The following is a 72089-nucleotide window of genomic DNA, read 5'->3' on the forward strand; positions in this document are numbered from 1 at the left end:
CTGTTGTCCCCTAGACCTGTGATCGGACACCTTGGCCTTTTTGCCCGAACCTGTTGCACCAGACGTCACCTCTGGCTTCCTCTTCCTCTCTATCTCTAGATCAATCTCCCTATCACGAGCCCTCGCAATCATGTCCTTCAGCATCTTGCAGCTGGAGCGAATCACAAACTGGCAGATATCACTCCGCAACATCTCATGATATAAGGCCTTCTTCATTTCCTCGTCCGCCACATAGTGCGGAACAAAGAGGACCCTCTCCCTGAACTTGGCGGTAATCTCCGCCACAGTCTCTGTCGTCTACTGGAGGTCCTGAAACTCCCTAGCAAGCTGTAGCACCTCAATAACATGTGCGAACTCGGCTCTGAACCTGGTCGTGAAATCACTCCAGGTCATAGCATTCAACACAGTGTCATCTCCAATAGCTCTCCTGACCTCCTCCCACCAATCTCGAGCCATGTCCTTCAGAAGACAGGATGCTAATCTGACCTTTTCCCCCTCAGGACATCTGCTGGTGCGGAACACATTGGCGACATCCTCCAACCACATGTTACTCGCAATGGGGTCCCGAGCCCCATGGTAGTCAGGGGCTCCAAAAGCTCTGAACTCCCTGAACGTCAATGTGAACGGTCCCATCATGTCCGCTAACTTAGTACGAAACGCGCCCAGCTTCTCATCTAGAAGCTCTAGGATACCCTCCTTGACCGATCCAAAGATCACAGGAGTTTTCTCAAGTATGCTACGCATGACCTCTGAAGAGATGAACTCTCTGCTCTGCTCATCTAAATGCTCGGCTCCCAATCCTGAACCTGATCCCTCTCCGGCACCTGAACTTCCGACTGCTAGTCTAGGGCGTAAAACCACCATTCTGAAACACACAATGACAATCGTCAAAAACACTGATATAACTAGAGGGATCACATCTACACACAAGTTTCATGGTCTTGTCTCAGCCTTTCTCGATTCGAGTACGGTCCTCTGCTTTCAGTAGTACGGGCCCACACTACCTTCCACATCTATCCGTACTTTCCTCAAGAACTGCCTTGACTCCCCCAAGTCCCTTCTACTGCTACTGATCTCTGGTATGCTCTTCCTGTACTCCATGATTCCTCATGGAGTACATAACCAATTTACCCCTGGTCAAAGTCAATGTCCTGGTCAGAGTTAACTTCCAGGTTGACTCTACTCGCCGAGTCCTACCATGGACTCGCCGAGTTCCCTAACTCATAATTCTCCAACTCGCGACTCAACTCGCCGAGTCAGGGCGTAGACTCGTCGAGCCCCTCTACTTCCAGATCCTTGTCCTAACTCACTGAGTCCTCTTCCACTCACTGATTCAACTCACAACTCTCAAATCGGAGAAATCGGGAGTTTGCGCTCCGACTCGCCGAGTCCAATGAACGACTCGTCGAGTCCTATGCATGTCTTCACTATACAGTTGATTCTAATCGATTCCAGTGCATCCAATTCATAGATCTAAGCTTCTAGGGCCGATATAACATGTAAAGTTGCCAACTTTACGTACATTCATAGAGGTATGAAACTAAAGCACCAAAATAAGCTAGAAATGGGAACCTAGGGTTTGGAAAAAGGCCTTGCTTTGCATAAAGTTAGCTACTTTGAGCTCCCAGAGCTCAATGATGTCCAGATCTATAGTTCCCTACGCTAAGGGAGCTCGAAACTCGAGTTTGGACCTTGAAATGTCCCAAAAGTGGCAAAACAAGCATATGTGAAGATCTACTAGGTAAATGAACAAGGTAGAGGCTTTATTACCAGATGAAGTAACAAATGGAAACTAGCTTCTGGATCTCCTTCTTCTCCTTTGCACCTTCTCGCTTTCCTTCTCTTCTACACTTTCAAGAATACACCAAAACAATCAAAATCAAGAAGGAAACACTCAAACTCACCAATAGAGGGCTAGGGTTTTGAGGGGGAATGCTCTAGAGGTGATGGAGGCTGGGATGGGGGCAATAAGGACATTTAAATAGGGGACAAACCCTAAGGATTAGGATTTCATCCATATTGGCCTACTCGTTGAGTCAAGACGCGGACTCACCGAGTAGGTCACTTAAACCCGTGTCCAATCCTGGAATCTACTCGACGAGTGAGGGCTACTACTCGTCGAGTAGCTCTTTATAAAAGACATTAATGCATTAATACGTACCAGAAACGGGGCGTTACACAGTGTTTCAAATATGATCATGTTGAAAACCTTACGACATAAGATAATTTGAAATATGTTGGTTTTGGTCACTCACAGTTGGGTTTCTATATAAACTTTGTTGGTCAGTTACAGTCGGAGTACTATCTAAATAGTTGTTATGGTCACTTACAGCTAGAGTACTGTCTAAACATTTGTTATGGTCACTTACAGTCGGAGTACTGTCTAAACATGTATATGGTCACTTACAGCCGGCATGTTGTTTAAACTCGTGTAAAGGCACTTACAGCCGACGTGTTGTTTAAATTCGTATAGGGACACATACGATTGTTGTCCTATTAAAACTTTGGTACCTTTACATTATTAAGCGTTACAACCATAAGTTTTCGAACACAAACAATTAGGAGTTATAACAAAATCCTGGATACAAAGATATTAATACAAACTAGGATGAGGTTCTATGTAGTACAAATATTGATTATAGTTTGTTAAACCGATTGTTAGTGTATATTTATAAAAACACTAAATATTTTGCTTCACAAAAATATGTTAATATTTAGTTTTATCGTAAGTATATCAACATGGATACTCATATCAGATTTTAAGTATCGGATCTCACACGAAGCATGTCGGTAATGTTGTTGACCATGTTTTGGACAACTTATTCGTTAAACATTCCATGTTTTATAAATATTTCATGTTATAAAACTCATGGAGTCAAACTTGTGGAACTCACCAACAATTTTTTTGACATATTTTAAAAATGTCTATTCTCATGTAACTAAGGAGCCGGAGGTAGGACATCGGTTCTAAGGAAATTATAGTTCCTTTCCTTCGGGAATAAACTTGACTTGTTTACCATTGTGTGTTTAAATTATGAAGATGTAATTTCAATTCCAAAACTTAAAGGTTTGTAAAATATTGATTCAAATATACTAACTATTCGATATATGTGGTTGACTATGATCCAATTGTATAACGTCGCAACCCCGGCGATTTCTGCCATCGGTCGGGGTGTGACATTCCTTCGATGCTTCACTTGCCGCTGTGTACTCTTATCCGCACGTAGAATCGGCCATCGTATCTTGCTTTGAACTTTTCCAAATAACTACTCCTCCATTTAATATAAATACCCAGCCTGAATGAGAACGAAAATTGCCCCTATCTAGCTGAAAGTTGGTGTCACTATACCAGTCACTCTCAATGTATCACTGCCTCCAAAGACTAAAATCATATCCTTTGTCCTTCGCAGATACTTGAGAATGTTATTAACTGTTGTCCAATGAGCTCTGCCAGAATTTCCCTGATAACAACTGACCAAGCTCAAAGAAAAGGACTCATCATGGCAATTACATGTCATAGCATACATGATCGATCCTACTGCCGAAGCATATGGTACTTGAATCATGTTACCTACCTCTTTATCTGTATTGGGGATTTGAGTCTTACTCAATTTGGCTTTGCTCTTAATAGGTAGCTCTCATTTCTTGGAATTTTCCATTCTAAACTGTTTTAGTACCTTGTCCAAGTATGTACTTTGACTAAGTTCAATCAGTCTTTTCTTGTCTATCTCTCAAAAATCTTATCCCAAGAATATTGGATGCCTCTCCTAGATCCTTCATAGCGAAACACTTTCCAAGCCAAGATTTCACTTCTTGCAACGTTGGAATGTTGTTTCCTATAAGTAGTATTTCATTAACATACAATACTAGAAAGGTTACTATACTCCCACTAGCTTTGACATATACACAAGACTCGTCCTCACTCCAAGAAAAAACCAAACTATTTGACTTTTTCATGGAAGCAAACATTTCAGCTACGAGATGCTTTTTTTTAATCCATAGATGGATTTTTCAAGCTTACACACTCTATTGGGAAACTTTGCATCAACAAAACCCTCTGGATGACTCATGTAAACATCCTCAACCAACTTCCCACTAAGGAAAGTAGTTTTCACATCCATCTGCTAGATTTCATAGTCATTGAAGGCAACTATGGCAATCATTATCCTAATACATTTTATCTTGACCACTGGTGAGAAAGTCTCATCATATTCATACCATAGGATTGAGTAAATCCCTTCACAACCAGTTGTTCCTTGAATATGTGCACATTTCCATCCATACCGGTCTTCATCTTGAAGATCCATTTGCAGCCATCTATATTTCAACTAGGTTCTTGATCAACCAAATTACAAACTAGGTTTCCATACATGGACTTGATCTTGCTGTCCATTGACTCTTTCCATTTGGCTGCCTCAGAGCCTGTCATTGCTTCCTTGTAGTCAGCTGTCTAATCCAAATTTACCAGTGTTTGGTCACTGATAAATTCATCACCATCTGACGTTATATGAAAACCATAGAACGTTGGTGGCATACTAACTCTACTAGAACATCAAATAGGTAATGAACTGTTAACTTGATCAACTAGAATTTCTTCCCCTATTTGAGTTCTGGTATCTTCTAAGGATCCTTCATAGGTTGACTCTTGAATCTCTTCAAGTTCGATTGTGCTCCCACTGTCCTCTTTGCATATGAGCTCTCTCTCACGAAAGACTCCTCTTCGTGCTACAAAGACCACTTTCTCACTAGGTTTGTAGAACAAATATCCAAAAGACTTTTGTGGGTAGCCAATGAAAATACACTTCTTACTTCTGGCTTCTAACTTGTCATGAGTCTTTCTTCTAACGAAAGCTTCACAACCTTAGACTTTGATATGTGCTAACGAGGGAACTTTCCATGTCCACATATTGTGATGTGTTTTGGCAACCTTTTTAGTAGAGGATAAGAGTGAGGATGTGGGTGACTGTCTCTTTAAGGCATACCACCAGAAGGAAATGGGAAGAGTGGCTCGAATCATCATGGAACAAACCATATCCAATAAGGTCCTATTACATCTCTCAGCCACACCATCAAGTTATGGTGTTCTAGGAGGGGTCAATTGTGAAACTATTCCACATTCCTTGAGGTAGTCATGGAACTCGATACTCAGATACTCTCCTCCTCTATCAGATCGAAGCATTTTTATCTTCCTGCCCAATTGATTCTCGACTTCATGTTTACAGTCTTTGAACTTTTCAAAGGTTTCTGATTTATGCTTGATCAAGTAGATGTAACCATATCTACTATAAACATCTGCAAATATTACATAAAATCGATTAGCATCTTTTGTGGTGGATCTGAAGGCTTCACACATATTTGTGTGTATGAGCTCAAATAACCATTCACCTCTTTCACAAGATCCAGTGATAGGTGATTTTTTCATCTTTACCAAAAGACAAGATTTACATTCATCATCTGGCCTTAGATCAAATGATTCCAACACAGCATACTTTTAGAGTTGGGCAATGTGTTTCTCGTTAATGTGCCCAAGATGACAATGCCACAAGCATGCCTTATCTAAACCATTAGACGAATCAATGTGAAATACACTATTACCTAAGCTATCAACACAAGTCACAGTTTCATACACTCCATCACAACTTAAAGCTTCAAATTTAAAAACACCATTTTTATAAACTAAAATTAAACCATTCATATCATTAAAAGAGTAACAAAAACCTTGTATGAACATTGCATGACATGAAATAATGTTTCGAGACATTTCTAACGAATAGCAACAATAACTACTAAGAAAAAGATGATAAGTCTCAATCTTGGTCACAGGAGAAGATCACTTATTTCCCATGATCAGATCCATCCTTCCATGCTCTACTTCCTCACTTTCTCTTAGTCCCTGCAAATCATAAAAATGTGAACATCACATCCTATATCAAGGACCCAAGAACGAGTAATTAGTGAGTTATTAGATTGAATAGTGTATATACCTATTGACGTTGGCTTCACCTTTCCATCCTTGATGTCTTGTAGGTACTTGGGGTAGCTCCTCTTCCAATGGCTCTTGTACTTTCAATAGTAGCAAGTGGCCTCTTTAGGGTCACTAACAGTTGGAACATCTGAACTGGCCTTGCCTATGGTCCATTGCTAGATGACCCAACATGGGCCTTGCCCTTCCAATTAGTCTTGGGAGGATCTTTCCTCTTCTTCCCTTTGCCTTGACCAAGGATGAGAACAGGAGCACTAGGTGAAGGGGCCAGATTCTTTCCCTTTATTCCTGACTCAACATTCTGTAGCAAGTTATGGAGTTGGGCCAATGCGGTTTCTGTGTTGTTCAAATGATAGGTCAAAATGAACTGATCATAACAACTTGGCAAAGAGTTCAAGACCATGTAAATGGCCAACTCCTCATCGAACTTAACATTGAGCCTAACAAGGCATTCCATGTACCTTTGCATTCTTTGCACGTGGTTGCATACAAACTCTCCCTCTTTCATCTTGCAAGCCATGAGGGCTTTGACCACTTCATATTTCTCTTGACAATCTCTCTTGTGATACTTTTCCACAAGTTCATTGTTCATCTCATAGGGCCAATAATCCTCATAGAACCTCTGCATCTCAGGGACCATGGTGGCGACCATGATGCAAGCAACTTTTTTTGCGTCATCGTAGTGTTTCTTATAAGAGGCTAGTTGTTCTGGAGTAGCAGTTGCTTCATCGATTACAACTAGTTCCTTTTCAAGGACATATTCTTTGCCCTCAAATCGAAGAGCCATCTTAATATTGCGCATCCAATCGTTATAGTTGGTGCCATCAAATGTCACCTTGGATACGATTGAGAGTAAGGAGAAACCCGAATTGTGGGTACACGATGATGGAGCAAATTCATCACTAGGAGTAGACATCTACAAAAAATTTAAAGTAGTTTTAGTTAGATGATAAAATAATCCTAAATATTTAACCCATAATAAATATTTAGGCTAGGACGCAACTATGCAATTGACAATCTAGAAGAGGGATGTCGTAAACTAATTGTAAATTTTATAAAGGTAAGTAAAGGCAATTTACCAATTTTAATCAAAATGAAAATCCTAGATCTTTTGAGATTCACTGAATCTATCAATGGCATGTTTAATCTTAGATTATGCTCTTTCTATTTGTGACTAGGATACCGAGGCTCACAAACAAGATGTGAATAACCATACAAATCTGCTTGGCAACCTCAATCTCATTTATCATTTCTACTTGATGTGTTGGTTTACTACACACGGTCCATCAATAATGATAATTCTTGAGATGCTCATTACTACTCTTTATAGTCCATATTAGTGTGCTAGTTAACCACACATGCTCCACTAATGACATATAAAGCATAATGTGCAACTTCATCGATTAGCATACAAATTCACATTTTTCATAAAGTAACTAAGAGTGGGATTTTTTAAAACAATTTAGTTACTTTATATCATTATACTTATTAATGAGGTTATGTCCTATCAAACCCATTCGGCTAACAACCCTCCATCATATAGGAGACTGGTGGGTGAGAGTGGACACCCATTCAACGGTCATTTTATCGGTCGCTTCTTTATACCTTCTTTATAGCATGGTTTCGTGAATGAGGCCTACTATTGATTTGACTGACTTTTCTTATACATATACTATATTAACATTTATATATATATATATATATATATATATATATATATATATATATATGTGTGTGTGTGTGTGTGTGTGTGTGTGTGTGTATATATATATATATATGTGTGTGTGTATAAGGTATATTCTAAAATCATTACTAAAATGTTAGATTTAATTAAAAATTTTGAAATTATAAAAATTAATTTAATTTAAAATTAAACAATAAGAATTAAACAATTTATTTACCATTAAACAATGAATCAAATAAATTTTAATCCTAATCCAATACCCTGTAATTTTGAAATAAGGGTTTGGGTTTTTACCAAATAGTAATTATCCAATTTTAAGGCATTCAAAACTAATAATGATCAAATAAGGAGGCCCTAAAGAACCCTAAAAAATTCGAAAATCAAGGAGGAGGGTTAGGGTTTCAATAACTCTTTCCCATTACGAAAATCCACCAAAAGGGTTTTTGATCTAATTCAACTTTGTTCAAAATCGCAGAGAAAAATGGCTCTAATACCACTGATGGGTTTTTCATGTTTCAAAAATCATATTTTTAGCGAAAAACATTAACCCTATGTTTGCATACACCCTAAGGATCTATGTTCTCTCTATGATTTGCAAACAACAATTTGAATTCAAGAACCCCAAAGTACATTGTTATTTTTCAAAATTAACAAAGGTTTAAGTAAAACATACCTCTTGATTATACTGGCAGATAATCAACCAAAATAACCTTCTTGTAGTTTCTTGAAAGCTAGCACCCATAAATCTAATGCCTCTGATGGTTTACACCCAACCCTAGTAACTAGAAGGCTTAATGAGAGAAGGAAGAGGGGAGGTAGGGTTTTGGCTTTAGCTTGATTAGAGGGGATGGCCGAAACTATGCTCCTAGGAGGGGCTTTTTATAGGTGATCAATGGGGCTATGGATAAGGCAGTTTCCTAAGATAAGATTTATCCTTTTCCTTGCTCCCTAAGGATTCCTAGGCTCCCTTAATGCCCAAGAACCCTTAAAGCTCTTCTAGAATTTTGTCTTCCTTAGGGAGGTTCTAGAATTGCTCAATGTTCAAGTTTTAAACATTGTCACCTTTAGTACTTCCACTCATAATTATTCCAATTAATTTCTGATTAACTTATAATTAAACAATATAATTTCTAATTAATATATTTTTCTCAAAACATATTTAAAAATTATTTATTTTGATTTCTAATTAATTTATTAATCATATAATAAATTAATAAATCAGTTTCTCTCTCTCTAAAAGTCATCATATTCAATTAGTAGGTTTGAGGGCAACCCAAAAGGATTTTACTAATAATTCAAGTTTATAATAATTTATTTAATGGCTTAGACACATAATCTAACATTTACCATGTACCTTGTATGAAGAAGAATTTTCTCTATGTATCACAGTTAACTTCATCGGGACACTTTGTGTTGTTTAGTCCAAATGATGTCAAGATCTATAAGAAATTTGAGACTCCATCAACAAAAATCCTACACGGACATCAGAGTGATTCCAATTATGTTTTTTTGTCTGGAGTCGGCGTATCTAGAAAAGAATAAGAAGAAGCAGAATATAGACTTATGGCATATACATTTAAGCCATGTGAGTTATGAAAAGCTTGATTTAATGATGAAGAAGAAAATGGCTAATGGTTTACCATAATTAGAATTGAGAAAAGATAATGTATGTGCTAGTTTCCAATTCGGCAAGGCTCGTCAACAACCATATGAAAGATCAAGTTATCAATCTAAAGCTCCATTGGAATTGGTGCACTCCAATGTGTTTGGACCAGTCAAGCAAGCATCAGTTAAAGGTATGAAGTATATGGTGACTTTTATAGATGATTTTTCATGTTATGTATGGTTTTACTTTATGAAAGAGAAGTCTGAGTCCTTTTTCAAGTTCAAAAAATTTAAAGATGAAGCTGAAAGAATGACCGAAAAGGGTACATGTTGCCTTCGATCAGATAATGGTGGGGAATACCTTGCAATTGAGTTTGTTAATTACCTAAAGGCAAATAAGATTGGAAGGCAATTGACTTGTCTAAACACCCCACAACAGAATGGGGTGTCTAAAAGGAAGAATCGCCATCTTGTTAAGGTATGTAGAAGCATGATACATGACAAAAATATCCCTAAGCGTTTTTAGGATGAAGCTACGAGAACGGCTGCTTATATTATCAATAAAATTCCTTAGTAAGGCATGAAATATGTGTCACCATTCGAAAGAGTGATGAATATCAAGCCAAATTTCAATCATCACTGATTTTTTGGATGTGTGTGTTATGTGCTTATACCAGGGCATTTGAGACATAAGATGGAAAATAAAGCTATCAAATGCATATTTATATGGTATGATGAGGGAGAAAGGGATGATGGTTCTGTGATCCATTTACTGAAAAATATTATGTGTCAAGAAATGTCATCTTTGATGAAACGTCATCATTGTGGTCAACAAACCATGAGATCCTACCATATTCTGAACAACTGAAGGAGGAGTTAGAGTCATCTAAAGTTAGCCTCAATCTTGATGGAGGAGAGATTGTAGTTGAAGTACAAAACTAGAAGACATGGAAAACAAGTGTGTTTAATCAGACAAATGTCAATAATAAGAACGTTGAAGAAACAACCACTAGAAAATCAACTAGACTTAGAAGACCGAACCCTACATATGCTAATGCTGCAATAGTTGAAAAGAGATGTGATTGAACCAGATTTGTCTGATCAAGCTCACACAAAATAGAAGTGGGTCAAATTGATTGAGGAACAAGTAGCAACCCTAATGAGAAACCAAACGTGGGAATTGGTCCCAAGGCCTAGTGATGTGAAACATGTTCAATGTAAATGGGTGTACAAAGTAAAACGTCGAGTAAATAGCATGGTGGGGAGATTCAAAGCCCTTCTGGGAGCCCGTGGATTTTCTCAACAATATGACTTGGAATATGAGGACACTTTTAGCTGAGTAGCCAAACGCACCGGTATACGTGTTCTCTTAGCCCTAGTAGCAAACAAGGGTTGGAATCTATGGTAGATGAACGTGAGCAACATATTCCTATATAGCGATCTTGGTCGTGTAATATAAATGGAGCAACTACAAGGTTTTGAAAGTATGTAGTCTCTCTCTCTCTCTCTCTCTCTCTCTCTCTCCATGTCATACACGTATGTGCAAAGTATCTCCTGGTAGTTTATGTTATTTTCTTTGTTAAATAAGTCTTTGCTTAGTGGATAGTTGTTTCCTATTTTTCCTAGCTTAGTGGTCAGTTATTTTCTCATTTGTTTATGCTTTCTTTTGTAAGCCTATATGGCAGATTGTCGTTGTTAGTTTTTCCAGCATCACTACACAAGTTAGTGTTGCGTAAATTTCTCTCTTCTACATATAACTTTGTGTCTCTTGTTGTGTAGAAGATACTTAGCCTATCCTCAAGTTAACATTACCATCATCATCCTTAATGCTAATAATAAATATTAAATTGAAGGGCATCATTTTCATTTTACATTTAAGCAGATAAAGAAATTCCTACTTACCGAGAACTACCAGGACCACTGCTACGTCTTGGAGAATAACTACCACCATAAGATAAAGAAATTCTATACAAGTTTTTCTTTTTTGTTTTTGTTGTTTTTTTAAGCTACCTAGAATGACTTAATTGGTTAAGCCAAAACAAGTGGCTTAATGTGTTCCTACTTTATTTATCCATTTGGTCTTCCTTCTTTTTCCTCACAACTCCTGTCACGTTAAAATTGATGAACATTGTGGTACTTGTTGCATCGGAATATAAGGGTAAATTGGTCTGTGACAACCCGGAATTTTCATTCGGTCAAACCCTAAAAGTCAATCACTTCATATTATAAGTCAAGTTCACTTTTACTTGTTTTTAGGAAAAATAAGTTCATTTGATTATTTTAATAATTAATCTTTAAACAAACGGGTGAAAGAAAGTGTCGTCTCGGGTTTTGAAATTTAAAAACCGCAAACACCTCGTGTCTTAGAAGTTCACGACCAAACTTTTATGTTTGGGTCGAAAAATCATCCAAAAACGTAAACTCATGCCTTAAGCATGAGTTTACTCCCCAAAAACTAGTCATTTTGTGTTTACTCCCCATTTACCAAAAGAGTAAACTCCAAAAATCCTCTCAAGTATCATCCAAGTTTTGTTCAAATATCTTCAATCTAGTAAGTGTTTCTAGCCCTTTCAAGTTAGTATATCACTTAATCTAGTGATTATACATCCTTTAATCCATCCATTTATGTGTTTTGACTAGTTTTTCCAAAACACGAAGAACACACACTAGTGTTCTTGGACTTTAAGTTCATTTCAAGCTTCCATAATGTAAGTACTTCTATCCTAGAGTCATTTAAATCTTGCTATACATGTTTATATAAAAGAAAAGTCCCAAGAACACCAAGAACAAGATGTTCACGGTTTTGGGAGGCTCCCAAAACCGTAAACACCAAATTTAGTGCCTTAGGGTGCTTTAGCGTGTCTAGATGCTTCACAATGCCTTAGGGACTTGTCTAGATCCAACCTTGATGTGTATATCACCTAAAAGATCAAGAAAACAACCATTTATATGTGTTTACGGTTTGGGGATCTCCCAAAACCGTAAACACCCCAAAAAGTGTTTAAATATCCCATAAAAGTCCCATGGTTGTTCCTTATGTCTAAATCTAACCTAGACTAGTGCCATGATTAAGCTTGGACATGAAAACCCCCAAAATACCAAACTTATGAGTTTAAGGTAGTAAACTCATGAGTTTAAGGTAGTAAACTCATGGAGAAATGGTCTTTAGACCGTAAACTCCATTTAGGAGTGTTTTGATGTCACACAACACTTCCTAAGGCTTAAACATGAAGTAGGAATGTTTGGAATAGCTTAGAAGACTTCAAAACATCAAATGGTCAAAAGTTTAGGAGTTTACGACCATAAACTCAAGAGTTTACGACCGTAAACTCAAGGAGTGTTGGTCTTTAGGGAGTAAACTCATTTTAGGAGTGTTCCTTGAACCCCAAACACACTAGCCTTACCCTACAACACTTAGATGCTGTGACATCCCCAAAATCTCGACCAGAAAAGACCGATTTTCATTTATGATTTTAAATAATTTCAGAGTAAATCCTTTTGATTTGAAAGAGTTGCGGAATTTGTTCCCAAAACAAAACATGATAAAATAATAATATTTATCAAAGCATTTCATCAAGAGATGCATTTTCATTATATAATCAAAACTCGGGATGTCATGTTCCGATACAGACCATAAAGCATAAACGATAACATTACAAGTCATTCAACAAATATGTACATATACAGACTTGTAAACAAAACAACTTGATGATTCAACCATCTTATGCCCTCACGCCACTACCTGCAATACAAATAAAACTGAGTGAGTCAGGCTTGGGAGCCTGGTGAGCATATAGGGTTTTCAACCCACAATAAATAAATTATATTTAATTTCACCAACCAATCACTATCCCGATTACCCATTCCCGTTATCCTCACTTTACGTCCCTAAAACAACATCTATCTCAAGGGACCTAATCTAGGATTTTCATCGGGACGAACATCACTGTTAAGGGGTTTCCTCAACCATAGATATCCTAAAGGCAACCATGAGGGGGATAGAGTACACCGGTGAACACATCGTTCACAACACCTACAGGTTATGAACCTGCTAGCGTTCCACTGGACTGTCTAGAAAGAGTTCGTGGTCGTTATCCATACTCCGCTGAATAACTAGATCAACAACAACAACAACATCGAGGCCTCTCATCTATTTATTACACACCAACTATCTACCCATGTTCTACCCAACATATTAGTAGATAAAAATATATATTTTCATACATAGTTTAAAACCTGTATATCATTTCCATTCAATACATATTCCACATAACAGATGAGGCACACCCACATAACACGTATTTCATAGAAAGTAAATCAGATCTATGAGATAGAAGAGAATGAATATACATTCATACTTATAACAACAAAATTATACACATAAACAACAATATACTTAATACACTCTAACCATACTTGTATTATTATCGTGTTTATGAAAGGTAGTATACACTCACTTGATCAGAAGATGATCGGACAGCACTACGGCTTGTAGAAGTAGTAATCCTCAGCAGATCTGGAAGATCTCTACAAAAATCGAACTTCTCGCGGGCAGAGCTTCGGCTCGGGAACCGCACTTCTCGGGATCTTCGGGATCTCGGGACTTGCCTCGGGGCTCGAGAATAATACCGGGGCTTCGGGGTATTTCTGGCACGTAAATCGATGCAAAGCGGGAGAGAGAAGAGAGAAAATGAACAAAAGAACCGGCTGCCCTCGCATCCTATTTATAGGAGGCTGGAGCCTCGGAGTACGTGGGGCGTACGCCTGTACGCGGGGCGTACAGGTCCGAAATCGTCACTGCGTTCGTCATCCGAAGCCACTAGCTGCGAGTGTCGACATCTTCGGAGTACGCGGGGCGTACTTCGGATCGGATTGCTGACTCCTCTTCGGATAATGCCGGATTTAAAGATTTAATTTAAATACAAAATATTTAATAAACTTCGGAAATTCATATCTTCTTCATACGAACTCCGTTTTCGACGTTCTTTATATCCACGCGAAGGTGAGACTACGCTCTACAACTTTCGTTTAGACTCTGTCGGCTAATTTTGACTTTATTTTTATTATTTATTTTTAATAGGCCGCAACAGAAAAACTTCGTTATAAATTCATAACTTCTTCGTTTGACGTCCGTTCTCGCCTAACTTTTTATCGCTTTGATACCAACAACGAGACCTTCGATCCTCGTTTAGATTGCTTCGGCTAAAAACCGCTCGATCTCAAATCGAGTATTTCAGGCTGCATACCGCTAAGTCTAAACTTCAATAAATCATAACTTCCTCATACGAAGTCAGATTTGGGCGTTCTATATATATTCGGAAACCTCGTTTCAACTACTACAACATTATCCAAAGATATTAAGTTTATTTTACACTTAAATTTTGACGCTTATTTTTATTCTTAATTAATCAAACCACATAATTAAGCAATTAAGCATAAAACACATAATACTTAAATAATACACTCTTATTATTTCGAAACGGGTTACAAAGGTTAACCTAGACTATTACATTGCTAAAAATGGCAAGCCCGGAAACACAGGCGTTACAATTCTCTCCACCTTAGAATGATTTCGTCCCCGGAATCACACATCAACAAACAAATGCGGATAGCGACCCATCATGTCACTCTTTGTCTCCCAGGTGAGATTCGGCCCATTCGTGTGTTTCCATCGGACAAGCACTAACCCAACCATCTTGCGTCGCAATTTCTTAGTCTTTCGGTCAACAATTGCCTCTGGTTCCTCAATCAACCTTTTGTTCTCATCAATTCTCAATTCAGAAATTGGAATTATGTCTGGAACTTCTCCCGTGAACTTCCTCAAATAACACACATGAAAAGTGTTATGAATTCCATTCAGTTCTTCTGGTAGTTCGAGCTTGTAAGCTTGGTTCCCAATCCTCTGAAGAACTTTAAACGGTCCAATAAACCTTGGACTCAACTTTCCTCTTTTACCAAATCTTATAAGTCCCTTCCACGGCGAGACTTTAAGCAAAACTGAATCCCCAACCTCAAAAGTTATTGGTCTTCGCTTCTTGTCAGCATAGCTCTTTTGACGATCCTGAGCTGCTAACATTCTTTCCCTAATTATTTTCAACTTTTCAGCAGTTTGATGAACCAACTCCGGTCCCATAAACTGCTTTTCCCCAGCCTCAAGCCAACAAGACGGCGTACGACACTTCTGTCCATACAAAGCTTGGTAAGGTGCCATCTTAATGCTCGAGTGGGAACTATTATTGTAGGAAAATTCTACCAAAGGTAAATGTTCACCCCAATTACCTAGGAATTCCAAGGTACATGCTCTCAGCATATCTTCAAGTGTTTGTATCGTTCGTTCGCTCTGACCATCAGTCTGCGGATGGTAAGCTGTACTTAAACACAACTTGGTACCCAATTCCTCTTGTAGACTTTTCCAAAACCTCGAGGTGAAACGGCTATCACGATCCGACACAATCGTTAACGGAACACCGTGAAGCCTCACAATTTCCTTCACGTAAGAATTCGCAAGCTTCTCCATAGACCATTTCTCCTTGGCCGCTATGAAATGCGCAGTCTTAGTGAATCGATCAACGACCACCCAAATCATGTCGTGACCATTCTTTGTTCTGGGCAGTTTAGTGACAAAATCCATATCAATGTCTTCCCACTTACCCATTGGCACGGGAAAAGGTTCTAAACTCCCGTACGGTTTCTGATGTTGTGTCTTTACTCTCGCGCAAGTCACACACTCAGCCACATACTTTGCAACATCAAGCTTCATCGTCGGCCACCAGTAGTAGGGTTTCAGGTCCCTATACATTTTAGTGCTACCCGGATGAATCGAGTACATGGTCTTGTGAGCTTCTTCCATCAGAAGATCTCTGACTCCTCCTATCTTAGGTATCCAAATCCGATCTTGGAACACCTTCAGTCCATGACTGTTTACACCGAATACCAACGTTTTGCCCAAACGTTCCTCCTTTCGGTCATTCTTTTCAGAAGCTTCCTCTTGAGTTTTCTTTATACTTTCCACAATGGTCGAGACAACTTCAATTCTCAATGCTCTTGGCCTTTTCCTTTCAAGATTGACTTTCCGACTGAGAGCATCAGCAACAACATTAGCTTTATCGGGGTGGTAAAGTATCTCACAGACGTAGTCTTTAAGTAATTCTAGCCAGCGTCGTTGCCTCATATTTAATTCTTTCTGATTAAAGAGATATTGGAGACTCTTATGATTAGTGAAAATTTTGCACTTCGTGCCATAGAGGTAATGCCTCCATATTTTCAGAGCAAAAACTACCGCTGCCAACTCCAAATCATGAGTCGGGTAATTCTTTTCATGCTCTTTCAGCTGTCGAGACGCATATGCTATCACCTTTTCTCTTTGGGTCAAAACACAACCCAATCCAACCCCAGACGCATCGCTATAAACGGCGAAGTCTTCAACTTCATCGGGTAGAGAAAGTATAGGTGTCTCGCATAGTTTCTTCTTTAGCTTCTCGAATGCTTCTTTATGCTTATCATTCCAAGCATAAGTAGCTCCTTTGTGGGTCAAAGCTGTCAATGGAGTAGCGATCGAAGAAAAGCCTTGGATAAACCTTCAGTAATATCTGGCTAATCCCAAAAAGCTTCGAATCTCCGTGGGACTTTTCGGTTGTTCCCACTTCATCACAGCTTCAATCTTTGCTGGATCAACCATTATACCTTCTTGGTTGACCACGTGACCCAAGAATTGGACTTCACGAATCCAAAAATCACATTTGGAGAACTTTGCATACAGCTTCTCCTTCTTCAAGACTTCTAACACTTCTCGCAAGTGTCTGCCATGCTCCTCTTGGCCTTTCGAATAAATCAGAATGTCATCTATGAACACTATCACGGATTTATCAAGGAACGGATTACAAACCCTATTCATTAAATCCATGAATGTTGTTGGAGCATTGGTTAGTCCAAACGACATAACCAAGAACTCGTAGTGTCCATATCGCGTTCTGAATGCAGTTTTCTCTATATCCTGCTTTCTTACTTTCAGCTGATGATATCCTGACCTTAGATCGATCTTCGAGAAATAGCTCGAACCTTGCAATTGATCAAACAGGTCATCAATCCTTGGCAACGGATATCTATTCTTTATTGTTTCCTTGTTCAACTCTCTGTAATCAATTCACAAGCTCATACTTCCATCTTTCTTCTTTACAAATAACATCGGAGCTCCCCAGGGTGACGAACTAGGTCTAATGAAACCTTTGTCCAATAACTCCTGAAGTTGCATCATTAGCTCCTTTATCTCCGTCGGTGCTAATCGATAAGGTGCTTTCGTAATTGGCGTTGTTCCTGGCAACAAGTCAATACGGAATTCCACTTGTCTATCAGGCGGTAATCCAGGAAGATCTTCGGGAAATACTTCCGGATAATCACACACAACTGGAATATTCTGCATCACCTTCTTTTCCTTCTTAGCATCAATCAAGAATGCTAGATATGATGTACACCCCTTGGTCAAACATTTTCTAGCTTTCATCAATGAAATGATTCCAGAATTCACTCTGCGTTTGTCCCCATTCACCATAAACGAATCTTTCCCAGGCGGGTTTACTTTGACTATTTTCTTCTTGCATAAAATTTCGGCATCGTTGGCGCTAAGCCAATCCATTCCCAATACGATGTCGAAACCATTAAGTTCGATTGGCAATAATTCCTCGTGGAACTTATTCTCATTCAGATCAATTAAGATGTTTTTCATACGATGGCTAACAGGTACAAACTTGTCACTAGCAACTTCGACTAGTAAGGCATTATCTAGTCTATCAACAGGCAAAGCTAGTTTCCTACGAAATTCATGCGAAATAAAGGAGTAGTTGGCTCCAGAATCAAATAAAATTTGGGCAGGCAATTCGTTAACGAGAAAGATACCTGAAGCGACATCAGCTTCATCTTTAGCAGCTTCCAGTGTCATCTGGAATGCTCTTGCCTTCGGCTTTGGCGGAATGTTGGGTCTAGCTGCCTCCTTCTTCTTCGTGTAGTCCCTCGACATGTGTCCCTCCTCACCACAACCATACCAAACTTTCTTAGAGAGGGTCCATTCATTGGCATAGTGCCCTGGCTTTCCACACTTGTAGCATATGTTCGCCACCTCACATTTTCCATGATGCTTCTTCTTACATTTGTCGCACCATTTCGCTTCGCCTCCACCTCCCCTCGAACCAGACTTCGAGAACTTGTTTTTCTTGTTGGATCCTAAAGTTCCATCGAACATCCTCTTTTCACCAACATCTATCCTTTCCGGACCCTTTTCCTTCTGCTGGGCCTCCACATTCTTTGCTGCACGAACAGCCGTTTTCAGAGTAGTTGCCATCTTGACTGTCGGACCAAAGTCGGCAGGCAGTCCATTAGCAAACCTCTCAATCTTGGAGAGTTCTATTGGCACTAGGTACGGAAACAACTTCATTTTCTCAGTAAATGCAGTAGCATAGTCGTCTATGCTCATCTTCCCCTTCTTCAAGTTTTGGAACTCATTGTTCAGATCAATCAGATCTATCTCTGAACAATACTGCACCCTTAGTTGCTCCAAGAACTCCTCCCATGACATTTTCAGGGCTTCTCCTCGTGGCATAGTATCTGCGAACAACTTCCACCAACTCAAGACTCCAGTCTTCAGTTGTCTAACTGCAAAGACGGTCTTCTGTTTGTTGCTACAGTCGCAACTTTCAAATACCATCTCCATCTCGGAGATCCAATCCATTATCTCAACAGGCTTTGGGCTTCCAGAAAGACTTGGCGGTTTGGCGCCCAAGAAATTCCTGTACATTCGCCCATCCTTGTTGTTTCTCCTTTCCGGAACGTTCCTTCGTTCTCCTTGAGTCCCAACTTGACTCATAATATGACTATTGTTCCCTTCCTCCGATTGCTTGGGAATCAATTCGGGTTGCTCAATTGGTATGATAGGTTCATCCCTATTATCATGCAACATCTGTCGCATCTCCTCCCTTTGTTCGGCTAGCATAGCCCGAATCATGGCTTGCACCGCAGCCATTGTTATTGGTTATGGTGCTGCTGCTACAACAGGTATTTGCTCAATAACTTGCGGTTGATTCCTGTTTTCATCCACGTTTCCAACGCCACTCCTTGTTCTCACCATTTTTGATCTACACACCGAATAAGGTGAAATTAGATCCTCATTCACGATAGACATTCAATTCATCCTTATTACTCCGAAATGTTTACATGCTAGTTCTAATAACGTAGGCACACGCTTAGAATCCTACACACATAAGGTTTCCAGATCCGGTTGGCAACAGACCGTAGATCCGAACAATTAATATCATATATGGCAACATATAACATTTAGCACATAAAAGCATTTTAGGCAACTTTCCTAAAATAAACTAGTGCTCGTGTCTAAAATCCAACAGACACACAACTCACAATATCCACTTAGCATTCTAAGTTTAAGTCTAGAAATCCAACAAATTCCTAGTTCGCTTAAACTAATGCTCTGATACCAACTGTGACATCCCCAAAATCTCGGCCAGAAAAGACCGATTTTCATTTATGCTTTTAAATAATTTCAGAGTAAATCCTTTTGATTTGAAAGAGTTGCGTAATTTGTTCCCAAAACAAAACATGATAAAATAATATTTATCAAAGCATTTCATCAAGAGATGCATTTTCATTATATAATCAAAACTCGGGATGTCATGTTCCGATACAGACCATAAAGCATAAACGATAACATTACAAGTCATTCAACAAATATGTACATATACAGACTTGTAAACAAAACAACTTGATGATTCAACCATCTTATGCCCTCGCGCCACTACCTGCAATACAAATAAAACTGAGTGGGTCAGACTTGGGAGCCTGGTGAGCATATAGGGTTTTCAACCCACAATAAATAAATTATATTTAATTTCACCAACCAATCACTATCCCGATTACCCATTCCCGTTATCCTCACTTTACGTCCCTAAAACAACATCTATCTCAAGGGACCTAATCTAGGATTTTCATCGGGACGGACATCACTGTTAAGGGGTTTCCTCAACGATAGATATCCTAAAGGCAACCATGAGGGGGATAGAGTACACCGGTGAACACATCGTTCACAACACCTACAGGTTATGAACCTGCTAGCGTTCCACTGGACTGTCTAGAAAGAGTCCGTGGTCGTTATCCATACTCCGCTGAATAACTAGATCAACAACAACAACATCGAGGTCTCTCATCTGTTTATTACACACCAACTATCTACCCATGTTCTACCCAACATATTAGTAGATAAAAATATATATTTTCATACATAGTTTAAAACCTGTATATCATTTCCATTCAATACATATTCCACATAACAGATGAGGCACACCCACATAACACGTATTTCATAGAAAGTAAATCAGATCTATGAGATAGAAGAGAATGAATATACATTCATACTTATAACAACAAAATTATACACATAAACAACAATATACTTAATACACTCTAACCATACTTGTATTATTATCGTGTTTATGAAAGGTAGTATACACTCACTTGATCAGAAGATGATCGGACAGCACTACGGCTTGTAGAAGTAGTAATCCCAGCAGATCTGGAAGATCTCTACAAAAATCAAACTTCTCGCGGGCAGAGCTTCGGCTCGGGAACCGCACTTCTCGGGATCTTCGGGATCTCGGGACTTGCCTCGGGGCTCGAGAATAATACCGAGGCTTCGGGGTATTTCTGGCATGCAAATCGATGCAAAACGGGAGAGAGAAGAGAGAAAATGAACAAAAGAACCAGCTGCCCTCGCATCCTATTTATAGGAGGCTGGAGCCTCGGAGTACGCGGGGCGTACAGGTCCGAAATCATCACTGCGTTCGTCATCCGAAGCCACTAGCTGCGAGTGTCAACATCTTCGGAGTACGCGGGGCGTACTTCGGATCGGATTGCTGACTCCTCTTCGGATAATGCCGGATTTAAAGATTTAACTTAAATACAAAATATTTAATAAACTTCGGAAATTCATATCTTCTTCATACGAACTCTGTTTTCGACGTTCTTTATATCCACGCGAAGGTGAGACTACGCTCTACAACTTTCGTTTAGACTCCGTCGGCTAATTTTGAATTTATTTTTATTATTTATTTTTAATAGGCCGCGACAGAAAAACTTCGTTATAAATTCATAACTTCTTCGTTTGACGTCCGTTCTCGCCTAACTTTTTATCGCTCTGATACCAACTGTGACATCCCCAAAATCTCAGCCAGAAAAGACCGATTTTCATTTATGCTTTTAAATAATTTCAGAGTAAATCCTTTTGATTTGAAAGAGTTGCGTAATTTGTTCCCAAAACAAAACATGATAAAATAATATTTATCAAAGCATTTCATCAAGAGATGCATTTTCATTATATAATCAAAACTCAGGATGTCATGTTCCGATACAGACCATAAAGCATAAATGATAACATTACAAGTCATTCAACAAATATGTACATATACAGACTTGTAAACAAAACAACTTGATGATTCAACCATCTTATGCCCTCGCGCCACTACCTGTAATACAAATAAAACTGAGTGAGCCTGACCCACTCAGTTTTATTTGTATTACAGGTAGTGGCGCGAGGGCATAAGATGGTTGAATCATCAAGTTGTTTTGTTTACAAGTCTATATATGTACATGTTTTTTGAATGACTTGTAATGTTATCGTTTATGCTTTATGGTCTGTATCGGAACATGACATCCCGAGTTTTGATTATATAATGAAAATGCATCTCTTGATGAAATGCTTTGATAAATATTATTTTATCATGTTTTGTTTTGGGAACAAATTCCACAACTCTTTCAAATCAAAAGGATTTACTCTGAAATTATTTAAAAGCATAAATGAAAATCGGTCTTTTCTGGCCGAGATTTTGGGGATGTCACAGATGCACTCCTTAGCACTTATAACACTTATACAAAGTGTTTGTCATGTCCTAGAGTGTCTTGAATTGTTTATTAGTTGTTTAAATACTAATTGTTTATATACATATGTCCTCAAATGTAATTAGGATCTTTGTGTGTGTCTAAGTCTTCACTTGACACCAAGCACTTATCCGACACTTTCTTCCGATCCACTCGCAACAGGTGAGTTCATAGCCCTAAATCAATGTTTTATATGTTTTTAAATGCTTTATCAGGGGATACAAGTAGAATCATGCTAGTTATTATATCAATCATATGTGATTAATAAGCAGCATTCAAATGATTGGCTACTCATTAGCCGTTTTACCAAACAGTTTCCTTCAAATGTTCTTCATAAACACTTTATATGTTTAAAACTCCTTATTAAACTATACATTTTACTTTGTATGTGTCATTTCAAACTCATTTACAATTGTGTTTCAAACAAATGTTTCTTTATACTTAAACTGTTTTATCAAACCCATGCTTTCAAACCGTTTTATAGATTGACATCAAGTCACTCTTTTCTTATATAATAAAACTTATTTTATGCTTTTATATTATTAATTGCATGCCTATATATGTATAGTTATATAAGAAATGTTTAAAAGACTTAGGAAGGCTATCCACCCTATTTCCTTTTCGCGCTTGAGATGTGGTATGGTGGGACATCGGGTATCCGTCCGAAGGTTGTTTAAATATTAGTTATATATCATATGTACATATATAGTCATAAAGGTACTTCCAGTTCATCCAATGCCCTTGGGTAGCAAGGGTATACATCCATGTTCATACGTACCAGTTAAATTACTAGTAAGCTACCATATGGGTAGTTTAGGAAGATACTAGAACTATTACTAGAACGCGATATCATACAATGAGTCAGTTCATTCATGAGTCAATACTTGCTAGATAGAGAGAACATACATTACAGCTAGTACACACAGTACATTACTATATATGCTAGATAGAGAGAGAACACACATTATAGCTAGCACACGTAGAACATTACAGTACATTGCTATACCTGCTAGACAGAGAGAGAACACACATTACAGCTAGCACACGTAGAACGATTAACAATACATTACATATACATGAATACGTTAACATAATTGTGATCCACTGTATCGGAGCATGCCTTCAATGTCATGGCCCGAGTTGTAGCCAGAGTCTCTTGGAAGGAGAACGTGAGTTTGCGTATAGATCTATACTGGATTGACTATCCTACACCTTGCTGCTAGCTACAGCCGGACCTGCAGGTCTGCGGGTGCCAAACGTCATACCTTTTTACGACCTACATTTGTCGTGTTACTTAGTCGATAGTATGGTACAATTAATCACATAATACCTTAATATAAATCTGGTTTAAGGCAGTTAGTACAGCAGTAGTTCCTATAATACAACACTACAGTACTACATTAATTCACCCTTTACATATATTTAGTGATCATTTCACTTAAACATTAATGTACAAACTATATTTTGTTAATGATAGTTACACTTGGGAAAATTACTCACTTTTACAAGAAACGAACATATAAAACAGTTAAGTCTTGGTAGAAGACTACATTTAGAACAGTTGGGTCTTGGTAGAAGACTCCCTTTTAATATAGTAGGAATTATAGGGATTTCTAGGGTTTTTCAAACGTTTACAGTTGTTTTACAAACATTTTCATACTTACACAAACTTTCTTTCAAAACATTTTCAAGTCTTTCATTAAATGTCAAACAAATACTTACATACAAATTAAGACACATTAATACTTATGATCTCATCGGCTTTAAAGCTGATACTCTCTTTCAAAATAACTTGTATCCTCAGATCAACAGTAGACAGGTACCGATGCAAGGTTTAGAGAAGATGAAGCTCGTTCAAGACTCATCTTTCATTTTGATTATACTTTAGTGTCTATTATAATTTGACAGAACACTTGTATTAAAATTATATTATTAATGCAATGGATGATTTTGTTTCTTGTTTACTACTTTTCATTGTTGTGATAATGTACATGACGTCCTCCGCCCCAGAATGTTTCCGCTGTTCTTGGTTTTGGGGTGTGACATGGTCATTTAGTCTTATTCAAGCGATCTATGAAAAGAAAAATACATTGTGCATAAAACACTTTAACCAAACAAAAATCATACAGGACTTAATTTTTTGAATGTTTATTGTTTAAATTTTAGGGTTAAGTACCTACGAACCACCATAGGTTCCATATCTGCTAGAATAAGAATGTCCATTCCCTTTCGAATCTCCACTTTCATACTTTGAAACTTCAGGTGCTAATATATACTTAAAAGCCTGACCAAAAGCTAAATTTTCCCATTCTCTATCAAAAACTTTTTCCCTCAATATTGATGCCACGTGTCGAAATGCATTCAACACACAGGCATATCTTCCACAAATCTTATAGAAGAAAAATTAACAAAAAAGGGTCAACACTCATCATGGTATGCTCCATCTCTATCTAATTCTCTATATATGAATATTTTACAATGTAGTTTTACTTTTTACTCATAATTGTAACCTACTTACATTTATTTAGTGATAATAGAAATTGTACTTAGGTTTCTTTATCTACAATAGCAATGTACTTACATTTTGCTACAAATATGGACATTGTACTTTGTTTGTTACATATTGCTATTATTGGTAATGAAATGAAAGTTACATTGTTTGTGTAAAGATAATGCAAGAATGTTGGTATTATGAGCTACATATTGCTATTATCAGTAAAACATGCAAGTGTATATCTATTATGGTTATTTAAACGTAAGTTTCTTGCTATTATGGATAAAATATAATGTGTTATTTCATGCAATTTGCTGATATTTTAATTAAATATAGAGATATATACCTACACCATTTCATCATGATAGTGTTTGGCCACTTTTGGAAGGTACTCTTTTGAAAGTATTTGAATATCGGCATGAGTGACTCTACTAATTTCAGAAATTATGGAGCCTTCTTTCCCAATTATAGAGGCAACATGAGAAGAGGGAACAAGTAATTGAGTGGTATATGAAATAAAACCTGAATAGAGGTCACTTTTATCCCTCAAATTACTCCTCATTTGTAGACATATTGTTGCTTCAATAGTTGGAGAATATATGTGATTAGAGATATGTACATAAAAGAATCATCATGAGAAAAAGATTCATACTTTAACAATGATAAATTAGATGAGAGGGATTTATAGAACATTTCATGTGGATGAAGATGAAAAAAAGTTTATGATTAGAGAAAGTTTGTAATAATAGGTAATTGTTAGATAAAAGTTAACTGGAAATGTGACGTGGCAAAAGGAAAAAATAAAAAAAAATTACCTCCTCCGCAGTGATAGATAGATACTATGCAATCTTCACCCCAATTTGTTGGGGGGTTAACTTTCACACTTGCTCCATATTTTTGACTAATATCGTTGATTAATCCACGATCTATGCCACTTACAAAACCAACACTTTAAGAAGGACAAATCAAAAGAAGAGAAAAATCTTTTGAAAATGATTCACCCTTCGCATTAACAGGTGGAGTTGATCCCATAATTTGTGCGCCACCTGGCGTTTCCATAATAGGAGGGTAAATGAAGGGAGCACGTAAATGTTGAGATTTTGATGGGTTCTCATGGCGACGTGATGCTATTTGAAATAATGCTTTTCTTACAACAGATGCTTCACCAGATATCCGAATCCAATCACAACAAATGATTCAATGACACATAATCTTAAACTGTTAAACATGACATAACAAGAAATGTAAGCTTACTTGTATGAGTTCATCATTGCTTAATGCACACGTAGGCAAATGATTATCATTCATAATAAGAATCTGAGCACCGGTTTTGGTCCTTATAGTTTGAAGAATTTCTCCACCTTTTCCAATAACACATCCGATTTGATCAGATGAGACAAGGAGACGAGTTGTAACTTGTGGTGTCATGTCATCAACCTCATCGGGCCCTACTTCATCATCTACTACTATGTCATGTACTTTGAAAAGGGCATCTTGTGATGGACAAACTCGTTGATCAGTTTCTATTCCATCAAAGTCGTTTGTTTCATCATTTGTGTTGTAGATAGTAATAAAACGTTCTCCACATCCAAACACTTTATCAGTAAAATCGATTGTTGAATTAGTTTCGGATTCTAATTTTATGAGAATCTTACAACATCCTCCTATTATGCTCATAAGTTTCTCAGCAGGGCATAAGTATCAGAATACAGTATAATCTGAATTGATTAAGTTCTTTCCACTTTCGTCACCAATGTTTCCTCGTTTGGTTCTTCCATTATCGTTGTGGTTAGAATGAGAATTGGAACGCTTTCCATGGCTGTTTCTTGATCCCTCCATATGACGCAAAAAAGGGTTTCTTTTTCTTTTTAATGGAATGTGTCGGTTTGTAATTTGGAAACTGTGAGAAAATCAGCACATGAAAATGAAGGCACAATTCCATTTCGAAACTAAATTAATTTACTGTAAGAAAATCAATACGAAATTTTCTTTGTATATATTTAATGTTGTATGCATGCATTTCAGGAAAGAGAATGAATGACCATATTACTACAATCTGAGAAGACGCTTCGATTTCGATCAATAAAAGTGAATTCGTAATGTAACCAAATTCGAGTAATTACATTACAAAAACTAAAACCATACAAGTAACAACAATGTCGAAAACCGATTAAGCATATAATTATGGATCTGGATTGCATGTCGTGAACAATCGTAAAAGAGAAATAACAGATGTGACGAAAGTTATTATGAAAATTCGGATATATACCTTGGCTTCTTCTTCGTTTATGGGAGACAGGGACAAGGAACGCTTGCGATTTTGGAAATTGGAATTATAAGGGATCTTTTATTTACGCTCAAAAGAAATAAAACTAGAGAAAAAAATGAACGATTTTCCTATCATTTCTCTTACTTTTTTCTTATCCAGGAGATTAGTATAAATTTTCTTTATTTTCATTTCTCTATCTTCTAACGCTCTCTTTTCTTTTCTTTCCTTTTCTTTTCCCTCCTTAAATAAAACTTTGGAGCAATACATTAGATTTTTGCTCCAGCCTCGTCAATTGAAGCACTACGGTAGTGGAAATGAGTAAAAAGCAATGTTTTAAAAATGAGTTTTTTAATTGAACTGGTATGATGATTCGGTTTTGGGTTCGTTAGGTTCAACCACCGGTTTAACCCAGTTTCTATAATTTTGTTATATTTTTCCTTTTCCTACGTACATATATATAAAAAAACTAAGAATTTTCTTACATCTGGCAGTGGACGCGTCTGCCTACAAGTTGTGTAAATTCAGACTAATATGTTCAATCGAGATGTTCAATTTGCCTTGAAAATGGACAGTTAATTTAACTGGTAAACTAAAATCCAACTATCCAAATCCAATAAATCGGTTCTATCACACCTGTTCAACCCGATTTTTGAACGGCTATCACCCCCTGTTCTCGGTCCGACCAAATCAAACGTTCGGTTTGAATCGGTTCAGATAAAATAATACATTATAACACCAAATTTGATTTACACCAAAATAATGTCAAAGCTCCAAATTTGATTTACGCCAAAATAATGTCGAAGCTTCGGTATAACACCAAATTTGATTTACACCAAAATACTGTCAAAGTTTGGTCTGTTGCTTTTAGTCTTTCATGTTTCATGTTTATTCATTAGTTTATTATATACGACTAGGTTATTATAAAATGTAATAACTATTTGGTTATATTGTAGTAATATATTTATAGAAAATGAACTTAAGTGTTTTGTCTAATTTGACCATTTTTTTTGCAAGATAGATCATCTGATTTTTAATGTACATATCAATTAAGTCATTATCGTTAGCTTTTAACCATTCTTCTGTTAAGAAGTTATTCTTAATTACACGAATAGTCCATATGGTTTAAATTTCTTTTGTAGTTGGTACCTTACCCGTTGTTTAAATTACACGATAAAACTTTCACATTTATGATATTTTGGGACCAAAGTGTAACAATGTCATTCTCTTCTCCATTAAATCCGGTTGAAACACCAAGCATATCGGGCATAAATTATCATTTCAGGTTTATCAGACTCAACTCATACTAGACGATATTTCTTCAAATTGATTAATAATTCACGGTTCATTAGATTCAATTCCATACACATTACATCATATTTTGTATATAATTGGTATGCTTGACTATCTCCATTTTAGTAGAAGAAATAATACGCAAAATCAAATCCCTAAAGTAACAACTTTGACAGATACAGCATCGGTTTACAATACATAACTTAGAAATCCAAAATTTTAGAAAAAACATTGAAAGAACACCAATTGCACACTGGTTTCAAACTAACGACTCCCTTTCATCATATAAACACATATAAACAAAAGAGAAATCAGCTTAGTGAAGCTTAACAAACCGAATATCTTATTTAAATCAGGAGAAAATAAATAACATATTAAGAAACCATATCTTCCTTAGAGATGGAGGTTTCCATCATAGAATTTATGACAATCCTGAAAAATCCGTCACTAGTCACCGTTAGGAAATAATAGGAAAATAAATGTAATAGAAAGCATTGTAATATTCAATTTTTAAGATAATAAGAATCAGATATGTTGTTACATTTTTTGCTAAAAATCATCCATTATGCTCTAAAAATTAGAGATCAAAAAGTTGTGACGTTTTTCGATTCAGTTAACATACTTGGATAGTACTTATTAACTTGATCTCAAGGATATAAGATTTGTAAAAAGTCGACTCCGAAGAAGAGAGTTATAGATTTTATAAAGAGAAAAATCAACTACATAGTTAAAATTAATCACGTCAAAACGGTACACGGAGATTGGTTAAGTTTGGTACTAGGCAACACTATAATGCTAGTAATCAACATCCAAAACCATTTTTTTGTTTATGCCATACTATCGCAATACAATATACAACTATACTATTATCCAACTTAATTGGATCTAAACATCCATTATATGTCTCAAGTTTAAAAACTAGACTAGACTACAATCCCTATAATCAACTTCCAATACCAACTATGTTTAGATAGCAATATCCTAATTTAGTGCATATATTTAACACGGGGCATAGGTATTTAATATACATTAATCTTTTCAGTAATAATACATCTATCATGTAATAATATCATATACACATATATAACCATATCTAGTTCGTACAATATATGTCATCAAATATATATTTAACACATATTGTAGATAATAAGCATTTAATTCACATATAACTTTCAACAAATATTTAATATTTTTAGTAAATTTTTGTATTAAAATCATGTTCATGAAAGTAACTATGCACTCACTTGATTGAAGCGGAAGATCCACGAGAAAGCTAGCTCGTTGGCTAATACTTCAGCTTATCCCTTTTGAACAACCTAAATACGAATATTACTACGTCTCAGTATTCGTTCGTATTTATAAGGTTATATTATCTATTTCCAGATTCCTCCATAATCTCAATGAATACTTCAAGTTCTATCAAATAAAGAATAACCAGGTAAGATCATATCACATATAGGATCTATTTAGAATACAGAGTATATTGTTTGAAAAATCCACTTTAAATACCTCACTAGATTTAGCCTAGACATCACTCTCTAAGTAGATCAATAAGTATTTTGGCTTGGAATCACTGATAAATCTTATTTATAAATTCATAATAACGACTATGAATATAAATATAAGTTACACTTAAAGCGCAGTATATGCAGCTTAACTTATAGAGTTTTCTAACAATATTTCGGAAAGTCGCAGGCAAAACTTCGACACCGAACACTTATTTCAATCGGGTTTTCTATCGCCGCAAAGTCTCGTTGCAAACACTTAGAGACTCCAAAAAGTCAGATTTTTAGAGAGAGAAACACGAAATAAGCAAGAAAGAAGTGAAATGAGGCTTGTTATTTATAGGGTGGCACCTGAGCAGAAAGTGTGTTGCGTGTCGTGCCCTCGTGCTCAACTCTTATGGTGTCACGTGTCGTATTCTCGATGGCCCACATCGTTTGGTCGGTTGAAAGAAGGGGTTGTCGCCTTTGCCACGTGGCTCTTTCTTGTTGGGCCACGTCATCATACGCATGTATTGTTTACAATTTTCAAAAAATCATAGCTCTCACATAGGAGATTTGTTTTCAAAATTGTTTATATCCCCGGTTTTGTATTGACGATTACTACAACATTCATTTAGATCTCAACAGCTAATTCTCATTTTATTTTTATCTTATATTTTATATAGGCTTACACTGTTAAAAACTCTTGCAAAATTCGTAATTTCTTCATTTGAACTTCATTCTCAACTTTCTATATATTGACGAATTCATATTTACAAGTACTTCGATTCTTCTTTACATTGTTTTGGCTCAAAAGCAACAGATCTCCATCTCACTTTTTACGGCACAAATTAATGCATAGGGTTGAACTCGAAACTTAGAAAAATCATAACTTCTTCATGTGAAGTCAAATTTAGGCATTCTTTATATCTATGAGATCGTCATCACGACTACTACAACTTTCGTCAAAACTATTTATCCTAAATAATCTTTTATTTTTTGACGTTTATTTAACGTAATTAATTAAATTTGTAATAATGTTTTATACAAATATTATAAGCTCATAATATTTGTCCGTAAAACATGTACATAATATATAAATATCATTTACATAACTCTTATCATGTATGAAGGATTTTTATTTATTTATGATTATCTTATTCGAGGATTAATTGTTCAATAAAACGAATATTTATAATTTATAATCCTTAAATGCCTAGCCGGAATTCGAGAGCGTTACACAAACTATGACTATGAAGGCTTGTACATAAAAGGTTTCGACATTTTTAGTCTAAGTAAATTGCGCAACAAGTTGAAAGTAACCCCAATGTGTCTGCAAGAGTTTTACATGAACAACTCCAATGTGAATATCAAAGTAGACCCTTCAAAGATGAAAGATTTTAGGGCCAAAACAAGGCCATGAAGCATGTCAAGGGATATGATGATATTATGCAAGCCAATATACTATACTTAGGCCATCTCCAATGAATTAAACCCATGGAGAATTGTATGGATTGCCAACTAGGAAAGAGAATATACACATTCACTTTAATTCTTAAAAAATTAATAAATTTTCAATTACAACTACATTCACTTTAATTCTTAAAAAATTAATAAATTTTCAATTACAACTTCATTCAACCGTTCAATGGTCATTCAACTCCACACTCTCTCTCCTCTATATTATATTCACATTTACTCCATTAAACCCTTATACAACTCTCATTGTGGATGGCCTTAGAGAGTATGTTTTCGAACTTCAAACTCGTAACCCTTACACCACAATCAAGATCGAAGTGGAAAGTGAATCAAATCATGTTTCTGAAACAAGAACTTTCAAAAGAATCTATCATGCCTTGGACAACTGAAGAAAGATTTTCTAGTCGGTAAAAGAGATTATCTTGAAACAAGAACTTTCAAGATCGAAGTGGAATGATCCTACAGTGGTAAGGATTATTTCATTTTGTTACTAAATTTTACATGTATCTAATTGACTAAATGATTAAACTTGTTTAGGTTCTTGATGGTAGAATATGAGAATATCAATTCATGCACTTGGTTTTTAAGTTGTTTAGGTGATGACATGAACTTAAATAGCAATTCAAACTTTTCCTTTATATTAGATAGATAGAATGTACTTGAACTTGTTTATTGTTTATTTTTAACTTTCTTTTGTTAATTGAACATGATAGCACTAATATTATTTGGTTTTGGTAGGGGTTGTTGCAAGTAATTGTTATTTTATTTCCTTTCTAGAAGTTGCAGTGAAGAGAACGAGAACCACCTTGGTTTTGTTTTTTATCGTACGTATATGTATATTAACATTCTTATAAGATTTTTTTATTAAAAAGACAAAATTGCCCCTGGTGTGCAAGGCACGTGGAGTGTTTTGACTAAGGGGGCTAACGGCTAATAGACACAGAACCAAGCAAGCACGTAGAAAAAACAAATGTTGGGATGCCCAACATGCAAAACAAAAGATAAAGATAAAATGTGAAATTTTTACAAACCACATAAATATTTCAATAATTTATTCTAAAAAAGATAATAATAATATCATGATTTGCAAATTGCTGTTACAACTTTTAAAAACATATATATATATATATATATATATATATATATATATATATATATATATATATATATATATATATATATATATATATATATATATATATATATATATATATATATATATATATATATATATATATTCTTTCGGAAAAAGCGATTTCACAACTAATAAAGTAAGTATTTTACCACTGAAAGATCTCCAAATACTTTTCCAAAATATATATACCTCTATTTCTATTGGAATTGAAATATTTTGCAAAAATATCGTCGTCTTTAGAAGAGCTGTCTACAGCTTTTAATTCCAAGCACGAGCCCTTTGGTGATTCTAGTTGATTGTTGAAGTGTGGTCTAAATGTTTATAATTAAACTACATAAAAGCTGGTTAGCGTTTTTATCGATTTATATTTTAAGTTCAATAATTCATTTACATTACATTTCAAATTTTAAAACTACATGTAAAACAACATTTATAAATGAAACCTTAAATATATTTACTTGTATTCGTTATACAATGTCAATATCCACCTATAAACTAAACAACATATATTAGGAAGACAAAGAAAAAACAGTAAAATGTAGCACTAAAATCCTTCACTTCGAATTGTCGTTGATCAAGTAGCAATGATCATTTGCAAAATTAATTTTTTTTAAAAGCATCAAAAGCCTCGAGAACTTGTGAATTTAATAAAGATTTCTCCCTCATTAAAACCTGATTTGTTATGACATAACATGACTGTCTGTCATGCATTGGAGTGATAGAGACAAAAATTGCAACTTTTAGTCCCATCCAAAAAAAATAAATTACATGCATAATAAAAATAAAGAAATATAAATGTAGAGACAAATTTAGAAAATACTTCAAGAGAGAGATTGGAATGGAAGTAACATGCCATTGAACAAGGTTAGGTTGTTTGGAAGATTGGTAAAGAAACTAGCAAAACAAGCTAATCTTTGATTAAAGGTTCTGAAAGCAAAGCCATAATAAGGTGGGTTTCCGTATAGACTGCGGCTCAGGCTCAGGCTCGGCTCGGCTTGTCTTGGCTTGGCTTGGCTTGGCTTGGGTTGGTCTTCTGGTTTAGTAAAGCATATATGTAAAGGAAACAAGGTTAATGGTTAATGGTTTTCAAGAGTTACTTTTCTGGGTAAGTAGAGTAGGCGCCTATCAACTTCCTACATCTTAACATCATTGAATAAAATGAAATAATACCCTTTTTATTTATTTATTTATTTATTTTAATTTTGAGAGATATAAAAGAATAAAAACTCACCTTCACCTGTGGGGTCCACCAAACAGACTTTAATAACCGTACCCTCTCCGCCTGAAGCCACCCGTAGGGCTTTTATCATGCCTAGATAACCTCCTGCCACCACCCAAAAAAAAAATTTCATTTTTGGTCACCATCTTAAGCCCTTGTAAAATGACTATTTTGCCCTCCACCCTTTCATTCATATATTGACTTTGTTGCTATCATCATCATCATAATTAGTAATGAGTAATGACATAATCCCTAATCCATCTTAAGTCTTGACAAATAGAAACTTCGGAGGGCAGGATTGTCATTTTACAAAGAATTTACTTACCGAGAACCACCACCACTACGTCTTGGAGAATAACTACTACCGCCATAAGATGATCCATAACCATCACCGGGCCCACCACTTCGTCCCTACCAAATTAAATATATAAATATATAAATAGAAATTAATCATAATCCATCTTTTTAGGGTTTAGGGTTTAATACATGTGAGGGAGCATAGCTTCCATATCCATCATGAGGTGGGAAGTCATATGAATCACCATATCTGTGTCCATGACCTTTGGAATCTCTACTTTCATATCTTGAAACTTCAGGAGATGCTATAGGAAGATACGGAAGAACTTGAACAAAAGACGAAAATACCCCTTCTCTATCAAAAAGATTTGCCCTCAATCTTGATGCCACTTGTACAAGTGCATCCTTCACATCATCAACATCTCCACAAATCTTATCAAAATATAAACAAATAATTTTGATGAATAAACAAAGGAAACTAATGGCATGTGGAATTTAATATAAAATAAAAAATAAAAAATCCTAGAAAATGACACGTGGAATACAAATTAATTTAAAATAACCACAAAATGACATGTGGCAAAATGAAGGAGAATGTGACATGTGGCAAAAATGATCTTTATTTATTAGAGTAGAAGAAGAAGAAGTAGATTGATATTATTGGTATTGAAATGCATGTATGTTTTCCTATTTTATGCGTAAAGAAAAGGGTTAATCTCATAAAAGACCTTATATTTTGTGTTTTTTTCCAGATTAAACCTCAACTTTATTTATTTTCTTGAAAAAGACCTTGCACTTTTTCATTTTTTCTGATCTGGCCCTTTTAGTCATTTTTTTCCAAAAAAAAAAACTTGTAAAATGTGAGGGTTTTTTCGAGAAAAACTAAAAAAAATAAGGGTTTATTTGGAAACAGTTATAAGGTTGAGGGTTTTTTTTGGGAAAAAAAAAAAAAAAAAGAGAAAGTCGAGGGTTTTTTCAGAAAAAATGAAAAAATACAAGGTCTTTTTCAGTTAAAAAAAATAAAGATGAGGTTTAATCCACAATAAAAACACAAAATATGAATTCTTTTATGAGATTAACCCTAAAGAAAATATAAGTATATTTCTATTATCAGTAAAAGATGTAGGTTTATTGTTATATCAAAATTGTGGATAAATAATAAAGTGGAAAAAAGAGTAAAAATTACGTTGTTATTTCCTGATATTTTAATTAAATATAGAAGATAATACTTACCTGAACCATTTCATCATCATGTTTAGCCACTTTTGGAAGGTTTTCTTTTGAAAGTATACGAATATTAGCTTGAGTGATTCTTCTCATTTCAGAAATTATCGATCCTCCTTTCCCAATTATAGATCCAATGTGAGAAGATTGAACAAGTAATCTTGTTGTAAATGAAAGAAGACCTGAATCTCTTTCAACTCTCTCACTACACCTTGATTGTAGACGTATTGCTGCATCAATAGTTGGAGAAAAACTGTCTTCAAATATCTGCACATTATTAAAGAATCATCATCAGAAATCAGAAAAAGATTCATACTTTATAAAGATTCACTTTTAGTTTTACCTCCTTTGCAGAAATAGATATTATGCAATCTTCAGCATCAGTTGTAGAGCTATCAACTTTAACACTTGCTCCAGAATCTTGCCTAATTTGATTGATTATAGCACCCCCTTTTCCAATTACACCACCAATATTTGCAGAAGGACAAATCAAACGAAGAGAAAACTCTTTTGAAGATGATTCACGCCTTGAAGCTGGATAAAGGGTTCCATTTTCACTTTTATATCCACCAAGAAGTGGAGTTAACCCCATAATTGGAGCGCCACCTGGCGTTCCCATAACAGAAGGATACATAGTGGAGGAAGCAAGTAAGTGTTGTTGAGATCTTGATGGGTTGTCATGAAGACGTGATGCTATTTGAAATAATGCTTTTCTTACAACAGAAGCTTCACCAGATATCTGAATCAAATCACAACAAATGAGTCAATGACATGTAATCTTAAACTGTTAAACATGACATAAGAAGAAATGTAATGTAAGCTTACTTGTATGAGTTCATCATTGGTTAATGCACAAGTAGGCAAATGATTATCCTTCATAATACGAATCTGAGCACTGGTTTCTGTCCTTATAGTTTGAACTACTTGTCCACCTTTCCCAATAACACATCCGATTTGATCAGATGGGACAAGGAGGCGAGCTGTAACTTGTGGTGCCATGTCAGCAACCTCATTGGGCCCCACTTCATCAGCTACTACTCTGTCATGTACTTTGAAAAGGGCATCTTGTGATGGACAAACTCGTTGATCAGTTTCGGTTTCAGTTTCATCAAATTTGTTTGTTTCATCATTTGTGCTGTAGATAGTAATAACACGTTCTTCACACCCTGAAACTGTCTCACCAATTCTGATTTTTGAATTAGTTTCGGATCTTAATTGCTTGATGATATCACCTCCTCTTCCCATTATGCTTCCGATTTTGTTACTAGGGCATAAGTATCTGTATACAGTATCGTCTGAATTGATTGAGATCTTTCCTCTATCATCACCATTGTTGCGTCTTTTACTTCTTCCATTATCGTTGTGGTCAGAGTGAGAGCTGGAACGCTTTCCATGGCTGTTTCTTGGTCCAGCCATATGATGCAAGAAAGGGTTTCTCTTCTAATGGAATGTGTCGACTTGTAAATTGCAAACAGTGAGAAAATCAGCGCATGAAAAATTGAAAATGAAGGCAGAGACTACAGCATAGCAATTCCAATTCAAAGCTAAATCATTCATGATATGTGACATTGAGAAAATCGCTGTGAGCAAAGTTTAATAATCAACACTAAGTTTTTTCGTGTATTCTACTTAAGATGCTATGAGACGGAAATCGGAATAACTGTAAGAAAATCAATATCAAATTTTATGTGTCTATATTCTACAATGCTGTATGCATGTTATAAGGAAAACAAAATGGATAACCATATAACTATAATCCAAGAAGATACTTCGATTTCTATCAACATTCGTAACTTCGTAAAAGTGAAGTCGTAAGGAAACCAAATTCGAGTACTAACATTATAAAAACTAAAACCATACATGTAACAAGAATGTCGAGAACCTATCAAGCCTAATTATATCGATCTAGATTGCATGTCGTGATCAAATGTAAAAGAGAAAAAACAGATTTGACGAAAATTATTACGTAAATTCAGATATAGTACCTTGATGGGATTCAGTGTTCTGCGAGGTCGAAATCGATACCAAGTATGGAGTGTCGAGAAGCGCTTGCGATTTTGGAATCTAGGGTTTTTGATTTAGATTTTTGCCCCAAAATCGTCAATTCAGCAGCACTACACAGTGAAAAGCAAACATATCCCAATTACAATCAGCCCCCTCAAATCTTCTACTTATTACATAGAGACCCACATGGTTTATTACAATTTACAACAATCAAAATTAAAAGCAAGGATAAATGACGTAGATGGGTAACATAGTTTAGATTGTGTTCATGTTTAGTCCTTAAAGTTATTTTTTGTTCACATATTATCATTGAATTTGTTTAGACTATTCATGTTACATACTTATGACCGGTTGGTATAGATAACATAGTTTAGGTTTTGTTCACATTTAGTCTCTTCATTTTTTTTTGTCCACATATTAGCATTGAACTTTTTTTGGATTGTTCACATTACATATTTATGAACTTATTTGGATTACATCCTTATGACCCTGTAGCTCTGGTCTACAGGGTTGGCATTACATCCTTATGACCCTGGTCTTCTTCTATATTGCCATTGAACCGTTTTCAACTAGCCCGTATGAGAGGTGTTTCAATTTGAGCTCAGACCTACTCAATCTTCTATCTTTTTAAAATGTTATAACTCATTCGTTTGAAGTCGAAATGTCCTAATTTTTTTCAGCACAGAGGTTTGTGTGTGTACTTCATTTTAGATTATATAAACATATTATTTGGCTGCATGTTGATTAAGTTAAGGCTCCCAAAACATAGGGTATCAAAGCTAAATTTATGTTATTTCAGCACTGAAGTTACTTTTGTACTTCATTTTAGACTATATAAACACCTTATTTCTTTATATATTGGGTTAAGTTTTGTTGGTTGATCTGGTATTATTGTAATCATTTAGCTTCAAGCCAAGTATTTAACCGAAAACTAGCTCTTTCAAAAAAAAAGTATTTAACCGAAAAGTAGCACCGACACCAAAGTCGGTAGAGTCTAACCGGTCCGGTTATTGGTTCTCATTATTAGTTTAAACCGATTACGGTTCCAAACCGGGTTCGGTCTGGTTCGGACTAGTTGCTCATCCTAGTTCTAACTACCTAATACCATGCAGACTCATCAAATAATGAGACCAATCCTACAAATATCAAACCATTTCTCTAGTGATGTGGATAAACTATTGTAGAAAGGGTTAATGACTTATAAGGGTAACATACTTTAGGTTTTGTTACATTTGGTCCCTTATGTTTTTTGTCCATATATTACCATTGAACTTGTTTGGACAGTTCACATTACATCCTTATGACCAGATAAAACCTACACTAACCGATCATAAGGATGTAATGTGAACAGTTCAAGCAAGCTTAATGGTAATATGTGGACAAAAAATAACTTAATGAAAATTATGTAAGAGGAAGATCATGCTGAAATTAAAAAAAAAAATGGAAGTAAATCAAGTTAAGAATTGAATTATAAGAATCGTGGATGATTATAATGTATATATGATACAAAAACGACGTAGTATCGTGGTTTGAAGTACCTATGTTTATATATCTTTGTATATTCACTTTCTCATATATATATATATATATATATATATATATATATATAGAGAGAGAGAGAGAGAGAGAGAGAGAAAGAAAGAGAAAGAGAGAGGAGTGAGATCCGTTGAAACTCATAGTTTCATGAGAACCCGAGAATAAAAGGTGGAGTGTTAGATCAAAATTAATTCATTAAGGGCATGATCGTCATCTTACCAATCTCATTTAATGTTTAATTTTTTGTGTTATTGGAAATATTAATAGAAATGTCTAAAAATTTACATAATAAATCAAAATTTTGGAGTTTTTTAAAAATAGTATATTTCGATTTTTGTTTTTTTTAATTGCGAATTTTTTTAATTTTTTTATAGAAAACTTGTATTTTTGAAAAAAAAAAATAAAAAAACATATGTATAATAAAAAAAACTACATTTTTAACTGCATTTAAAAATCAATCAAAATTAAAAAAAAATGGAATATTTAAAAAATACTATAATTTTTTAACAAAAAAAAAAAAAAGCAACATTTTAGGCACATATATGCATATTTTTACAAATGTATATTTATGTATATTTCATATACTATATTATTTGTAAGGAAATCATAAGAAAACTCTTTTTATTTACTAATCTATAAGCACAATAGAATAAGTATTTTATTCAATACAAAATAAAATATAAAAAAAATTCTACAAAATTTCAAAGCGTTTTCATGTCTTCATATCAATATTTCCATATTTTCTTCAATTTATAATTTTTCACTTCTTCAACATTCACCATAATTTCTTCCAAATTTACAAGAAAATGAAAAAAAAAATTATTGATGCAAAAACACTCATAAAAATACATATGTGATTTACATGTGATTAACATATGAATCATATGCGATTCACATATGAATCACATTTACATATGACATCATATGTAAATTACAAATTCTAGTCTATTCACACTAGATATGTAAAACAAATATGTAAACACAGATATGTAAAACAAATATGCAATACAGTTGAAAGGGCTTCAATTCATGTCTCTACAAAACACGGATAACCTATATGTAATATCATAAAATGTCTACGCATTTGCAATGTTAAAAGTTAGATTAAAATGAAATACATACGTATACAAATAGTTAGAAATTTGAATCCTTACTGCATCATGTATATGTTGTTAGATTTTACATAAGGATCAATATTCTACTACTAAAACAATTTGCATAAAAAAATACCTCAAAAGTTCCAAGTACCTTAAATTTGCATTGTGCAACTGAAGTAACTCTAACAACTATGTCAGATTGAACTTGTTCCTCACTTATTGTAACACCAAAAAATGAGCACATTGTTTTTCTACCAGAATTTGACTTAAATAAGCTACCAAAGTTGCTAAAAAGTAAAAATTTGTAACACCAAAACATACACACCTTCCAGTAACAAATGTTCCAATTGGAAGAGGTCTAACTGTAACTGTACCATTTAAAGCTTCTTCAAGAGCATTAGATGAAATCGTTGTCTTAATAGGGACTCTAAGCTTACTTAAAAAAGGAAAAGAAAAAACAAATATATGACTATTTTAATCCAGCATGAATTCAAAATCAAAAACAAAATCCATACGGTTTTGATAGAATATACCTGAATAAAGTTGTAAACATTGTATTCATAGTTCCAAGGTTTGATAGATCAATTTCCAAGTCTATTCCTTCAACATCAAGAGCCTATACATTTCATACAATATGTTTCGTAGTTAGTATGAATCCTTTTGTATATAAACAAATAGTTTTTTATTACTAGCGTTTTTGTCAGGATTGTTGGGTTTTGAGCATTCTAACATTACTAAGTGTACATGCAACCCTAAATACATTGAATCTATGTTTTCTCTATTATACATGTAAATATGAATATTCCAAGGTATTACCCTATCTAGCATACAATCTTTGATACTTTGGTAATATAACAAGTTAGAATACATACCTTGTTGATGTAGCTTGACTCCATGTAGCTCGAGAGCCTAGTGCCTCAAGTGTGACACCTCAAATGGTTCACACAACATCATCAACACTTGGAATAACCATGAGAAGAAGACATAAGACTTGGAAATTGGCTTGCCCTCCATATTATATACTAGTGCCAATTTCTCCAACCAATGGGGTCTTTATATAGTGTGCACATTAGGGTTACACCATGTAACCCATGACTTTACCCATTCCTTATGCTTCATGGGTTTTAACCTCCATGGAGTATCCATGGATCACCACATGGGTTAAACCCAACATAAGGAATCATAGATCATAAACCCACATATATAAAAATTAATGATTTACACAATCAATCCCTATATATTTAATTAGTCTCTTTTGATCACTAAATTAAGTCCAAATTAATTCTTCATCAATACTAATTAAATAGCATGATTTCATATTAATATCTTAGAACTTATAGTATATTAATATGTCACAAATATCTTCTTCTCATAAACGGTCTATCCAAATGTTCTGATGCCATGCAACCCAAATGGACCATGCCAATCGGGTCAAGTACATACCAAATATAGTTATGGACTTAGATACTAATCAAACAATCTCCCACTTGGATAACTCTAAAACTATTATTGTGTATGACTTCAGGAACCAACCAGCAATCGTAGCTCTCAAAAGCCGCTGTCGAACTCTGACCTTGTCGATGAACTTCTGACCTTTGTCAATGACTTGTCCATTAGATAAGGGATCATATATTCCTCCATTCTATATATCATATGGACTGAGACATGGATTATAAATCATTATCTCTGTCCATTTGTTGTTTCTCGATTTCCGATTCATGATGACTGACTGATTGAACAGATCAAATCAGTCCTGGCTTGGCCAAGCACTCACATGTGTCATCATTAAATCATCGAGGGGCCCACAAATATCGCTTGTTCTACTACTTGTTGAATCATACACAAATGTACGTTTTAACACATCGAGTTACCAATGCATTTTCGTGCAATCAATGTATGACATGTTTCTTGAAGAAAACTAAGCTCCTTTTGAAAATTTATAAATCCTTAATTTGTAGCCCATAAACCAACATAAACCCTAAACGCCCATTGAAAGGAAACTAATCGTCTAAAGAAACTAATTTTTGAAAAAATTATTCGCACCCGTCGCTTGGCACGGGCAGACAGCTACTATATATATATATATATATATATATATATATATATATATATATATATATATATCTTTACTATCTTATAAAAGAAATCTCACTATTTCTATAAATAGATTAAATATAATAATAATATTTTTTTAAGAAGTCCAAACCATTAAGCTAACGGTACAAGTAATCACCAATAAAAGAATTAATATTAAATTTTAAATTTAACCCTATTTAAATTAAATTGTACAAAAAATAATACAATAAATACAAATACTCAATGCAAAGATGTTACCCCGCGTCACTTTTCCTTCTTATCTTTGCTTATGACCTGGTCTTGAAATATTGAATCTCATTTAATTCGGCAACAAAAAAGCACAGTAATTTCCACTGCAACTCAAATTCCTAATCTCTAAGATTTCTTTAAAAAACCCTAGCCACCACCGCTACGACCATCGTAGCAGAACACAACCAACAATCTTGTTAGCATCTATGCCACCTTCAACCATCAAATTCATGTATTTCTCTGGTACATCTCCCCCCTGCCACTCTAGTTATCTTACATCCAACTGAAAAACCTTTTTCTACAGACGCTTTCTATTTCCAGATTTATCTTTTTCTCGGATTTCTTATTCCTTCAATCTACTCAACAAGGTACAATCTTTCTCTTTTGTTATCTGATTTCTCTTTTTTTAAAAGATTATTATTCCAAACTGGATAAATATCCTGTTTCTTTCCCTAAATCTTGGATGGGTTTCAATTGGTTGATCGATTGCAACAGATGGAGACGTGTTTTCTGTTTTCGATCCTGTCGCCGCTCCTGATTTGAACTACTAACAACTACAATACTTGCTTCTCCTTCACACACACACACACACACTCTCTCTCTCTATCTCTCTAAGAAAATGCAGGTAAAAATCGATCTGAACCCACTAGGACTTTTACATCTCCACCAGATTTGAACCACTAGGACTTTGGTGTGTTTTCTTTTGCAACCAAACACAAAGGAAAAAACAGACGCCTCTTTATTTTCTTCTTTCTTGGCTTAATGAAGGCTTTGATTTTGGTTCTCAATGGTGTTGAGGTGTTCATCGGCTGCCAAAGGGAGGTTCGCGGTGGTTGTCTCGGTGGTTTAAGGAGGCTATAATGGGATGTGGATTTGAGTGGTGGAGAAGATTAAGGCCGGCTGTGATGGTGGTGTGTATGATGGCAGGTGGTATAAGGTGAAGGTAGTTTATGAAGTGTGTTTGTTTTATCTACCACCAACAACTAGACCACTCTCTTTTAATTTCAGGTATGTTTATGCAATTGTGAGTAGGATATGCAAGACTTAAACAACAAAACATCAGGTGTGTTTGTTTAATCCACCACCAACCACCACTCTCTATCGGTTATCAATATCGATCTCTCATTTTCATCTCCAAAGCATACTTGTAATATTTTATATTATTTTTTTTATCAATTCTCTTTTATTTCTTGGTCTTTTTGTTGTTTTTACAGCTAAAATCAATCAGTGCAAAGTAACACATTGATTATTTTTCTTGCCAACACAGGATTGAAAACCTATGTTATGGATACCGTGGATGATCGCGGATGGTGCTCCAAACCGAGACAAGCAAAGTCTTTTCAGGATAATCACCCAATTTTAAAGCATTTTGTAAGCTCTTTGATTTTTTTGAACCGGTAAGCTCTTTGATTTTATATTTATTTAATTTTCATAAAAGTATTTATTTTGCTTCAGCTTCTAAAAACGATACAAGATTTTATCTCTTATTATCTTTTACTATGGGCTTTATCTTTTGACTATGGGACTTTTCTTATTATTTAAAAAGATCATGAGTTTTTTCATAAAGATCTTGGATAATGTTTGGTGCTTGTATGTCTTAAAGTTGTAAGTTTAAACAGTCTAATGTGATCGCAGAATTGATGGTTGAACTCATGATGATATGGAATTCGTGTGTCATGTTGAATATCTCTACATCAGTTTTATGATTTTCATGTTTTATTTGCATGAATGATCTAAACTGACACAACTTAAAAAACTCGAGACGGAAGCTGGCTAAAAAGTCATGACTTTGTACTTCATATTATATTTTCCATATTTCTTATCAAATACTCATTCTCTTCATCTTTCTAAACAGAGAAACAGATGATAACAAATGTCCCTGCTATAAAACTATGCTCAATTTGTTGTGTTTCTTTCAATTTTTGCATTTTCATCTTTCATTAGATGCCATTTTTTGTATTTGACTATTATGTTGACAGTTTATTTTACAACCAAGACTACAAGGAGCTCTTTTGTTTCACGACTCCTTTCGTTATGGTATTTTTAAGTTTTGATTTAAAATGATCAAATATTAAAGTTATGTGATGATCAAATACTCATTCTCTTCATTTTTTTTCCATATGTGTTTACAACCAACATTATTAGTAGAACGAACAAGAAAATGTCACATTAACGGGGTCGAGATTCATACATGTTTCATTTTTAAGTTACAAATTCATGATATTCAACTCGATTGTGTGTATGCATATAATCTGATGTTGGTTTATGTGTATGTGTATAATCTTATGTAGGTCTCCAGGTATTATCTGCTGCCCCTGCACTCTTTCTCTAATTGGGATAAGACGACAATCACTAGAGCCCGTGTTATTTAGGGAAAAACTCTTCAATAAATTATATTATTTAATGTGATTTTAAGTATTTCTTAGTTGGCTTAGTCTAGAAGGCATATATGTATCTGGAAATTGAATCTCATATGCGTTTGTAAAATTTATGAAGGGATAAACAATTGTTGCATTTATGGTTTATTTCTCGAACATGAAAACCATTTTTGTTTGTTACATGTTATAGTCTTTGATTGTAATTTTTTAATTAGTTTGGTGACTTTTTTAAAGTTCATGTGAGTGTTAAGAAAGTATCGATTTTAGAGATTTTGTCTAATTTGATTATGTTGATGTTAATTTTTTTTTCTTTTAAATTTAACGTATTATTTTAAGCTTATCAACATATTATGACATTTATGTTGGAGTGTTGAGAAAATAGCAGTGAACTTTACATTGATTTTTTCAATGTTATTAGTTAATTCAATTACTTTGAGTGTAGATTTTGAATTAATTTTTTTTATAAAAAATTTCAAATATAACATCAAAAGTTTTAAATTTTCTAAATTTCAAATATTACATTAAAATTTTAAAACTTCAAATATTAACTTTTTTAGGATATATAAATATTCGAACAAATTTATATAAATTACTTATATCCAAAATAAGTATGTAACAATAAAAAATTGTCATTTATTAATTTTGTTTGAAGATAAGCAATATTTAATTTGTTTGATCTCTGCCTAGGTATCGATTGGTCGTTTGACCTCTACTGCGACAAAAAAAAGCAACATAAATCATAATTATACTGAAAAAATGAAGATTTAATTGCATTTTTATCAATATTGTATATTTATATAAAATCCACAAAAAAACATTATTTTTAATTCGGAACAACACTTTTTTTTAACAAAAAAAACGTTTCCATACTTCTATTTTTTATTAACTAAAAAGTGACATCTGAATCACAAATAAACACCGAAAAGAAATGATTTGTCGAAAAGTAATTTATGTTCCTTGAAATATAACATATTTACGAATTGAAATAATTGTTGAAACAAATTATTCGCCGCCCGCCGCTTTGCGCAGGTAAACGACTAGTATATATATATATATATATATATATATATATATATATATATATATATATATATATATATATATATATATATATATATATATATATATATATATATATATATATATATATATATATATATATATATATATTCAAAACTGGAGAACCAAACGTAACTAATTGGGTCAGTGAATAGAGATAATGTTATTTTTCTAAACCATTCTTTAAGCAAATTTTATTCCATTGACCGAACAAGTAGAAAAGGTTAAAAGGAAACTTCATAGCAAAAGCAGTGGACTAGGAGTAGCCGAATAGGGGTGTTTTTCTTGCTCTCTACCAAAAGTTAGGCAACCAAATCAACATTTGTTTGTTGGTATGATTTAATACTTAATGCTTTGAATTGTATATCTGACGCATGTATATCATATGCCTATAAAATACATGTTTTTAATCGCAATGTATGAGGTGTTTGGATTTTTGTTTTCAACGTGATTGGTGCAACATTAAGAATCAGATTTTCATAAAGAAACTAACAATTATTATTATTATTATTATTATTATTATTATTATTATTATTTTTAATGTTACAAAACTAGATAATCATAAAATCCATATTTTAGAATTCATTTTATTGCAAGGATTTTATGTGTGAACTTATGAAAGAACATTCAAATTCATTTACTAAAAATTATGCCAATCTGTCCCACCTCGCTCCTCTTTCACTTAAAATAATCTACAAGAAATAAGCAAGAAACTTCCTTCAAATCTTCCACTTCAAATCACCATTTTTTTATTTTATTTTTTCCAACTACTTTCCAAACATTTTCTCCCAACCCCTTTTGACACCTTGACTTGACCTCCTACACACACGCATACGTCTTTATAAATCCATTCTCATACTTCACTAACATTCATATTCTTTAGTTTCATTTCACCCAAAAAAAACATATTTTTAACCAATAACCATGACTTTCATGATAAGTTCATTCATCCAATTCTTCATCTTCTCAACATCCAAGTTTTTCATCTACACCAAACTCAATTTTTCCATGAATGAATCCAAGATTCATGTTGAAAAAAAGATCCAACATTCAAAATTATCAAAAAGGATGCCTTCGTTTAGAGATAGAAGCTTACGAAGAGATGAGGTGGAGATGGTGATGAACAATTTGGGAATTTTCAATCTAGGGGACAAAATCCCAGAAAGATTGAGTTCTAATGATGCTTTTAACATTTTTGAAGAAGAAAACCCAAATTTGGATGAAGTTAAGGGAGCTTTTGATGTGTTTGATGAAAATAAAGATGGATTTATTGACGCAAGAGAGTTGCAAAGAGTTCTTTATGCTATGGGGTTGAAGGATAGAGCACAAATGGATGATTGCAAGAAGATGATTAGAGTTTTTGATGTGAATGATGATGGTAGAATTGATTTTGATGAGTTTGTGAAGTTTATGGAAGGAACATTTTGTTAATTTGTTGGATTCTATCTCTTTTGACTTTCCTATATGTATCTATTAAAAGGTTAATGCAAAAAAAAAAAAAATAACGATATATTTCCATTGATTTATTTATTTATCCTTTAAGTTTCATTTTTGCCTATTACAATGTTGTATTTTGGAAAATCTATTAATTAATTATAGCAATGTCATCCATAAATGAATAAATTTTACTACCATAATTGGATAGATTTTGCAAAATACAATGTGTTTATAAGTTTTCTTTTAGTTAATGTTGTAGTAGATATACATGAATTTAGGATGATATAATACAAAAATAAATGAAAGTATGTTACTATTTCATTTAGCCCTATTTTAAATAAGGGCAAATTGTAAAAAATAATCGTTATATCTTGGTTAGTTTTGTAGTTTAACAACTTATACTTTATTTTTTTTAATCAAACCATAAAAGTTTTATACGTTTTATTTATTTATTTATTTATTTTTTCAAGTTAACCATTTAGACATGATATATTATAAATCATTAAATCGCCAGTAATTTTGTTAAGTCGTGTTTCACCAATAATTTTCCAAATTAACTAGTCTTATTATATCTGGTCAAAACGTTTAATTTGAAAAAATATATAATTATCATGGTTTAATTGGAAAAAGAATAAAGTATGATTAGTTAAGCCGTAAAATTGCCCAAAATTATATACTAATGTTTTTTTAGTTTTCCCATTAAGTTATGCTAATTCATTCTTTTGGGAAGACTTTCAATTTGTATTCAAGACTATCAATTCAAGATATCTTATCTTTTTCATACAACACCATGAACACAAACTACACAAACTACTGATAATCTTAGAAAGACTAAAACAAGATTTATACACATCAATTAAACTAATCATAATTATGGAACTATATCACATTAAAAATGCTCATTTGTCACCAATAATCTCCACACGAGCAACTTCCATCTTCAAAATGATGAAATTTCTTAACATCTCTTACCACAATTACCCTCTTCGTGACTTTTGAGATTAATTTCATCACACAATGACAATCATCACAAATCCTCAAATTCTTTATAATACGAATTGGCACCTCTTCATGTGTTTTCAATAAAGCATAAGCAATTGCAAGCTTCTCACTATGAAACCCAATATAATCTTCCTTTTGTTCATCTTCAACATCATGCAACACATCACCCGTATCAACCACATAACCAATTTCCTTAATTTTACAAAACAACTCCTTCAACTTTTCAAGAATGTCAATAAACTCCGGATGTTTCTTATCACCCGAAACAAACACATGTGTTTGATTCTTTATCTCCAACCAACTCAACCCGGGTTCTTTTTTTATTTTCCTTTTTTTCATTAATTCACGAACTTTTGTAACCCCACTAAAGTTTCTACCCTTAGCATGAATATTCGACAAAAGGGTATATGTCCCTTCATCTTTAGGGTCCAAATTCATAATAAAGTCTCCAACTTTTTCACCTAAAGTGTGATTTCTATGAACGTTACATGCACTAAGAAGTGTTCTCCAAGCAATTGTGTCCCATTTGATGTTTGTTGATAACATGAAATCGAAAGCTTCATTTAATCGTCCTAATTTGCTTAAAAGTCCAACTATGCAAGTATAGTGTTCTAAAGTAGGGTCCACACCCTTTTGTTTCATTAACTCGTTCAAATAGTAAAACCCTTGTTCTACAAGCCCTAAATGTTCACAAGCAATAAGAACACCAACAAAAGTCACTTGATTAGGATCTTGACCCGATTTCAACATTTCTTGAAATAAATTCAATGACTTTTTACCAAAACCATGATGAGAGTATCCACATATCATTGTATTCCATGTTATAATATCGCGAGAAATCATACTTAGAAATATCTTTTCTGAAGATTTAATGTCACCTATTCTTGAGTACATATGAATCAAAGCATTTGTAACATTCGTATGACTTATGAAACCTGTTTTCTTTATAAGTCCATGTAACGAATGTCCATATCCTATAGAGGCTAATCCACCACTAGCATTGAGTAACACAGAAAAGGTAGATTCATTAGGGGCAATATCGTCATTTTGCATGGTGAGAAATAATTTTAACGACTCCTCGAACAACCCGTGTTGTGAATAAGCATCCAAGATTGATGTCCATGAAACTACATTTCGAGTTTTAAACATGTTAAAAACTTTTCTAGCACTTGAAATCTCTTTACATTTTCCATACATGTTGATGATTGAAGAAGATACATACACATCAAACTCAACATTGCTTTTTAACAACTTGTTGTGAACTTGTTGCCCTAAGTATAGATCTTGAAGATGAGCACAAAGACTAAATACACAAGTGTAAGTCGAATTTTCCCACTCAATTTGTTCATCCAACATTTTCTTTAAGACATCTATAGCTTCAGTAAAATATCCATTCTTAATAAGTCCATTCAAGATGAGATTATAAGTACAAGTATCAGATCCAGGGATTGAAACTAAAACCTCCATAGCTCCTACCACATCTGACACCATGGAATACAAACGTACAAGTGAATTTTTCACGTATTGATAGAACACTAATCCAGATTTCATCACGTACCCATGACACTGTTTACCTAATTGAATGTTCCCAATGTTAGAACAAGAAGAAAGAATCGAAGCAAATATATACTCATTAGGCTGGCAAAACTCGTCGTTCTCAGAAACCATTGATTTGAACAATCTAAGAGCTTCAAAAGAATACCCGTTTTGGAAAAACCCCGACATTAAAGAACCCCACGAAACTACATTTCGTTTGGACATTTTATCAAACACATGGCGTGCATATTCTAGTTCTGCACATTTGGAGTAAAGATCGATCAGTGCGTTAGTCTCGAGGATATAATCTTCAGAGATTTGATTAGAGACAATCAAACGAGCGTGAATTACTCTTCCGAGGTCAAGATTTTTAGTCCCGGCTAAGTATCGTAGGAGTTTGACAGTGTCATGTTCAAGCGCAGTGAAATGTGTCGGCCGTATCAGGGTGGAGATTGCCATAATTCCTCCGGAATTGACTATAATGGAAGTAAATCAGTATCCGAAGAAATCATGTTTTTGATCTTTCATTCTTTGTCGCAATTTTGTCTTTAATGATATGTTGTTGTATGTGTTATTTGAAGCTCTGAGATTGTCCTTAGGCCCTACCTATTTCTCATTCAAGTAATCATGTTGTGAATATGGGTCGGGTTTTATTTGATCCGAATATTCGTATTTTAAGAAATATAAGGAAACAAGTATATGGAGTTATTGCTCTATGGGTGTAAGGTGAGGCGGAAAGCTTCATTGTAGAGTATGGTGCCACTAGGTTTAGAATGCACTACACCTGTTTAAAACACCAAGTATATATGTATATCATGAAAGATCAAAGCACACGCAATCTTAAGTTGCATGTCATAAAGGATGTCACTAAATCCATGACTCTTAGTAAATACATTGTAAGCTACTAAGGAGAATGTAGATGGTTTCTTGACTATATAATGTATGATTCTATCAAGGTGAAACACGAAGATGACATGGATGTATTAAAATAAGAAAAAACAAATAATTCTAAACACCATAGATATACTTAAAAACATTTTAAACTATTCACATTTGTGGAAGAAAAGAGTAGCCCTTGAACTCGACCTTCATGACGATTAAGAATATCCAAAAGAAAATAAGTCCATACACCATACGTTTTTAAAGTTTATTCTTTTTCATATATCTTTAGCTTTTCAAGGAGTGTCATCTTATTTTTTTTTTATCATTTCATAAAAAACCTTGGTGGAGCCATATAGCTATAAGAGTGGGTTTTGGTCAATCCATACAAATTTGAGATTATATATATATATATATATATATATATATATATATATATATATATATATATATATATATATATATATATATATATAATGAATTATAAAATAAATTAGGGTTGTGATATAGCCTATACCATACAAAACTTGAAATTTAGTAAAAAGGAAAACATTGTTGTCTATGTCAATTAGACTCAATTTTAAATTATTTTAATATAAAACAATATTATGTGCAACTTAAATATACAATTTAGTTTAGAATGCATATATAATTATATTTTTTTTTATTGTTTGAAGAATTTTTCCACTCGTTTATATTTTGAAAATTATTTGGTATAGTCAAAATAAAATTCTATCTACGTCACTCCTTGGTCAAATTATACGTGGCCATTTGGTTCTATAAGTCTTTTCCTATTAAGTCACTTAGGTATAGTTCTCTCACACTCCATTTGGTGCAGTAGATAAATCCACGAGTGTGCTCGAACATGCATTTGTCATTTTCAATCACCAGATTGATTTCATCCCGATAGTTATTATTAGGCTAGTACGGAAGACATAATTACTGTTAGTGGTCTCCACTATATAATAGTGTCCTCCTCTTCTTCCACAACCACTTCTGATAAGCCTTACGACATTACCAATATCAAAGCTTACATCCCGTTAATCTCAATATTAAGCGCATGAACTATGATGCATGGAGAGATGTGTTTGAAACTCATTGCGCTACCTTTTGTGTGGTAGAACATCTTCATCCTCATGATGATAAGACAGTTGCTGCTGACAAGAAAGAGTGGGAATGTGTTGATGCTCTGGTCAATATGTGGATTTTTTGTACAATCACCCCAAAACCAACTCAGTCTGTTCATAAGAAGCAGAATGCTTATGATTTGTGGGACTCATTGGAAAATCTTTTTTCGTGACAACTGTTAGAGCCAAGATCCTTACAATATCCAGGATCCTCAAACATCCACGATCCTCAGCTACCTCATGATCCTGGCTAATTACCGTTATTATTTTTATTAATATTTATAACAGTTATATTTTGTCTATAGCTAACACGTGTGCAAAAGTAGTCAAGGGAAGACCAATTCTCAACGAAGAATCATATCAACTATGCTAAAGACCCGGAATACTTGGTCAAATAACGTTCATGAAGCTGGTCATAGAGGATCCCAGAAATATCGGACATCTTGTTGGCTAGTTTAGACTATGAATTGACACTTGTATTCTGCACACAACACACTGTTTTTTCACTATAAGCTTACTCTATGAAATTGTTCACTTATTATTACTAAGAATTCACTGTAATCATCATTTATATCAATAAAATCATCAAGGCAGGTGATCATTATCACCTTCCAAGGTTTTATGCCGGAGATCCTAGCAAGGATCAAGGGCTTTCCTTGTAAACCATTGTGTCACTCTCTTTTATCATTCACCATTACACTAATCTGAACATCACAACCCCTCATTCAAATTGGTTGATTAATACTTGTGTAGTTTTTTACCAAAACAATTTGGCGCCCACCATGGGGCCGTGGTGTTCAAAACCCTAAAAAAAGATCATGTCTACACAACCGATCCTTTCTTCATCCTCTACTACTTCCTTTCCAACTAAAAACCTACCAACTCCTCCGAGTGGGCCCCCTACACAGAGGAAAACGCCTGACGCTTCCAAGAAAAACACCCTTCCGATCACTAACCAAGGAAGTTTGGGATCCCCAGGACTCCAGGATCCGACTGCCTCGGTCACCACTGCAGAACTCTTCGCTATGATGAGGAAAATGACGCAATAGGTGACCCAACAAAAGGAGGAGAATAGAGAGCTGCTCAAAGAAGTGGAAAGGATGAAGGAGGAATTCCAGAAATCATAGGGAACAACGCCCATAGTTGTACAACCAAGGATCTTGAACTTTGGCGACACAGGATCCTTAGAGAATCATCAGAAGAACATAGCTCCTGCCACTGTGGCGTCACCCTGGGGGGGACAACTATAGACAACCGAGCATCTATGATCAATAATCTCAATGAGCCTTTCAATACTCCTAGAAACCTCGATTCTAGTAACTTCTTGAACAACAATACTATTAATACTAACTATACTAACGTTGATGCAAGAACAAATCCAAAAATGGCCAGGGAACTTCAACAACTGAGGCAAATGATCTCCAGTGTACCCAGAGTGGTCCAAAAATACCAAAAGCATCTCCAACAAGTCACAGGATCTCGATATTTTCTCCTGTGATAGCCGATACCGAAGTTCCTAAGTGCTTCCAAACTCACAACATGAAACTATACGATGTAACTATAGATCTTGAAGAGCATATAGCCCAATACAGAGAAAGGATGGAGATCATTCCCATCCTGGGTCACTTGAAGGAAGCTTGCCTATGCAAAGGCTTTAGTTCGACCTTTATAGGATCAGCCCTTAAATGGCTGCTAAACGTTCCCCATACTCTATTACTTCATTTGTACACTTAGTCGATATATTCAATAAACAATTTTCTTGCAGCAGAACCTTCGAGAAGATCACTGGTGATGTCTACCGGGTGGTTCAGGATCCTAAGGAAAAACTTAGGGAATTTATTAACAAGTTTGGCAAGGAAGCTCTGAGCATCCCCAACATTGACACGGACAACACTATAGAGGCCTTTAAAATGGGACTAAGAAAGGATTCGCCCTTCTATGAAGACCTTGTAATGACCCCATGCAAAAGATTGGATGAAGTCAGGTGTCGAGCATTGAGGTTCATAAGGCTCGAAGAGGATAGAGAAATCTAGAAGAGAAGTAACCCTTCGAATAAATATGAGAATCCCAATAGAAACGTCGAATCCTCGACTTCAAGATCCTACAAGTCGAAGCCCTATTACAAACCGGATCATCACATGGTCAATGCCCTCGAAGATGAGGGAGAAGAAGAAGAACTTCCTAAAATTACTGACTATTGTTTTTCTGTGGATGTTTCAGGTGTAATTCATGCTATGCAGGATCTCGAAGACAAAGCAAGATGGCCAAAGAGAGACAACAAGTCCACCACTTGGAAAGATAAGTCCAAATGGTGTGCTTACCATGAAGACTTTGGCCACATGACAGAGGAATACATTGCCCTAAGAAAAGAAATCATCTACCTCCTTAGTAAGGGACACCTCAAACAGATCCTCGACACAAAAAGAGAAAAACCCAAAGAGAACAACCATGATGGTCAGAGGATCCCAGAGAAACCAGGATCTCCACCCTCTAACGCTAAGATAATTAACGTTATCTTAGGCGGATCTAACATCTGTGGTACCTCTTATTATTAGGCTAAAAGACACGCCAAGGTCTCTAAAACAGAAAAGGAAGATAGACCACAAAAGAATACCATGGTTAGCAGTGAGAAGGAGATCACGTTTGACAAGACAGACATGGAAGGAATTCAGGATCCTCACCATGATGGACTCATGATAACACTGTATATGGCCAACCATTTCATTAGAAGGATCCTTGTTGACGGAGGAACCTCATTCAATATCCTACTCCTAGATGCTTTGAAATGAATGAATATCCCTGAATCAGAGATAATCAAGAGATCCTTAGTCCTCATAGGATTTGGTGGGGAAACGAAACACATGATTGGGGAGATAAAGCTACCAATATACATTGAATGGGTAAACGCTATCCAAACTTTATGTGTTATTGACACCTACTCCATGGGGGACAGTAAAGATCATGGGAGATCAGTAAGAATCGAAAGAATGTTATAAAACCTCTATGAAATCTACAACCAAACCTCAACAAGCATAACAATTAAGACATGCGGCACGACATATTCTAGAAAAAGAGGAATAGGACGTGAAAGAAGTGCCCCTGGGAATCGAGGATCCTGAAGTTAAAGTCCTCATAGGATCCTCAATGCCTGAAAAAATTGAGCAAGATCTGTTGAACTTCCTGAGAACAAGAAGCAAGACATTCACTTGGAAACACAAAGATATGACAGGTATAGACAAGAGTATTATCACTCATAAGCTTAATATTGATCCTTCTTTCAGACAAATACACCAAAAGAGAAGGAAGTTTGCATCTGAAAGAAATCAGATCATCCAAGAACAAGTAGAGAAGCTCCTCAAAACAGAGATGATCAAAGAAGTAAAGTGCTCAAGATGGCTAGCTAACGTGGTTGTCGTACAAAAGAAAAACGACAAATCGCGAGTATCTGTAGACTACACAGATCTTAATAAGGCTTGTCCTAAGGATCCTTTCCCTCTACCACACATTGACTCTATGATAGATGCAACGGCTGGCCACGAACTCGTAACCTTCATGGACGCTTTAGCAGGATTTCAACAAATCCAGATGGAACCATCCAATCAAGAAGATACAACATTCATAACACCAACAAGTATATATTGTTACACTGCAATTTCTTTCGGTCTTAAAAATGCAGGAGCAACATATCAAAGACTGGTGAATCGAATGCTTAAAGACAAGCTGGGGGACACCATAGAAGTCTACATTGACGACATGGTAGTAAAATCAAAGAAAGATGAAGATCACCTCAGAGATCTTAAGGAAGCGTTTGACATCTTGGACGAATACAATATGAAGTTGAATTCGCTCAAATGCCATTTCGGGATGAAGTCGGGAAAGTTCCTTGGATATATGGTAACAAAGAGAAGAATAGAAGAAAGCCCGGAGCAGATCAAAGCAATCATCGAGTTGAAATCCCCATATTCAACAAAAGACATCGAAAGGCTAACTGGAAGAGTAGCATCACTCAACAGGTTCATTTCAAGATCCTTAGAAAGGTGCAAGTCCTTCTATGATATCTTGAAAAAGAATAAGAAGTTTGAGTGGACAGGAGAACACAAGAAAGCCTTCCAGGAACTCAAAAAATATCTAAGCTTTGCTCCATTGTTAGTGAAGCCTGTAGATGGGGAACCACTTCTTCTCTACCTCTCAGTATCCTCAAACGTGGTAAGTGCCGTTTTGGCCAAGGATCTTAATGGAGATCAACACCCTATCTACTATGTAAGTAACAGTCTCCTGGATTTTGAGACCAGATACTCTCACCTCGAAAAACTAATTCTTGCCTTAGTAATGGCTTCCACTAAATTAAGACATTATTTCGAAACACATACTATATATGTAAAAACTAGTTATCCTCTTAAGAATGTCATGAGAAAACCATAAATGTCAGGAAGAATGGCAAAATGGTCGGTGAAGTTAATCATGTTTGACATCAAATATAGACCAATATCCGTCATAAAGTCATAGGCATTAACAGAATTTGTGGCTGACTTTAGTGATGATCTACAAAACGAAGTAGACAAGGAAGCGAAGCAACTCCTAGAAGATGAACACCTAGGAAAATAGACACTATTCACAGATGGAGCTTCAAATAAAAAAGGAACTGGGCTAGGGTTCATACTAAAGTCTCCACATAGGGACATCCTACCCCAGGCAGTCAGTTGTGAATTCAACACTACCAATAATGAAGCAGAATACGGAGCACTCATCATGGGAATATAATTGACTAAGGATCTTCAAATTAGGGATCTTCAGGTATTTGTTGATTCTTTATTATTAAACAATCACTTTAATGGATCTTATGCAGTGAAAGGTGAAAGATTAGCATTATATCTAGATATCCTCAAAAAAATTAGCTTCTGATTTCGAAAACTTTAGCCTAACCCAAGTTCCCAAAGAAGAAAACACAAAAGCAGACGCATTAGCCAATTTTAGATCCTCCCTTAGAATCCCACCAGAGACAAAGATTCCTATAACCCATATAATAACCCTAGCCATAGAAACCTTATCCGAAAAATCAGAAGATCCTAAACATCCAACAAGCATAACAGCTATTGAAGATCTTGACCCTAGGATCCTTCCTCAAGGGGACCCTGACGGACAGGATCCTCGAAGAAGTCTGCGATCATGGACCCAACCTATTATTTAGTATCTCCAAAATGGCACGATCTCAACTGAAGAAAATAGCGAAATAGAGTTTAGGACAAGAGTCTCAAGATTCGTGTTAATCCAAGGTAAACTTGATAAAAAATTTGTGGCAGATCCATACCTTAGATGCTTGGAAGATCCTGAAGCCGCAGAAGTCTTAGAGGATAGACATGAAGGAGATTGTGGAAATCACACTGGGGGCAGAGCTTTATGCTCCAAGATACTAAGAACAGGCTACTACTGGCCAACCATGAAGAGAGATCATTTTCTGCATGCTCAAAAGTGTGATGCTTGCCAAAGACATGGAAACATCCTACATCAACCGGAAGAACCTCTACATCCAATTATATCCCCATGGCCATTCATGAAATGGGGAATGGATATAGTGGGGAAATTACTGGTGGACCCAGGAGGAAAAGTCTTCATGCTAGTAATGACTGATTACTTCTCAAAGTGGATTGAAGATGAGGCTTTCGTTCAGGATCTTGACACTATTGACGAGCGTAGAGATCTTGCCAAAATACGCATTGCTGCTCATCAACAGAAAATCACCAAGGCTTGCAATAGGAACAAAGAGTCAGAAGGTTTCAAATAGGAGACATGGTATTAAGGAAAACATTCCAAAACACCAAGGATCCTAGTGCACGAAAATTGGCTCCTAAATAGGAAGGACCATATCTTATAAATGCTGAAGCGGGAAAAGGAGCATATTGGCTAGCGAAAATCGAAGGAGACGTCCTTCCAAGGTCCTTGAATGCTATACACCTCAAAGCATACTACATGTAAGTAGGGTCGACTGATCCACGACAAAACCAAGGCACCCATGTTCTTTACCTTAAAATTTTCGTTGTTACTTATTTTATCCTCGAGTACATTACTAAATTAAGCATCGGAGGGGTGTTAGCCAAACTAATGCCCACCCCTAGCTAATGTTCGCCATGCAAAACAACACACAACTAAGGATTTCCGTAAGCTATGATCCTGAAACATGAAGGACCCTCGGGGTTGAAGATCCTGAAATCCAAAGATCCCCTGGATCTCATAGTACAAGGATCCTCGAGGACGAAAATCTAGAACCATGAGGATCTTGACATACGAAGATCTCAGTATCTTAACACTTGAGAAGACCCGTTATACAAACAGTGTAATCTTTAGACTATTATATACACAAGCTAGAGAATGATCATCTCTCTTACGCTTAGGGGTACTTAATGTTGGGTTTTGAGCATTCTAACACTCCTATGGTGTACATGCAACCCTATAAACCTTGGATCTATGTTTTCTCTATTATACATGCAAATAAGAACTTTCCAAGGCTTTAATCCTAACTAGCATATTATGATGTTCTTAATCTACAAAGTACTAGTTAGATGACATACCTTTTGATTTAGCTTGATGTCTTCAAGCTTTAAGAGCTTAGCCCCAATAGTGTGGAAGCCTCAAGTGGAATCACAAATCACCAAGACACCTTGGAAGACTTTAGAGAATATGGATACTTGGTTCTCTCTAGTGAAATTGGCTAGCCCTTCTTAGTGTACCACACTAGTGCCCATTTCACCAACCAAGGACATCTTTATATAGTGTGGAGGATTAGGGTTAAACCCTAATACCCATGGCCTTTCATTTCCTAGGATCCATGGGTTAAACACCTCATGGACTATCCATGAAAGCTTAGCCCAACTAAATGAACTTGGCCCATTCCATATATATAAGAGTCCATATTTAATTAGTTCCTTTTGATCACTTAATTAATTATAAATTAATTCTTGATCAATACTAATTAAATAATATGATTCCATATTAATATATTAGAACTTATAATATATTAATATTAATCATAAACATACTATTCTCAAAAGATTATCCATATAAATTGTGTCGGTGAAGTGCAACCCAAATGGACCATGCCGGGTCAGGTCAAGTACATACCAAATATAGTTATGGACTTAGACATTAATCCAACAGTCTCCCACTTGGATAAGTCTAAAACTATTATTGCATATGACTTCAAACCTAACTGGAAATCGTAGCTCTTAAAGCCGCTGTCAAACTCTGATCTTGTCAACGAACTTGTCCATTAGATAAGGGATCATATATTCCTCCATTCTAGATATCATATGGACTGAGACATGGATTATAATCATTCTCTCTGTCCAATTGTTGTTTCCCGATTTCCGATTTATGACGACTGACTAATTGAACAAATCAAATCAGTCCTGGCTCGGCCGAGCACTTCCATTTGTCGTCATCAAATCATCAAGGGGCCCACAGATATCGCTTTTATCCCGAAGGTAAAAGGAATGGATAAACTTCGACTCATATGGCTTGTTCTACTATTTGTTGAATCAGGCATGTTTTATAGCACCGAGTTACCAAATGCGTTTTCGTGCAATCAATGTACAACCAACTCATAGTAACAACTCATATCTCTAGGTTTGAAGAATATAAGATATTATCGTCTCATGATCACTCGTGATAAAATCCATGAAGTGATTCCAATGAGCGTGGGTTGAATCCAATACTCAGAACTTATGAGCACTCATGAGTGTTGTAGCCCTTTGTCCAACACCTTAGACCTCTACAAGCCAACCCATGACAGTCTTAATTCATATCTACTTCCAACATATGACCGATTGTGGATGGTTTGAATAACTTAGTCATTCCGGAAGAATAACCCAGTTTATTCGGGAAGTCAAAACATGCAAAATGAAACACAAGAATAATTGAATCCAATATGGTATCAAACCTATGAACATAAATAAAACACCTTTTATTTATCACCACATGATTACACATTATTCATGTATACTGTTTCAGCTATCAACTTTATTCTTGAATTTAAAACAATAGTAGTCCCATCCTCTAAGCATGTACACTATGTTTTCTAAACACTAGTCATGCCATACACCAAGTATGCATACTATGTCTGTCTATGATCTTTACTTTGTGAACTAGATCCATTGAACATAACTTCAATGATTCTCTTTTCACACTCCCAAATCCTTACTGCAAATACAAGAATTCCAAATTCATGTCATTTACTGAAATCTGTTAGATTCTAAACTTATATGCATTGATCCTCTTGTAATGATTATGCACAAAGTCAGAAAGACTTGACAACAATCATTACAGAGTATTCCAAAGGAGATCAACTCCTTGGAAACATCCTTCTTGCACAGACTGAATAATTTCTAACTTTGAAACATTTCCATATTCCATTTTGACTATCACTTCTGAACAAGAGTTGAGTCCTTACAGATTATGTCAATATGGTCCTTCCAGAATTATCACTATACTTCCAACTAGGGATGATCAAAAGAACCGAACCGGCCAGAACCGGCCCGAACCGAACCGGACCGGGGAACCGGCTTCGGTCAAAATGAAGAACCGAACCAGCCCGGCGGTTCTACCGGTTCCGGTTCCGGGTCCGGTTTTTGCCGGTTTTTCGATTTTGGAACCGGCTAAAATAAACATTACTAGCATCCATATCTTCATTTTCTTTGATAATAAATAAAACCTCTATATTGGAAATGTCAGAAATAAAAAAAAACAAGTAGAAACCGTTTTTATAAAAGAAAATAGTACCATAAAACAATAGTCATTATAACATGGCGAAAACAAGTGTAACTGAGTAAATATTTATGTAACAACATATATTACCAAAAGTGAAATAAAATAAAATAGAAAAAAAAACATAAAAAGGAAAAAGCCTCGTCTTCCCGTTTTGTACACAACGTCGTAGCCTAGACTGAATCCGGAGATCGAGGACTATCTTTTTTTTTGTACTTTTTTTTTCTATCTTTTTATCTGTTAACTTACAAAACTTAAGAAGGCAAAAACAATACAAAATTTAAAGGACAATAATTTTATTATATGTTTTCTATTTGTTGCATCTTCGTTCACAAAACACTGTAACATAATGATTGGGGTGCTTGGTTTCTTGATTCCAAGTCTTGCCAATGTCTTGTGCAACTCTTATGGCATCAAGAGATGCACCCAAGAGACCTCGTCCTGTAAAGCCAACTGCATACACACCCGCTTTCCCTTTCCACCCCTCTAGAAATGGTGTCATCGGCATCCTTTCTTTCGAAAACAAGTCATTTTCCTGTGAAATGCATCTCATAAGGTCATGGGTATAAATGGTATTTCACAATCAAGATTTCTTGAAAAAAGTCGTTACCTTTAACCATGAAGGAACATTGCTACGATACTATTTCAAGATTTGCTCCATTGACCAACTCTACACGACCCTGTGAAAATTTCTTGATTCCTGGAACTATTTTAATCTTTCCAGATTTGATCATTCGTAGTGCACCAATATCCAGAACAGGGGTTTTTCCTTTGATGTTTTTGAGCTCTAATGGTCGATCGTGTTTTTTTTTGGTCATTCGGCGATCGTTGTTTTTGGTCGATTGTGTTTTTTTTTGTTACGTCCGAAGGGTAAGGCAGAAGTTCAAGCAACAAAGCCAAATGCATGAGTTTTTTTGTATCCGGTCCGGTTCCCGGTTTTGGGCCGGTTCCAACAGCCGGTTCTTACCGGGTCCCGGTTCCAAAAAATCACGAAATTATAGTCTAGGTCCCGGCCCGACCGGTTCTATCGGGTGCCGGTTCCGGGACCGGTTCCGGTTCCGGCCGGTTCCCCGGTCCTTTTGCTCATCCCTACTTCCAACTGTCCTTGAGCAACCAATCTTTGGTAAACCTTAGATTGTCCTCGACAATTGTTTAATCCTTTTAGTCACATCCAGTTCTAAACCTTTTCCCTTCTTAATGCCCTAGGCATTTGGAAAATTTTAGAAAGGATGAATATAGCACATGTAATCGATCCTATATCCGAAGCATATGGGACACGATTCATGATGTCTCACATAAAGACTAAACCAGTCTTTTGCTATAACATTTCCATTTCTATTTGCCAAGTTCTCATAATTCAGATTATGAAAAGGGATGCCGTAATCATAATCGAATTTAAGAATGCAAAAATGGACCCATATACAAAATTTCCTTATGTTGAGCCACGCCAACATGAAATTCATATATATCCTTGACTAAATGATTAAAACCTCACGATCTAAGCTTATAGATTTGAGATGAAGTATAATTTCCTCTCCCTTAATTATAGCAAAACAACCTTTTTCCCAATTGAAACTTTTGTTTTCTATAATTAACATTACTAACTTGCAATACTAATCATAATTATCATGCTCCCAATAACATGACGATTATTAGCATAACACTTATGCTCCCACTAGCTTTGACATGTACTCAAAAATCAGCTAACTTTCTTACCAAAGTTCAGATTTCTGATACTAGATTGTTTTGATAAAACTTAATCAAAAGCATACACCTTCCCTTAGATAGCACACTTGTGTGTCTAAACAATTATGAAGAGGGATGCCGTAATCATAATGGTTAGACCTTTTTGCTACTTCTCATAAGTCCAGGTTAGTGTGCCGGTAAACCACACACGCTCCACTAACGACTTTGAGAATGCAAATATCAAAATTGTTATCTAGCTAAATTCTACTTAGTGAAAGTGTTTCCTCACCATCATTTTCATGAATCGGAGAGAAACCTTATGACACTTAGATTTAATGGTGTATGTGTTCTTATCCATGTGAATTATCAAAACCATAGTCACAAGACAGGGATAAGGACAAATCCAAACTCATATGGACTGAACTCAATCTTAATTTCTTGCCACCTGGCAGCTCAAGGGCCTGCTATTGCTTCCAAGTTGTTGTGCAACTAATTGAGAACTCTAAGAACTCATATGCAAAACCAACTTTAACCGGAATGGGCATAAAATATGTCAACACGATAGGTTATAAACCTCAAGTCGTGTGCTAGTGAAGAACTTCAGGTTTTATTCTTGATTAGTTCTTGAGACTTTCAAGACCTTTAACACTCCCACTGTCCTCTTGACATATAAGACTCCCTTGTCAAACATCCAAGAGATAGTGCGGATTCTAATCAAGACAAACACTTCACACAATCGGCCTTAGTTGGTCTTTGTTTTATCCAAAACATCACAACTTACCAATTTCAAATGTACAAGAGTAGAAAACTTTTACTCTTACATTTGACAAGTGTTTTAAACCTTCTTTAAGACATGTCACTCAAGTTACAATCTTGGAGTATGACTCTAAGACTTGTATTGGAACGAAGTATGACTCATCTTCTTGATTTAACCACTTCAACAATTCAAGTTCCTCTTCTTAGTCATAAGAATGCACTAAGATTTCCTTAGAGAACTAATTTTGATATGGTTTCTTAATCATTAAGATGATCACAGAACTGATACTAAAGTACTCTCCCATCTTTTCAGATTTGAGAAACTTCTATCCTTCTGCCTAATTTGATTCTTCTTATTCGCTCTGTCATACATTGGAACCTTTTTCCAATGTCTCAGAGTTACACTTAAGCTTGTAAGTATAATCATATTTACTGAGATTTAGTAAACTATGACGAATAGTCTTATCAATCTTTTGTGGTGGACTTGACCAGTGCACAAGAATGTGTACTTGATCCCTTAGTCCTTCACTTGACTCACACATCCATGTGAACAAGTAATTAGTCTTAATTTTCCAATACTTGAAAGTTCTCATTCATCATGCTATACAACTTGCATGATTCCAAGTTCCGGTCCAATTGAAACTTGGGTGATGAGAATCTTTCCTTATTTGGTAAATTTAGACATTACCACAAATGAAAGAATAAATTTCATATTTCCACTCTTGCTATTAATGGAATCATATAAGCAACAATTTTTCCTCAAATGCCATTGTAAGGATATTTTAAATAAATAAAATCAAAAATTTTCTTTTTATTTTGAAACTATGCGGAAAAACTTATCCTTACAATCCATATGAAAACTTGTTGTTATCTATTCCTAAGCAATATCTCATAACTCCTAAGAAGTAGCTCAAGAATCTGATCTTCAAACTATGCGATAGAAATCCATCTACGCCATCAGATTCAGCATATTCTTTCTTTAAGTTTCTTCACTTTTCTTTGATTCTTAAAACATCACCATGTGACCTAGTCACATCATGTATTAAAAATCTCGTAATAGAAACTTAGCAGAGTTAGAAAGTGGACTTTACCAGAAGTAGAGTCAAAATTATTGACTTTAACATCCTTAGGTAAATTTGGCAGCTTCGCAATCAATGCCCCTTCCTTTGGCAATATAAACATATGGACCCTTTGATAATGGTACACGAGACTATCACAAACTTAGCTTTTCTCTTTACCATTTGGTCAACCGAGTTGACTATGGCCGATCCCTTTCCATTGGGAAGAGAATACTTTTCTGGATTTCCTGTGTCACTATTGTCAATGTCCATCAAGTTTTAAGGAAGTTGATCTTAACAAATAGATAAGATCATTAAGGGTCTTGTCATAGTTTGTTTCATAGGTGTTCCAATAGAACTCACTATGTGACTGAACCACCAACTTTCTCAAGACTTTGACACCCAACTCTCCCGGCTTGTCAATATGTGACTACATCTCCAAGATGTGAACACACCTAGACCTTGCCTTGCCAATTGGGCTTGAGTAACCTTAAACTTTTCAAGAACTTGTGGGTTAGGGAGAATAATTGGAGGAGATGAATGAAGTATGATTTCCATGGGACATCATCTTCATTTAGGAAAGCTTGTTTCAAGAGATTTGGGAAGATCATAAATGTCTAAACCAGACATGTTGTGGGAGATATTCAAGATAGTTGATTATAAAGTCCTTAATATGACACCCAATATGAAATATTAAGGCTAGGACCCAACAAACTATTTTATAACTTAGAAGAGGTATGACGTAATCTAAGCTATAAAATATTTGAAGGTAGGTGAATGACGATTCACCAATTTCCACCAAGATAAACGAAATGTATTATTAGGTTTTAATTGGTTTTGAAACTCCTAGATCTTTGAGATTCATTGAACTGTTCAAAGGCATGTTTTAATCTCGAGTGTGCCCTTCAGGTTTTGTGACTGGGATGCCGAGGATCACAAAACAAGGTGTGAAGTAACCATGCAAATCACTTGGTACCCTTAATAAATTACCCCTCAATCGATGTGCCGGTTAACCACACACGCTCCATCGATACTATGATAAACATTAAGTTACCCTTTGCCTACCTTGTTAAATACGCGTTAGTGTGCCGGTTAACCACACACGCTCCACTAACCGACTTAAACAAAGTGCAAAGTGTAATTTCATGGATTAACACCTTATTCACATTTTCCTAAGTAACTAAGATTGGGTATTATTAAGAGTTTAGTTACTTCGTACTTATCATTAATACTTTTAATGAAGGGAGAATTATAGTCCTGTCAAACCCGTTCGGCTAACGACCCTCCACCAGTCAAGCAAGCGGTGGGTGAGAGTGGACACCCATTAAGTTGCCATTTTATAGGCAACAACCTTATACCCACCTTATAGACCGACTTCGTGAATGAGGCGTACTAGCGGTAAGACTGACTTTACTCTTATACATATATATATTATTAACTTATAATATTATAAAGTATAAGGGTTGAATTTTAACTTTTAAAATTCTAAGGGCTAACTTGGAATTAAAGTATTCATAAGTGAAAACTTTACAAATTCCAAAACTTGAGGGCAAGTTTTGAAACTATTCAAAACTAATTAATTCCATAACTTATGTGTTTAAAGTAGTTTTAATCCAAAAACTCTTCAAGTTCCATAACTTGAGGACAAGTTATGGAAGACTTTAAACTAATTAAAAGAATTAACTATTCTTTATTTTATAACTTATGGAATTAATTAAGGTTACACTTTATTTATTTATTTTTAAATGAAGTGAATCTTGAACCTCCATAACTTAAGGACAAGACTCTTCATCTTTTGTAACCATTGCCAACTTTTATGAATTTTATGAAACTTAAATGTGACTTTTCATATAACTTGAGGACAAGTTACAAAAACACATTTTAGAATCAACTCTTAGATTAATTTGGATTGAAAACAACTATTTCACTCAACTTTTCTATTAATCTAAGCAACTCATAAAAACAAGATAATTCAAATCAAACTTTTTCATGTAATTAGTCTAAACCTTAAACTAATACAAAACATGAATCTATTGACAATTATCTTTGAAATTGGATTAGCATGAACATTACCACATCAAAAACAAGTTTATAAGTTCAAAAACATCTTTGGGTAATGTTCCTAGTCCAATTCCAGCCAAAAAAGTTGAATTTATGCTGTCTGGGGGTCCAACTCGTCGAGTGCATGAACCAACTCGGCGAGTTGGATCGATTTGATCACTTTTTAGGCATGGACTCGCCGAGTCTCCTGATGGACTCGCCGAGTCTGATGATCAGACAGCAACAATTTCGATTTTTTTAAGCAGTTTTGCAAGTATAACAAGAAAACAAGCCTAGGCTCTGATACCACTGTTGGGTTTTGAGCATTCTAACACTCCTATGGTGTACATGCAACCCGATAAACCTTGGATCTATGTTTTCTCTATTATACATGCAAATAAGAACTTTCCAAGGCTTTAATCCTAACTAGCATATTATGATGTTCTTAATCTACAAAGTACTAGTTAGATGACATACCTTTTGATGTAGCTTGATGTCTTCAAGCTTTAAGAGCTTAGCCCCAATAGTGTGGAAGCCTCAAGTGGAATCACAAATCACCAAGACACCTTGGATGACTTTAGAGAATATGGATACTTGGTTCTCTCTAGTGAAATTGGCTAGCCCTTCTTAGTGTACCACACTAGTGCCCATTTCACCAACCAAGGACATCTTTATATAGTGTGGAGGATTAGGGTTAAACCCTAATACCCATGGCCTTTCATTTCCTAGGATCCATGGGTTAAACACCTCATGGACTATCCATGAAAGCTTAGCCCAACCTAAATGAACTTGGCCCATTCCATATATATAAGAGTCCATATTTAATTAGTTCCTTTTGATCACTTAATTAATTACAAATTAATTCTTGATCAATACTAATTAAATAATATGATTCCATATTAATATATTAGAACTTATAATATATTAATATTAATCATAAACATACTATTCTCAAAAGATTATCCATATAAATTGTGTCGGTGAAGTGCAACCCAAATGGACCATGCCGAGTTGGGTCAAGTACATACCAAATATAGTTATGGACTTAGACATTAATCCAACACTTAATCCCCTCTAAGTTTTAAAGAGTTAATTACCTCTTTCACATGAACTAAGGTTTATACACCTTGCTTGGACGCACGATATCCAACTATGGGAAACGGATAAAGGGGTCTTGTCACGATTCAATGGCTTGGCAACCCTCTTATCTTTAAACATAAGTTGAGATCCTTAAGGTTTATAACATTTTCATGTTATCAAAGATTGGGATCTTGCCCCAGAAATTACATAAGATCTATAAAATCTTCATGTTATCACATGTTGGGAATTTTCCCCAGAGAATACAATCAAGTTGTAACATTTTCATGTTATTATAAGTAAGGATCTCTCCCATGAGTTATATCACAAGTTGGGATCCTCCCCATAATATAACATCAACATGTTATCTATTGAATCTATGGTGTTACACAATAAGAATCCTTGCCAATAAGGATCCTCATTGACCTTCATTGGTAAAGAACTTCATGTCTCGGCAGTGAACCGAAGTTCTCTCCTATATTGGAATTTATTCTCGGTAAATTCTAAAATTCAAAGACTTATGAAGCTTAAAGAAAAACTTGAAGACAATCAGGTTCCATCTTTCCTTGTTCTTAACTTTGAAATTTTAATTAAAATCAAAGATCCTAAACTTTCTAGGATCCTAAATCAACCACTGATCTATGAACTTTCATCATTTAAATTTATATCTTTAAAGAAGATTTAAAGATAACTACGTAGGGATCTTAGTATCGTGTTATGCAGGAAGTGTAGAAAGATAAATGAAAGATCAACCATTATATTCAAAATAAAAAGGCCTAAAACCTTACAAGAGTCATGTGTTCACATCAAAAATATTATGCTACCCTAATCACCTAAAAGGCCTAGACGTTAGTCTGGTCATCATCGACCTTCTTCTCTCTCCCCCCCCTCGGTCAGTCGTAGTACATGATCCTGGTTGGCGGTAGCAGGATTTCCAGTTAATTTGGCCAGTGCCTCTGTAAGTCCCTAATCTGCCCGTGTATCAGTCAGATCGGTTTGGTGGTGCGGAATCCCAATCAAATGGATGATGTTAAATAAAATAGAAGAGAAGAAGAAGAAGAATATGATGAATCTATGTATGTAGTGATATGAATTATAATCCGGATACAAAAGATTCACACACGATTTCTCTCTCTGGCCGTAAACTACTTCGTGTTCATCAGATCATCAATCTCTACTCCTCACCCTAACACCTCTATTTATACATGTTGGATATGGGCCGAAAACAAATGGGCCGTAAATGAGTTTACGGCCGTAAACTCAGCCGTAAACATGACCAAAAACTCCACACTTATTACACAAAAATACAAATGCCCATAAAAGTAAAGTATAAACCATATTTTAACCCAACAATCTCCCCCTTGGTTTATAGCTTTCTTTTCTTAATTGACCCAACAAGCTCCCCCTAAAAAGTAGCTGGCTCTTCTTGTCAATCTTCAATGGGAGCTTGGCTTCATCTTTAATCTTCAAATTCTTCACGACTTCAGGATGAACTTGATGAATCTTCAATGAAAGACTTCATCTTGAGCACTTGAGGTTTTCTTCAGAATTTGGCATTGAACCAACATTGGGTGAGGAGGCTTGACGTACCGATTCTTGAAAGATGATACTTTCAGCTTGAGAATCTTCAGAGAGAACTTCAGAGAGAAATAATTTTCTGGATCACTTCAGCAGGTACAAAGATGGCAACAGACTGATTGAGGAGGCTCCAATGCAATCCGTTACATAATCTTCAATTTCTGCTTCACCTTGCTTCTGGGGTTGAAGGATTGAATGTTGAAAGAATAATCTTCATTTCTTGCTCATTCGAATGAGAATTCTTCGATGCTCACGGACGAGGCTTTGGCTCAGAAATCTTCAACACAAACTCCATGAGTCTTATCTATACCTGAAATCACTTTTCAAGACAAAATAAAACTAAAAGAAAACTTAGCACACAAATTAAAACAGAAACAAAAATATTTTTGGATTTTTTTATTTTTTTTCTGAACAAGAAATAAAACAGAAATACCACTATTTTTGGATTTTTAATTTTTTTTGATTTTTCTTTGTTTTTTTATTTTTATTTTCGTTATTTTTAATTTTTAATTTTCCCCTAATATTTAAATTAGAAGAAACTATGACAAAATTTAACAAAAATAAATTGATATCTAACTTTAAGAGTGATTTGGGATCAAAGTTTTTAGACAGCCTTTATCCACTTGTCGGTACCTTCCATATTCACATCTTTGTCTGGTCGATCGTCGGTATTGTTGTCCACTTAAACACGAAAAATTGTGACTGATTTAGGACATACTATTTGATACAAGACAAGGTGAACTTAAGTTCCTAAAAATTATATCTGATCCTAATTCCTTAGATACTATATCTTAAGGACCATTCATCTGACGACGACCAGGGATATTGTTGTCCACCTAAATTGAGCAGCGAGATCTATAGACAATCTGTATGAGTTCAATTTTAAGTGTACTGGAACGTGTTTCCCGCTTCCTGATATGCTCCAGCCATCAAGAACTTCCAGAGTACTCCTTACACCAGGTGAGCAGACAACCATTCAGAGAGAGAGGAGATTCAGAATTCTATTGCTAATTACTTCAGAGGGGTTGAGAAGAAGAAGGTTGCATATGCTGTGTACCAGGTCGGATTAGAAGTCACGCAAAGGAGACAACATATGGCTAACAGATGAGAAGTATTTCACACATACATTTCACACATATATATATCCTGCAGAGAAATAGAGTTGCATATGTTGTGTACCAGGTCGGATTATAAGTCACGTAAAGGAGACAACATATGACTATTCCCTTCTTGCCCTTCGGATTATAAGTCACGTGAAGGTTGCATATGCTGTGTACCAGGTCGGATTTTGGCCGACATTCCCTTCTTGCCCTTGGGATTCAGATTCTTGGCCTTGGGAGTTGAATTCTTGGCCTTCTGCGCGTTCTAGTCATCATTGTCTGAACGTGACCTGGAAGGGTTTCTTTTGAAGTATCTCCCACTTGGCGCATTTTTCCATCCTTGTGCGCAGTAGGGAACGTATGCGCGATTTGGACAGTTTCTGGCAATGTGTCCAGATGTTCCACAGTGAAAACAAGTCTTTTTCTTCACTGTGAAGTTATCTCTTCCTGCCCCTGGTGGCGTATCCTTGCCTCGTTTCTTGTTGTTCCCACATGCACACTTGCCACAAGAACTCTGTTGCGTTGGAATTGGTGGCCTGTATTTCTCAACAGCAGGTTTGTTAGAAGCAGCCGAGTTTGAAGCAACAGATTTAGAGTTCAAGGAGTTATTGGTTTGTTCAGAAGAACTCTCCTTGTTCTCATCCTCTGCTACTTTACCTGCACATGTAATAGAAACATCAATATTTTCAACATTAATAACTCCTTCTGACACAAATCCAGCTAGTTTTCCGTATTTAAGATGTGCCTCCCTGTCAATTTCTTCTTGTTTCATAGGCATGGATGTGTAGTTATGATTGTAAGGAGGAGGTACACTATCATACCCTAGACCCTTGCTTTGATTTTCTTTGAATTTTAACTGGGTCTCATATAAGGACTCGACTGTCTGACTTGACGCAGTATAATTTTTGAAACTGACATCAGTTTTTCCACACTTGATTTTTAAAGCGTCAAGTTCTTCAGTTACAGCAGCAAGTTGACTCTTAACATAATCATAATTTTCACACTTGTTGCTGTACTCTTCCTGAAGTTTCCTAAAGTCCTTGGTTTTTGCTTCTAACTCAGCCTTCAGGGGTTTCTGTCGTTTCCTAAGTTGATATCCTTCATATCTCAGGTCCTCAACTTCTCTTTTAAATAAATCAATTTGTTCCCGAAGAAATTTAATCGTATCTTCACATGATTGAGAATATGAAACCTCACATGAATGAGAACACGACACTTCATTGACCGGAAGGTTTGCTGAACTCATTGTTTTTCGACAATTCAAATCGTTAAGTTCTTCAATTATATCAGCCAGATTAAGACGATTGAGATCTTTTGTCTTCTTGATGTCAGCCACGTCCATATCCCACGATTTTGGAAGTGAATTCAATAGCTTTTTGTTTATCTCAGATTTAGACAAGAAGATCTCAGCTATATTCATCTCGGTAATAAGTGTAGTAAATCGCTGCAACTGAGCTTCCAGCGTTTCTCCAGGGACATAATCGAAAAAGTTGAAATTTTGTCTTAACATATCCTGACAACTTTCTTTCATGTTTTCAACTCCCTCGTAGACCTTAAAATCAATAATAAAAAAAATTAGAAGCTAAAATAAAAATTAAACGTAAAATTTAAAATGCCCTTTTTTTTTAAAGTCAACCTTAAAAGTCAAATTAAAAAAAAATCAAACTCAAAAGTCAAACTTAAAAGTCAAACCGAAAAGCTAAATTTGAAAATTTAAAAAATTAAACGAAAAAGTCAAAGTTTAAAAACAAAGGTCAAACCTGAAAGTCAAAATCAAAATTTGAAATAAAAAGTCAAAAATAAAGGAAAAAAAATAAAAACAAATTATTATTAATATTATTTTATTTTATTTTTATTTTTTTAATTTTGGATGAAAAAGGAGTTTAAAATTAAAAGGAAATTGATTTTTGGACTGTTTTTGTCAAATTTCGAAACTTGGAAGCGAGAAAGAGATGTTAAGTTTAAAAAACCGAAGGTAAGAAACAAGGTGTTGGATGGTTGAGTTGGGTAAGGCGCAGCTTGTTGATTTGTAGGTCTCGGGTTCAAAACCCGCCGCCTGCACCTTCGCTTCCTTTTTATTGAAGCCGAGCCGAGCCGTCTGCAATGTGAGCTGCTGCTTAGCCGTGATCCGAGCCGAGCCGCAAGCTCGAGAACCCTAGCCGCAAACGGGAATGCCGCCGGCGGCCGTGAACTAATTCCGGCAGTAAGCTCCGGCCGAAAACCTTTCAAAATTACGTGAAAAACAGCGATTTTTCGATTTTGAAGCTCCAAAACTCGATCAAAAACCCTTTTTTATGAAAAACACAAAGAACAAACCCCCCTTATTTTTGCGAGATCTATCCAAAAACGCAAAAATATTTCGAAAATAAGATCAAATAATGCTCCAAATACAGTTTACGGCCCAGGAACTCGGAGTTTACGGCCGTAAGCTTGGACCGTAAACACCAATTATTCAGATTCCAAACGAAACAATAAAATCTTTTGACTGATACAACTTGGCTTTGATACCAATTGTAAGTCCCTAATCTGCCCGTGTATCAGTCAGATCCGTTTGGTGGTGC

At 35.3% G+C, this 72089-nt stretch overlaps 3 protein-coding genes and 1 pseudogene across 5 annotated transcripts; 1 reads left to right on the forward strand and 3 right to left on the reverse strand.

Moving 5' to 3' along the window:
• Positions 1-24381: 24381 nt before the first annotated feature.
• LOC111879741 (RNA-binding KH domain-containing protein RCF3-like) lies at positions 24382-26595 on the reverse strand (annotated as a pseudogene).
• A 6569-nt stretch (positions 26596-33164) lies between these two features.
• LOC111879747 (KH domain-containing protein HEN4) lies at positions 33165-37239 on the reverse strand. Of its 3 annotated transcripts, none has more exons than XM_023876183.3 (8): positions 37082-37239; positions 35922-36553; positions 35440-35835; positions 35106-35363; positions 34062-34304; positions 33901-33986; positions 33588-33680; positions 33165-33386 (listed from the first exon to the last, which is right to left on the reverse strand). In XM_023876183.3, exons 2-7 carry the CDS (start codon positions 36510-36512, stop codon positions 33617-33619), a joined length of 1638 nt encoding a protein of 545 aa, XP_023731951.1. In that variant the 5' UTR covers positions 36513-36553; positions 37082-37239; the 3' UTR covers positions 33165-33386; positions 33588-33616. The 3 variants fall into 3 exon arrangements, with proteins under 3 accessions (XP_023731951.1, XP_023731949.1, XP_023731950.1); XM_023876181.3 differs by having other exon boundaries at positions 33165-33389; XM_023876182.3 differs by having other exon boundaries at positions 33165-33495.
• Positions 37240-46337: 9098 nt separating this feature from the next.
• On the forward strand, positions 46338-47021 carry LOC111879749 (probable calcium-binding protein CML45). Its single transcript, XM_023876186.3, has one exon. The coding sequence runs from the start codon at positions 46420-46422 to the stop codon at positions 46924-46926; it is 507 nt and encodes a 168-aa protein (XP_023731954.1). The 5' UTR covers positions 46338-46419; the 3' UTR covers positions 46927-47021.
• Positions 47022-47690: 669 nt separating this feature from the next.
• Positions 47691-50227, reverse strand: LOC111879763 (pentatricopeptide repeat-containing protein At5g39680). The gene has a single exon (XM_023876200.2). The coding sequence runs from the start codon at positions 49927-49929 to the stop codon at positions 47839-47841; it is 2091 nt and encodes a 696-aa protein (XP_023731968.1). The 5' UTR covers positions 49930-50227; the 3' UTR covers positions 47691-47838.
• Between the last annotated feature and the right edge of the window lie 21862 nt (positions 50228-72089).

The sequence above is a fragment of the Lactuca sativa genome, chromosome 3 (genome assembly GCF_002870075.4).
Source record: "Lactuca sativa cultivar Salinas chromosome 3, Lsat_Salinas_v11, whole genome shotgun sequence".
Taxonomy (NCBI): Eukaryota; Viridiplantae; Streptophyta; class Magnoliopsida; order Asterales; family Asteraceae; genus Lactuca; species Lactuca sativa.

Coding starts and splice junctions, on each gene's coding strand:
- LOC111879763 (XM_023876200.2), bottom strand. CDS start 49,929: ATGGCAATCTCCACCCTGATACGGCCGACACATTTCACTGCGCTTGAA.
- LOC111879749 (XM_023876186.3), top strand. CDS start 46,420: ATGACTTTCATGATAAGTTCATTCATCCAATTCTTCATCTTCTCAACA.
- LOC111879747 (XM_023876183.3), bottom strand. CDS start 36,512: ATGGCTGGACCAAGAAACAGCCATGGAAAGCGTTCCAGCTCTCACTCT. Junction 35,836..35,921: donor CCAATGATGAACTCATACAA/GTAAGCTTACAT, acceptor GATTTGATTCAG/ATATCTGGTGAAGCTTCTGT. Junction 33,987..34,061: donor GAAGCTATGCTCCCTCACAT/GTATTAAACCCT, acceptor TTAATTTGGTAG/GGACGAAGTGGTGGGCCCGG.